General features: G+C 52.3%; 1 protein-coding gene across 1 annotated transcript; it reads left to right on the forward strand.

Annotated features, from left to right (window-relative positions):
- The first annotated feature begins 12,028 nt into the window (after positions 1-12,028).
- SMAD6 (SMAD family member 6) lies at positions 12,029-49,488 on the forward strand. Its single transcript, XM_036390013.2, has 4 exons — positions 12,029-13,280; positions 15,911-15,967; positions 17,639-17,716; positions 48,529-49,488. The coding sequence occupies exons 1-4, from the start codon at positions 12,524-12,526 to the stop codon at positions 49,068-49,070; spliced, it is 1,434 nt and encodes a 477-aa protein (XP_036245906.1). The 5' UTR covers positions 12,029-12,523; the 3' UTR covers positions 49,071-49,488.
- Positions 49,489-69,703: the final 20,215 nt, after the last annotated feature.

Genomic DNA, 69,703 nt, shown 5'->3' on the forward strand with positions numbered 1-69,703 from the left:
CCAAGCCTGAGGGCTCCAGTGGCTCCTCCTGGGCCACCACCGTGGTCAAACCCCCATCCCCATCTTCCTGAGAGGCAGAAGCCACATGCAGAAAGTCAGGATAGGGAAAAAAAAAGCTCGATGGAATGTATTTATCTGAAAACAATAGTGTGTCTGGATGGAAAAGGCAGCGTTTTACACCAATCATGTGGTTGTTATTAGTGTTTTCCAAAACACCCAGAGGTACCTTGTGTGTGAAGTGAGGGCGGCCTGGCCTGTTCGAAAAGCAAGAAGTGCATCTCTGCACCTCACACTGCTCTGGTGTTCCAGCCCTGCACTGAGGCCCAGCTGGCTGCCAGAGGAATTTCCCATTCCCCCAAATCTGCAGTCACGGGGCTTGAGCCCAGCCCGAGGTGCTGCAGCAAATATTTCTGGTTGTGTTTCTGCTCCCTTTGCAGCCCCTTCCCCAAAGCAGGAGAGTGTCCTGGAAGGGGCTGCCGGCCCTGCCCGGCTCTGTGCTGCCACCAGGGCTTGGGATGCCACTCCAGTGCCCAGCCAGGTGCTCTGGGATGACCCTGCTTGAGCTGGGATGCTGGAGCCGATGTCCCCAGCGCTGTCCCTTCCAAGCTGAGCCGTTCTGTGACTCTGGGCTCTGTGGGGACCCCGTGGGGACAATGCTGGTGGGCAACAGGGCACTGCCATGGCCCCAGCTCCCTCCTTCAGCCAGGCACAGAGCTGCTGCAAGGAGGGATCGTTTGAAGCTGCTCCAGCCCAGCCGGAGGGTTCATTTCCTCGGCTGAGGCAGCCCCAGAAACCCAAGATCCACTGATAGCCATTGAGCGAGGATTTCCATTTTTGGTGCGAGCTCAGACTTAAAATAGACAGTCTTGAGCGAGGAAGAAACTCTGTTGACAGAACATAGGGAACATTCCTCCAGTGTACTTTTGCAAAGGACTATCTCTGTCTTTAATCTCCGCGGCGTTTCCTGCAGGTCTCCCGGGCCCAGCTTCCCTCTCATTGTTCCTGGCGCTTTTGGAAATGACCTCAGGCAGTTTGCAGTGACTGGCGACCCACGGTCAGAATGACTAACCCAGTCTGTCTCCATCCCTTGGACATGTCCCATTGACTAAATAAATGACAGGCACTGACATGTGAATAGAAACACAAACAGCCTGACAAGTGAAATCTTAACTCTTTGGAGCAAAGAGACGTCTGGACGCGGGCTCATCCTGCCCGGGGAATGGCTGCGAAAAGCCCTGACTGAGATAAAAACCATGAAAATGCAGCAAGGCTCCCCAGCTGCTCGGGACACCGGCAGGCTGGGGAGACAAACGCCTCCAATATTACTTTTAATTGTTCAAAATTGGTTTGTACAGCTTTTTATCTCGGCACATCTTTAATTAAAAGCGCAGCTCGGTGTTTATGCGGCCGTTTGGGTGTCTGGGCTCAGCATGAATAAATAATTCCACTGGACATAGCAGGGGCAGCGAGGATGGGGCTGTCACAGGATCCCAGCCCCACAACTGACCACAGGGGAGTCTGGAGATGCTTCCTGCCATTCCCATTCCCTCTCCCTGCACAGAACCAGCCTTTGGAGAGGTGATCCTGGCTCCCCAAGCCTGCATGGACCTGCCTGCACTGGTTTTAGGGAATATATGGATTTATGCCCCTCCTAAAAGCCACCAGTGCTGCTGCTGTCAGGTTTCAGGGACAGAATTCCTCATTTTGCCCAGCTCCCTCCATCTCCATCCCAGCTAAGCAACACCAAAGTTTGGGAATGTGCCCCACCATCCCAGCATGAGCCATTTTTTTGTGCTGTCTTTTTTGGTGCTGTTTATGCATCAAACTTGCTGTCTTTGAAATCTAACAATAGTTTTACCAATAAGAATAGAACTCGTGTTAATAGGCTACATTTGTGGAATTTTTTTTTGTTGGAAAAGTAGGCAAGTATTCTCTTTAATATCACAAATTAAACGCTGTAATTACAATAATTAATAATGCTGTTTAGCAGTTATTAGCACTGGGTGCCTTGTCAGGATGTCTGTATTAGCTCAGGTATAATAATGAGCTTCATATAAATCCAAAAAGAAGAAAATAATGATACAGGGAGTGGTTGCAGCACTGTGGTCTGAGGGCTTCTCACTTTAATGTAAGCAACAAATAATTCCCTCTGGCTCTCAGCATTTGTGGATAAGGCCATAAAAAAGGAGAAAAGAAAAAAAAAAAAGAAAGGAGGAAACCTCAGCTAATAAAAATGCCACCCTGGCTTTATGGCCGCACGAGGAGCGTTTGTTGCTTGGCTAATGATGATGGGAACAGCTCCTGTTGGGATGGCCAGTGTCCCTCTGTCCTTCTGCACGTGTCCCACCTGTTTGGAGAGCCCAGGGACAGGGTGGCACTGGGAGCTGGGGCACTGCCACTGCCATGGGCACTGCCCTCACTGGAGGTGGCTTCAGCAGGGGTTGGCAGCACTTGCAGCCAAAAACTTTGTCCTGACCTGGCTTTGGGAATTCATTAATTCATTTCCCTTGTCCTGAGCTGTGCTGACCAGCTGCTGTCCCTGCCACAGGGCTGGTGGAGCTCAGTGAAGGGAGGGAGGGTCCCATGAAAAGTGGGACAAGAGTTTCTGGGGTTTGCAATCCCTCAGCTGAGCTCTCCACACTCCTCCTCTCTCTCATTGCTGGTTTGGTCTGGGTTCAGCACATGGTCCCTGTGCATCAGGCATTTACCAGCTGAATACAAAGAGGCCAGGAGCTAAACCCCCCTCATTTGTATAAAATTAATTTTCTATTGAGTGCCTGCTCCAGGCAGGGCTCCATCCCCTCCCTCACTGTCACCCAGCCTGGCGTGGTGGCCCTGGGAAGCTCAGCTTTGCACCCTGAGCCAGGCTGCATTTTGGGAAGGGTGGGCAAGAGCCAGCGTGCCAGGTCAGGCTGGGCAGGAGCTGTTCCAGGCCATGCCCACTCGGGAGGGAAATCAAGGTCAGAATTCAGCTGGGACCTGTCTAGGGGAGGTGACAGGTGCCACACCAGGGCTTGGCTCACCAAAACACCAGGGTTTAGTGTCAGAAATGCATGTCCAGCTAGGGAAAACCCCAGTTCTGGCTCCAAGAGGATGGCAAGGGGTGTGCAGAGGGCACCTGCAGCCCAGGGCTGCCTGGCATGCCCAGGGGTGGCCGTGCTGGCAGCCAGGGTCCCTGTGCAGCAGGAGAGGTGCTGCTGGCACCCCTGGGGAAGGAGCTGCTGCTCCTGATCCTCTCCCAGCAGCCTGGCATGTCAGAGCCAGCGCTTTCCTGGACAGACAGGGGCTCTCAGCAGCTCGAGGAAGAGAAGGGCCAAGCCCAGGGTGCCAGCTCAGAGAGGGGTTTTCTCATTCCATGGTGTGGCAATGGAATGGAGAGGATCCCCTGGAGACCTGGCTGGCTTCCCAGCCCATCTCCCTCCCAGCAAAGCCTGCTCCTGTGCTGGGTGTGGGAGCTGGGTGTTCGCTGCACCAAACTGTGTCCTGGTGTCTGTTTAAGGGTGATTTGCTCTCAGAAACACCCAGCAGTGCCAATGACTCCAGGGTCAGCTCCTTTCCTCCCCAGTCCTGCTTTCTGTTGGAAAAGCAGCCCTGGAGGTCCTGCAGCCAGCTGCCAGCAGGGACACTCAGAACGCAGTTTCAGCACAAAAGGAGATGGAGCTGTGGTACTTCAGCAGTGAGTGCCTCTGGCTACCTTCGGTCTGCACTCAGAACAGGGAAGCCAATATTCTCTTTTTCCCCATAATGATTTTCATGTCCCCATTTAGAGGTTGTGAGAAATCTGGGGAAGCATCAGCCCAGCGTGTGCTGATCCCACAGCCGTGTCCCAGCTTCAGAATCCTGCCTTTTTCAATTTTCCCTTGCTGCCTCTCCAGCCAGTGACTCAGTCCCTATTTCTATTCTCTTCCCACTTCTGTTCCTGCTCCTCCAAAGTTTTGGTCAGTGGCAGCAGCTTTTGCTGATGTGTTGTGGCCGCTCCTCTCGGAGTTATTATTGGAGATGCCTGTGCAATAACAGTGCTGCTCTGTGAGATGCTGCTGCAGCTCTGCAGAAAATATTTACAAAGCTGTGCTAAGCAGCTCTGCTGGAGTGACTGGCGTCTGCTCTGAGGCTGCCCAGACGCCACTCACTCCAGCAAAGAGCTGCTGCAACAGAACAAATTGCCCAGGGCAGCAGATCTTGGGCAGGGAGAAAAGCCAGCAGCCCAGTCTGTCTGTCTTTGTGTTTTCTAAGGGAGAAAAATTATCTTTTTACAAGCCTGCCCTAGTTGGCTCTGGCCAGCTCTTCCCAGAAAATGCCATCATAAATAGGAGAGCAAACTACTGCAGAAATGGACAGGTTGCCATTTAGGGCTGACCTTTCTCAGATCTGCTTTGGTGTCCTCCTCAACCTTCCTTCTCCTCCAGCCCCGCTGTGTTTTTAGCTCCTGCTGCTAGCAGAGCACCACTGTTCACAACAAACCTCAATTAAAACCCATTTTGGACATAAACATATACATTTATATATACTCCCTTTGCTTTCTGGACCAGCTCCAAATAGAATAATCCTTTTTTTAATCCTATCCCCCTGGGGAACTTCCAGTTTTGTGTTTGCAAATTGTATGGGTAAACATGGAGAGGGGTAGATTTATTTTTTTTAAGGACACTGGGCTTGGCACGTTACACAGTTTGTTGCTGGATCAGCGTGGTGGCAGCACACAGGGCTGTTTTTCTTACTCAAATAGTCCCTTTCCAGGTCAGAAATGACAATTCACCCAAGCCAAGCCAACAAGAACGTCAAGGGCAGTTTCAGAACTGGGTGTTATCTGCCTGGAAAGGGCTCCAGAAAGGCAGACTGTCTCCACAAGCTGCTGAATAAGAGCTGATAGAAGGACAAACTGCTGCTGTTTGTTAGGGGGGTGTGATTTCTGGATGTCCTCTGGTTGCAATTCCCTTCCCATCCGAGCAGAGCAGCTGGTTCATGTGACAGAGCTGGGCTCCTGCAGCCAGGGCAGGACAGGAGGGGTTTAGGGGCTGCTGGTCCTTCCAGGGCTGGGGAGGGAAGGATTGAGGCTGGGGCAGATGGCCCAAATTCCCAAACTGCCCTGCAGGCAGGGGCTGGACTCAGCATGTGCCTCTCTGTCCTCCTCAGAGGCTGCACCATTTTTGGAGGCGCTGAAGGTGACTTTTCCTCCCCATCCCTTTCTTCATCTGACAGAATCCCAGAATGGTCTGTGTTGGAAGGGATCTTAAATCTTATCTTGTCTGGGCAGGGACACCTTCCCCTATCCCAGGCTGCTCCAAGCCCCAGTGTCCAGCCTGGCCTTGGGCACTGCCAGGGATCCAGGGGCAGCCCCAGCTGCTCTGGGCACCTGTGCCAGGGCCTGCCCACCCTCACAGGGAAGAACTTCCTCCTAATATCCAACCCAACACTTCTCTCCATCAGTTTTAATCAGTTCCCCGCCGTCCTGTCACTCCAGGCTCTGGTAAATGTCCCTCTCCCTCTTTCCTGTGGGCTCCCTTCAGTCCTGGCAGGACCTTGCACGTCCCCTCCTCATGCTCCCACCCCTGTGGGACCCACTGCAGCTCCCAGTGCACCCCCAGGTGGGAAGTGCTCCTGGATGAAGCCCAGATGGAGGCCCAGCAATCAATGCCTTCACCCTCTCCTACCCCGTGCCTCCTTTTCTCAGCTCATCAGTGCAAAAGGCCAGGGAGGATCCCAGTCAGTGACAGCAGGAGGGGCACAGATGGCAGCCTCGTGCTCACAGGTTGCCTTCCCCTGGCAAAGGGAAGCCTGGGCACACTGAGGAGCCCCTCACCCTTCTCTGCTTTGCTGGGCTGACTCTGCATTTTCTGAAGGCATCCAAGGCTGCCCAGAGAGGACTGCGCTTCCCAGAGGGGATTTTCAGCACCTCTGGGAATGACAGGAGCTGCTTCTCCTGCTTTGTGTTTCACCCTGTGACTGACCAAGAGCCACGGGGTGCCTCTGGCTCCTTCTGCCATGGGAAAAATTGAAATGAATCTTTTATTCAGGAGAAAAGCCCCACTTTTCTCTCTGTGGAGGCTGGCATTGTGCTTGGATGGAGGCACTCTTCCTGTGCTACAGAACTGGAGACACCAATGCTTTCCTTGGACTGCAGCAGGGCTTTTCTGGGATGCCTTGAGTTTGTTTTCCTAAAAATGAAAGCAGCAGCACAGGGGATAATCCTGTACTCGTGGCACTGGCCTGACCTGTGGTTCAGTCCTTGTTTGTCATGAGCCAAACCAGGGAACTGAACCCAACACTCCCTATCTCAGATCAGGGCTCTCCTCTTCAGTGCTAAAGTCAGACTTTTCTCCCTCAGTAACTGCTTAAATTAGTTTGTACAATTTGGCCCAGCTCCACCTAGAAGGGATTTAAAGAATCCATATCCCTGCTCCAAGCAAGGGACATTTCTTGGAATGGGCACCACCACGGATGGATGCCATCACCCACCCCAAGGACCTCTGGGGAGATGATTTTACCTCTGTGGGTTTGACTAGAAATCCAGGCTTGCTCCCAGAAAACCCTTCCAAGCAACATTTCGTGGAAACTGGTACTTTGTTACCAAAAAGAAAAAAAAAAAAAAGAAATTTCTGGTTTTGCCAAAGTGACATTTTCTGACCCAAGAAAACATTTTGTCAAAAAGCTTCCCAACCACTCTGCTGGGAATGTGCTCTTTGCCATCAGTCCCCAAGGCTGGAGCGCCGGGGTGTTGAAATGTTACTACAGCCCTGGAAACTGTGAGTCAGCTTCTCCCCACCCACAGCAGATACTCGTGGGAAGGGCCTTGAAAAGCCTGGAAACTCAGCAGCTCCTGCCTTGTGCAGCTCCCATTAACCCATTCCCATGAATCCCTGCTGAAACCCAGCCTTTGGCCAATTCCTGACGGATTTTGGCTCCTTTTTCTCCCTTCTGATGGTGATGAATTGTGGAGGATATTTAGTTTCAGTCCATCCCTAAGCAATTTGGCTGATTTGGCCCCAATTCACCCCCACAGGCAGAAGATGCAGCCCCAGCATGGGCCGTGATGGAATTGGGATGGGATGGGATGGGATGAGATGGGATGGGATGGATGGATGGATGGATGGATGGATGGATGGATGGATGGATGGATGATGGATGGATGGATGGATGGATGGATGGATGGATGGATGGATGGATGATGGATGGATGGAGGGATGGATGGATGGATGGATGGATGGATGGATGGATGGATGATGGATGGATGGATGATGGATGGATGGATGGATGGATGGATGGATGATGGATGGATGGATGGATGGATGATGGATGGATGGATGGATGATGGATGGATGGATGGATGGATGGATGATGGATGGATGGATGATGGATGGATGATGGATGGATGGATGGATGGATGGATGGATGGATGGATGGATGGATGGATGGATGGAGGGATGGATGGATGGAGGGATGGATGGATGGATGGATGGATGGATGGATGGATGGATGGATGGATGGATGGAGGAATGGATGGATGGATGGATGATGGATGGATGGATGGATGGATGGATGGATGGATGATGGATGGATGGATGGATGATGGATGGATGGAGGAATGGATGGATGGATGGATGATGGATGGATGGATGGATGGATGGATGGATGGATGGATGGATGGATGGATGATGGATGGATGATGGATGGATGGATGGATGGATGGATGGATGGATGGATGGATGATGGATGGATGATGGATGGAGGGATGGATGGATGGATGGATGGATGGATGGATGGATGGATGGATGGATGGATTGATGGATGGATGGATGATGGATGGATGGATGGATGGATGGATGGATGGATGGATGGATGGATGGATGGATGATGGATGGATGATAGATGGATGACGGAGGGATGGGGAAACTTGGATCCACATCCACTTGGAGGAAAGGTGCCAGAGCAGAGCTGGCCACTGGGCTGGGATGTCAGTGCACCCACCTGAGCATTCCTTGGCCAGGCAGAGGCTCCTGCACTCTGTCCCAGCTTCTCCATGGGGTTGTCACGCACTGGGACAGGGCTGCGGGTGATGCTGCACCTCTGCTCCAGAGCCAGGCTGGGAGAGCTGGGAATGCTCACCTGGAGAAGAGAAGGCTCCAGGGAAATCTTAGAGACCCTTCCAGGGCCTGAAGGGGCTCCAGGAGAGCTGGAGAGGGACTGGGGACAAGGCATGGAGGGACAGGAGCCAGGGAATGGCTTCAAACTGCCAGAGGGCAGGGATGGATGGGATATTGGAAATAATCCTTCCCTGTGAGGGTGGGCAGGCCCTGGCACAGAGTGCCCAGAGAAGCTGGGGCTGTCCTAGGATCCTTGGGAGTATATCCAGGCTATTCCAAGCCCCCTTGGATGGGGCTTGGAGCAGCCTGGGACTGACATGGCAGGGATGACACTGGCTGGGCTTTAATGTCCCTTCCAAACCAAACCATTGCAGGATTTTATGCCCCAGGAGAGTTGGGAAAGTGGGTCACTTGTAACCCATGGATTACATCCCATGGGAAGGGTTTTGCCAAGGCTGCAGCTCCTCCAGGAGGGGGGCACAGCCTGAGGTGCTGAGGTGAGATCACCTCTCTACACAAAGCGTTTCAAGATGCCAAGGAGCTCTGGGAGTGTGGAGTCCAGCAGCTGGGAAATTCTCCATGGAGGAAAACTCTTCAAACATAATTTTTTTAATACTTTGGATTTATCAAAATGCCTCATTCTGATTTTAGCTTTTTCCATTTTGAAGAGGGGCCAAGGTCCTATCACAGTGTGTTACCACACAGGGTATAACATTTGCAAGAGCAAAATGAAAAATCAGTTTGAACTGGAAAATCATGGCAATGTCATGAAAACAAAAGAAATGGGACATTCTGATGTTGTCAAATCCTTTTTTCTCTGGTTCCTTTCAAAATCAGCTTCCAGCAAAACCAGCAGGATTTTATGAGGCATTTTAGTTTTTGGCAGAGCCCCTGGCTCTGGCGCAGCAGGTTTGTGGTGCTTTCTGTGGTCGGGCCCAGACACTCTGAGCCCCCATTCCTGGGGGGAAAAGGGGGTGCAATGTGTCCCCCAGCCCTCCCCACCCCTTGGGAGTCCCCCTCTGCCCCCATTTTAAGGCATTAAAATAACCTTCAAGTCGAGCTCCTACAACATTTAAGTGTCAGTTATTAATTTTGTGTTTTAACCCCTGCATTCTTCTTTTTGATCAGGAATGTATCAAATACTAGAGATTTTTTTAAAAAGAAGCAGAAAATGATGATAATAATTTTCCTTACTGAATTCCTGGAGTGCCACAGTCAGGGTTTGGGCTCTGCTGATGCCTTTGAGGGTGCTGGCAATGGCAGGGCTGGTCCCTGTCCCCCTTTTTTCCCCATCCCAGCTGCAGTTTGGCTTTGGGAAGAGGTTGGTGCCCTCCTGGCCACCCACGGTCCTCTTGGACCCAGGAGGATTTGGCTTTCTGTCATACCTGGGAGATCCATGTCAGATAACACTGGCAGGCTTTCAAAAGCTTCTCTCCAGCTTCCCTGCCAAGACCTATAGGATGTGTTCCAGAGCATCTCCCAGGAATGTTTGTTATTATGACAGGCAAAAAAAAAAAAAAAAAAAAAGAAAAAAGTGGATAAAAAAAAAAAAAGCCAGTGAAAGAGGACATTGCTGTTAATCACCAGCAATCCTTTAATAAGCACCATTACTATAAATTGTGTGTGCATTGTGGGGGCACAATCGAGGGCTCTGTTGTGGCTGCCCACGTTGGGGCAGGAGCAGGAACAAAGTGCTGTTGTTGCAGGGGCTGGGATGGATGGCATGCCGGGTGCAGTGGGGCTGCTCCTGCATACCTGTGCCCGTGGAGGTGCTGGGCTGCTCCAGAGCCCATGAAAGCCCCATTGTTCTTGCTGCCATATTGCACACTCCATGATTACAGAGCCTTGGATGAGTCGCTGGTTGCAATAATAACCTATTCTTAGCTCTAGCACTGCTATATTTAAGATTTATATATATTTAAATGCTGGTAATTGCACATTCGGGACATATTGTAATTTGGGTGACAGCTTGGAAAGACAGTGGTGGGAAGAAAAGCATCAGCTGTGTTTAGGGAGGTGAATCCTGGGGTCATGCAGGGCAGGGTGATCCGTGGGGATTTCAAACAAGGGTTGGGACCTCTCTGGAGCAGCCTCAGGATGGGCAGGGATCCCACCAGGGTTGCAGATCCATCCCTGGGAGTGTCCAAGGCCAGGTTGGACAGGGCTTGGAGCAGCCTGGAGCAGTGGAAGGTGTCCCTGCCCATGGTAAGGGGTGAAGCCAAATGGGCTTTAAGGTCCCTTCCAACCCAAACCATTGCATGATTCCATGAGATCCAGGCAATCCCAGTTTCTACTTCCATGTCTGAAGCTGAAATATTCTTTTTTTACTCCTTTTGTGCCTTCTCACTGTGAAAAAAGGCATTTTCCTCCCCCAGTGGGGTGCTGGGTTACTTCAGCCCAAACTGTGGTTCAGGTGTGAAGTGTGGCTGCAGTGTCAGGGGCAGCAAGTCCCTCACAGGTTTTGTAGGAGTTTATATCCTTAATACATTCTGTGTTTATATTGGTGCAAACATCGGTGGCACACAGCTATGGATTTTAAATGGAGTATTTGATGTTGCACTGATTAGCTTTGCTGTAAAAAAAAAAAAAGGTAGTCTTCATCCAGTGGATTTAAATTGTGTTCTTGAGTAGATTAGGGCAGGTTTGGGGAAAAGTGGACAGAAATTTGGACAGAAGCCTTCAGGTATGGAAAAGCCACCCAAAAGATTCCAAGAGAAAAACTGCAAACATTCAGGTTGCCTAGGATCTGTTGGTAGAAATAATTTATTTGGTTTTGGGTGTTTTTCCCTTAACCGATCAACTGCTGGGGGATTAATTGCCCAGATTAATTTTTGCTTATGAGTGAAGCCTTCAGGCTGGCCCCAAGCTTTTCCTCCAGCAGGTTCCCACCGATCCATCCCAGGGTGGGGGAATTTCCCCACATCCCTGGGATGGAGCGAGGATGGGCAAAGCCGTCCTGCTCCGAACCCGGCACTCGCCTCCCTGGCCGCGCGGGAATGGCTGTTTTATAGGCATTTATTTATTAATTCTGTATTCGGGGAAGGGTTATTGGGATGGGTCCCATCCGGGGTGCCCCACGGGCACTGTGTGGCCGTGGGGCGGGACACGCGGCCGCGGCTCCCCCCGCTCCCGGCGGCGCTGCTGGTGGCCCGGGCCGGTCCGTGTCCCCCCGTTCGCTCCCCCGTTCGCTCCCCAGCCCGCGGTGCCGGCGCGGTCCCGGCCCCGCCGTTCATTCACGGCCGCGCCGGGCTGGGAGCGGGGCGGGGCCCGCGCCGCGCGCCGGCCAATGGGAGACGGCGGCGCCGCGCGTCACGCGGCCGCGGGCCAATGGGAGCGCGCCGGGCCTGAACTTTTGCCACGGCGGACAAGTTGATACATCGCGGGGGTGTGTCCGGCGCGCGGCCCGCGGGGGGGCCGTTAACCCCCTCGCTGCCGTGACCCACTTTCACCGCGCCGCGCTCGCCCACCCCCCCCGCCCCGCGCCGCCGCTCCCCGCGGGGCGACCCCCCCTCATCCCGCCCCACGGCAGCGCGGGGCCGCGCGGGGCCGGCGGCGGGCGGGCGCGGGGCGGCGCGGGGCGCGGGGCGCTTTAAGCGGTCGGAAACCCGAGCCGGTGTTTGCGCAAGGGCCGGTGCCGCGCGGAGCCGCCGGAGTGTCTAGACTGGCACATGATGGGCGGCAGCCAATGGCGGCGCCGCTCGCGAGGGGCCCCGCGCGCGCGCCCCGGCCACACAAAAGCCGGCGAGGGGCGGGCGGGCGCGAGCGGGCGGCGGCGGCGGCCCCGGGAGCCGCGCACGGAGCGCGGGGACCCGCCGGACCGGGGCCGCGCCCTGCGATGCGGACAAGGGACGCGCTGACAACCTGGCCTGCGCTGCGGGCTCTGCTGCTGCTGCTGCTGCTGCTTCGCCTTTCTGATTTAATTCTTTTCCCCTTTTTTTTAATAATTTTTTTTTTACTTTTTTTTTTTTAAATACTATTTTTGGCTGAAGGGATCCGACGCCTCCGAGCGGCCCCCGGCGCCGGTTCCCCGCCGGGCGGCACCCCCGCGCCGGGCGCGCTTCCCCGCTCCTCCCCACCTTGTATGGTGGAGCGGCCGCGGGGCGCAGCCGAGCGCTGCCCCGGGCTCCCCCCGGCCCTCGCCCCCGCCGCTCCCCGCCCGGCCCCGCGTTGGCAGCCGATGTAGGGCACGGCGCGGCGCGCCCGAGCCCCAGCGCCGCCACGGGAGCGGCCCCCGCGGCGCCGTCTATGCCCGCGCCGCCCCGCCGCCCCCCCCATGGTGCGGCCCCGCCGCGGGCCGTCGGAGATCCGCTGGGCAGCAGCGCCGCGGGGAGTCCGGGCTGCTCCGGGGCTGCGATGAGATAGAGCCGGCGGCGGAGCGAGGAGCCCCGCGGAGGAGGGCGGGGGGCGGCGGAGAGCGACGCGACCCCCGGCCGCCCGCGGGTCGTATGTTCAGGTCCAAACGCTCAGGGCTGGTGCGGCGACTTTGGAGGAGCCGCGTCATTCCGGACAGGGACGGCGGAGATGGGAGCGCCAGGAGCGGCCACGACCTCGGAGCCACCGGCAGCTGCAAGATCGCGGAGAAAAGCCCCTCGGTGGAGCTCCGCGCGGTAGCGCGCAGCCTGCTGCTGCGGGAGCCGGAGGAGCGGCGCGGGGCGGCGGGCGAGGCGGCGCCGCGCGGGGACCCCATGGCGGAGCGGCGCGGGGCCCGGCTCCGCGCCCCCGGCTCCGCGCCGGAGAGCGACGGCCGGACCGTGACCTGCTGCCTCTTCTCGGAGCGGGAGCCGGGCGGCCCCCAACCTCCCCCCGCCGCCGCCCCCGGCCCCGACGGCGCGGCCGACGGCGGCTCCCCGGAGCGGCGGGGCCGGGAGGCGCGGGCGCGGCTGCTGCTGCTGGAGCAGGAGCTGAAGGCCGTCACCTACTCGCTGCTGAAGCGGCTGAAGGAGCGCTCGCTGGACAGCCTGCTGGAGGCGGTGGAGTCCCGCGGGGGGATGCCCGGCGGCTGCGTCCTGGTGGCCCGCACCGAGGTGCGCCTGGGGGGCCTGGCGGCGCCCCCGCACCTCCTCTTGGGCAAGCTGTTCCGCTGGCCCGACCTGCAGCACCCCGCCGAGCTGAAGCCCCTCTGCGAGTGCCAGAGCTTCGGCGTCGCCGACGGACCCACGGTCTGCTGCAACCCCTACCACTTCAGCCGCCTCTGTGGGCCAGGTGAGCAGCGGCGAGTTGGGTTCCCCCCCGCCACAAACAAGCACCGATTTGGGGGTTCAGGGTTTCTGACCCCTCCCTGGGTTTATCCGAGCCCTGGTGGGCAGCGCTGCCCCGGCCCCGCGCTGTTGCGGGGATGCCCGGGGGGACGCGCCCGCTCCGGGGTCCCCGCCGGGCATCCCCCCTCTCTGGGAACCAGCGCTTCCAGTTGTGCGTTAAAAGCCCTTTATTGGTTTTTTCCCCTTCCCGCGGAGTTTCCCCGCTCTCCGGGAGCCGGACGGGCGATAATCGGCGGCTCCATCCCGCTGGCGCCAGCCTGGCTCGCTCCTATCGGAGCCGGGCGGTCACCGCCGCCGGCTTAAAGCCGCAGGCGCTCCGGGGGGGCTGCGGGGATGTCCCCGCCGCGGGGATCCCCGCACCCGCGGGGACTTCGGGGGCTCCTGCAATTCTCCAGGTTTTCTCTTTTTTTTTTTTTTTATTTTATTTTATTTTTATTTTTTTACCGTGGGCAGAGATGAGCGTTTTCAAGGCGTGGGTTTGGGATTGTTGAGGGTTTTTTGTTTTTTTCAGCAGTACTCGATTGTGTGTCCGTGTCAGCAGGGAATGGTACACGGAGCAGAGACATGTTGGAGTTTGAGGTGCAGAAACGGAAATAATATTTAATAGGCTGTACAAAAACCGTAATGAGAATGGACAGCTGGATTCCCACTGCCAAGAGGGCAGGGTTAGATGGGATATTGGGAAGAAATTCTTCCCTGGGAGGGTGGGCAGGCCCTGGCACAGGTGCCCAGAGAAGCTGGGGCTGCCCCTGGGTCCCTGGAAGTGTCCCAGGCCAGGTTAGATGGGGCTTGGAGCAGCCTGGGATAGTGGAAAGTGTCCCTGCCCATGGCAGGGGTGGAAGGAGATGATTTTTTATGTCCTTTCCAATCCAAACCATCCTATGATTCTATGCTGACTGTCCCTTTTTTTGGCAAGAACTTTGATTTTATTATTTCTGTTGCAATCTGGGCTCCTGCCTCGCTTTGCATCACTTCTTTCAAAGAAACTTCTCTTCTGGGCGTGCTTCTCCCGAAGGTCGCTAGAGGCTGGAGGCAGCTCTTTTACTCCAGCTGGAGTTGAGCTGCGTTTTTAGGAACGGGGCATTTCTTGTAGAAACGGGAGAAGTTTCCCAGTGTCTCCCCTGCAGCCGTGGTGGTTTTCCCAGCGGCGAGCGGCCGCCAGCCCTGTGCTGGGAGTAGTAGAAAGCAGAGCTGTTATCGAGTGGCTCCTTATCACCTTGATAACGGGTGGCGGTGCCAGGACCCCGCCCGCGCCGGCTGGGCGCTGGTAACAGGAGCCAGGAGAAGGCCTTGATGCCCTTTTTCCACAAGTGGCTCCCTGCAGGGATCATCCTGTTGGTGTTTCCCACCCATTGGGGTGTGAAAGTTCTGGGGCGCTTCCAAGGAGGCCGTGGTGACAGCAGGATGGAGTGGGACCAGCACAGCCAGGTCTGGCTGTTACCTCCACACGGGGACACCAGCACCTTTATTTTTTTTTATATTTTGGGATTTATAAGCACCCTGTGAGAAGAGCACGCTGCTCCCTTCGGGGGATTGGGGAAGCTTTTCTGAGAAGCAGTAGATGACCCCAGAGCCGTCACACGGGGGATGCTGAGGTGCTTTAGGGGAGCCCAGCCGGGTGAGCTGCAGTTGCTGGCTGGGTGCTCTCCGGTCCGGGTGGGGGCTGAGGGGCACTCCCGTGTTTCCCTGCTCTGGGGTCGGTGTGGTGCCCCTCATGGACTTCACAGAGCAATTCCTCACTGGAGGCAGTGCCTGCTCAGTGCTGATACAGCCCAGCTGGCTGCACGCTCAGTTTTGGCAAGTTACAATTCAAGAAACATCACTGCCATACTGTGGCAGGGGAAAAGAAACCCCTGTAATCAGGGCCTGGAGTTTCCCCGTGGTCCTGACCCTTCCAAGAACAGCGAGGATGGTTGAATGACCTGGTCCAGCAGAGCACCTCTGAGGACTCGCTGGGCTTGGAGCACATGGCTGCTCAGTGCTGCTGCTTAAAGCTGAGCTCGGGAGCTTTGTGAGATGGATTCAGGGTGAGGGGGATCATGGTGGCCTCTGCTCCTGAGCCACTCTAGTGTCAAAGCCTTTTGGGATGGACCGAGGTTATGGCATGGCTTGGTGGCTGAAGCCAGCCCGGCTCTGGTGCCAGCCCTGTGTGCCAAGAGGAGCCTTCTCATCACCCAATCCTTCTTTTCAGTGCTTGAGAAGTGTTTGGGGAGCTCTTGTCAAGCCCTGTGTGTTGGAATCACCCATGGAGGCTTGTCTCCCGGTGCAGATGATGGAAATGGGGTTCTTGGGCAGCAGTTTGATGTTTTGTGTGATTCAATCTGTGGGTGTCCAGGCACAGATATGGGGCAGAGGGGTGCAGCACTTTCAGTAGCAAAGCCCACCTTGAAAGTTCAAGGTGGAACACCCATTGTTCAAAAATTAGGGAAACCTTCGTCTCCAGTTGCTTCCAAGTGTTTTGTTTTGCTCTGGGTGTTTATAACCTTGGAAGAGTTCCTCCTACCCCTAAAGAGAAAGCGAGAGGGTTTGTTGATAAACTGAGCCCAGCACTAACCTGAAGTTTTGTTTTTCCAGAGTCTCCACCACCTCCCTACTCTCGGCTGTCTCCTAATGATGAGCAAAAGCCACTGGGTACGTGTTTTGTCTCTTTTGATCTCTGGGAACTCTTTCATGGTGCAGCCCCGGTGCTGGTTCTGAGACAGCCCTGCCTGGCACGCCAGGCAAAAGCCAACAAGTCGGGGTTTTATGGCTGCTCATTATTTCTGAGCAAGCATCAGCTGACAAGTTTTAAGAAGTAAATGGATGCCAGTTTATCCTACCAAATTACCGTGCAGACACATGCATATTTTCCAAAATAATATGAAGCTCTATTTTTAATGAAGGCGTAATGAAAGGTTACCAGACGTCATGTTTTGTCTGCGTGTGTAATCTGCGGGAGTGGGAGCTCCTGGGTGCCATTTCCATAAAGGCCTGGCTGTGCTGCTCCATGCAGGAACCAGCTATTACCCTTCCTCTGCTCCTTACAAAGAGATGGAAACCCTTTGAAACTCGGCGCTGTGTCATTTTGGAGCGGGGTGTCACTTCTCCTGGGGAATTATAAGAGGTTTTCCAAGCAGAGTTGGTGAGAGCAGCTTTGGGGTGGCTAGGCTGGGTGTGGAGTGCAGGATGCTGGCAGCCCTGGATCCTGGTCCTGTGTGCTGCACACTGGCCTGGAGATGTTTTGAGCTGGCATCGCTGCATCCTCACCATCCTTTCTCATCTTTGCCTCTTGTGCAATTAAATGGGAAGCAAAGACACGGGAGCATGGGAGGGAAGGGAGGAATCCCACATCCCTCTTGGATTTCTTGCTGGGATCAGTGCAGCTGGGGCCTTTCTGCCTTTACCCCGTGGTCAGTGATTTGCTGGGGTTAATGCCCAGGGGAGCTGCTTTTGCTGCCGCGGGGCAGGGACAGGGAGGAGACGAACGGGGCTTGGCAGGGATAGGAGGGGACAGCAGTGCCTGCCTGTCCCGCCCAGCCCCGGGGGAAGGCACTGCTGCCCCTGCCAAGGCCTGGGAGCAGCTCAGCCATGTGTGCACCCCGCGCCTTCATCGCCACAGGGCTGTGACCAGAGCAGCCTGCAAGGCCAACTTGGCTTCTGGTGGCTTTTTTTCTTTTTTTTGTTAGGTGTGGAGGCAAAAAAAAAAAAAAAAAAAAGGAGTTGTCCCTCCCTGCACTCCCCCTTCCAAGTTAATTCCTTTTAGAAACTGCTTGTGCTGCAGGGAGAGATGATAGTGAGGGACACGTGACTTTATTAAAACAACAGCCAGGGGTTGAAATTTGCTTCACTGGCTTGTTTGATTGGAAAAATAATAGTTAATCTGTGAGCAAACAGTTGAGCACTTAATTAGAGGGGTGTAAGCAAGAGAGAATAACAAAGACTCTTAACTTGTTAAAACAAAGTTTCCTTCGCTTCAGCAAAGAGGAAGGAAGGAAGCAAGAATAAACAGCTTCAAGAATTTTAATGGTGATAATTAAGTATAGTAACTCTGACTTGTTTAGAGGCTTAATGTAACTTTATCCAGTAAGCACCAAGTTCCTACTTGTTTGATCAACTTAACTGGAGTTATTTTTGTGGTTGAGGCAATTCAAACTTTGCATTTGCGTGGTGGAGCTCCAAAGGTAATGGCTGCTCTCTGGCTCTGTGCAGAGTTTCTCTCCTGGGGAGGTGGTGGGAAGCCCAGCAGCCAAGGGTGCTCACGTAGCGCTGGCAAACGCAGCAGCACTAAAAGTGCTTTTTTTTTCCTTTGTTTTCCTCCCCCAGATCTATCAGATTCCACGTTGTCCTACACTGAAACAGAGGCTACAAACTCTCCCAACGTCACGCCCGGAGATTTCTCAGGTTGGTTCTCAGCTCTTGGTGCTTTCCCCCCTCCATGGGGGCTGGTGGTGGGGCAGGACAGCAGGAGGGGATGGGGGTCCTGGTCCTGCTCTTGGTTTGTGCTCTGGGTGTGCAGAGAAGGACAAAAAGCAGTTGTTTGAGTTGGTTTTTCAGAGACATCCATGTTGTGTGTGCTGTGGTAAGATGCTGTTTGCGGGGTGGGCAGGGATGTTCGGAGGTGGCCACAGGGTCACGTGTGTCCCGTGTGGAGGCCACCAGGATGGGTGCCAGGCTGCAGGACTGTGGGGCTGGGCTGTGGGCCCTCCCCATTGCCGTGGCAGGGCAGTGGGGCCCTTGCAGAGCTGCTGCTCTGGGGAGGTTCTTGCTGGGACCGTCGGGCTGGTGTTACCTGTTGGGCCCTGGCCCCGGGCTGCGCTCCCTGCTTTCATGAGCAGCTCCCAGCTACGGAGCCATTGAAGATCCCGAACAAAGCTTGGCTTAATTAGGTCCTGGTTTTTGCTCTGCCCCACCCTGCAACCTTTCATTCACTTAATGGGGCTCTGCAAGGCCTGGGGTGGTTTTACCTGACAGCAGGTAAAGCTGGGGCTGTCCTTGGCTCAGCACATCCCACATATCTGTCCCTGCTGGCTCACTGTGTGACAGGAGGGGCCTGGCTGTAGGACCAGCCTTAATTCCTTCGCCTGGTTCATGGTCTGAGAGCCAAACGTGGGGTTTGGTGGAGCCCCATGTGCCTCCTTCAGCAGCTGGGGTGGGGCTTGGGCGCCTCTGAGGCTCCTGGCTGGATTGCTGAGCACGTGGATGGGATGTGCTGCTCACTTGGGGATGCTGCCAGTCAGGGGAGGTGCTGGAGGGGACCTTTGGGGTACTGGTGCCTTGGTTGTGGCATTTCTCTTCATTTTCTTTCCTTGCAAGAGTTCATGGTCAGTTTGGTGAGGCTTGGGCATTCCTGGGGATGTTTAGGCCAGTCCCAGCTCCAAAGGGTGTTCAAACAGCACAGGGTCTGTATCATGGCAGGGTGGCACACGTCTCTCTAGGGATCTTCCCTTCTCCTTGTCCTTTCAGGTGTCCCTGTGGTTGGGCCCGCAGGCTTTTGCTGTGCTGCCAAGTGTCCAGAGCAGGGGAGCAGTTGATAGCAGGACTGGGATCACTGAGCTTTGTGCTCTAATAAATATGTGTTTGCAGTTCCCAACAAACATTCCTAGGGCTGGATGCACATCCCTAAAGCTCCCCGTGCCCGTGGCTTTTGTTGTAACTTGATAATTGGCATTAATTACAGCAGCCAAGATGGAAAAGTGGGGTTCCTGAAGATGTAATGGTTTAGCTTCCCTCGTGGCTCAGTCTTTATGGGACATCTGGTGGGTTTGCTGGAAAGAAGAGAGATTTTAACTTTTCCTCGAACAATATAATGATAACATGTGACTGAGATTGTGCTGAAACCAGATCCCTCCTCTCCCCCTGTGCTGTTTCCAATGGTGTAACTTTTAATAAGAGTCTGGGGCTGGGTGATTTATTTTTCCCCAGTGCTCAGGATTGCTGAAAGAGGATAAGAGCCCTGCTGAAGTTAACCCATACATGTCATCACAGGGAAGTACAGGGGAAAAACCCACTTAGGCTCCAGTCTACCTGCCACATTTCAGTTTGTTTATTCTCCATTTCAGCTCATTTAATAGCTCTGCTTGAAGTGTAGGTCTGTGGGAGTGATACACAAAGCACGTGGTCCTCCCTGCCTCCTCTTGTGTACTCAGTGTGCATTTAGCTTGTCTTCCAAAAATAAGTACATTTTGGATCTAGCATCAAGCCACTGCTATTTATTGGTCCAGCTTTGATCATCAAAAAGGCTTTTCCTACTAAAGCCACAAAATTCAATTTTGCGTAACAAAGAGAACCATTCTTCTCTTGTTTCTCCTTTACTTGATGAACTTCTAAACAGGAGGTTTTAGGGTGAAGGCAAAAGATGATCTCTGTCATATGTGTTAATTTAAAAAAATAACAAACCCTGTTTTTGAAGTAGAACCTTCCATGGCTAAAATATTACCCTTAAAAAGAGGGAAACAGTGAAGTGTCAGGCTCACTGTGAAGTTCAGAGGATCAGTCAGTGCTAACTGAAGCACAAGCTGTGGGTGGTTGGGTGGATGTGACCTGGATCCATGGATGATTCCCCAGAGCCCTCTTCATCTCCTGATCAAAGCATTTGGGTCTTGGAACAGAGTTGTTTGTACAAGGGTCAGTGTGCAGCCACAGCTTCTCCCTTGGAATGGGGATGCTCCTGTTTTCCCAGTGAGGTGCAGTGGCCTGGGAAGGTCTGGGTTGGTGGCCAAGGGCACATGGAGGTGTCTGACCCTGCAGTTTCCTCCTCCTGAGCTCAGGCAGTGCCACACTCAGCACAAAGAGAGCTCCATCTTTTCCTCCTCGGATCCACTCCTGCCTGGGGAGCAGAGCTGAGCAGAACCTGCTGTTTGGGGTTACATTTGAAGCCCAGGTTGTTCCTGTGTCCCCCGGGAGCCAGCAGAGCCTTGGCCAGTCCTGGCGGCTCCCGCCGGGGCTGGGGAAATACCAGGGAAAGGGCAAAGCCCAGCAAGGCAGGAACAAAAGCTCAGCCTCGTGACTCATAATTGGTGGAACATTTGTAGTAATTTTTTTTTCCCTTCCCCTCAGACTTGGCTCCTCCAGCACTTGCCAAGAAGCTGCTGTACCCGTTAGACTTGCCAGGCGTGTGGAGGCTGAGCCTCTCTGCAGGGATGGGATGGGATGGAGCAGCTGCTGTGGCTCTGGGATTGCCTGCCTTCCTCTGAATCCCACAGGGCTCTCCCTCACTGGCCCTGGCAGGGACCTTTTCATAAAACCCATGGAATAGCCCCATTCCTGTTGGAAAAGCCCCACGATGAGCCTTGGGCAGAGTTCTTGTTAGTGGTGGCTTTAAATAGGGGAGGGCAGGTGGGAGAGCAAAAGGTGACCTTGCATCTGTAGGTCTCTGTGCTGATCTGACCATCCCCAGGGAAGATGCTGGTTTGTTTTTTCCAAAAGTAGTTGTTGTGGGTGTTTTTTAAACTTTGAAATCAATTCCCATGTGCTAAAACTCTTTAGGAGTTTTGAGCTCTGGTGAAGCCGTGTGTAGCTGAAAATGTGCATCCTAAAGAAGAAATGTTGAATTGCTGGTTTGTTGGAGGAGGGATGAATTCTGTCCATGCTCCAAAGCAACAGGAAGGTGTTTTCCACCTGGAAGTGGAAGCACAAGCATGAGTTTATTCCAGTAGCTCTGCTGATGTCCAGAAGGTGCTGAGCTCCATGTGGAGATGAGCTGTGCTTGGTGACTGATGGTGGAGGAAAGCTGAGAATTAACAGAGAGAAAAAACCAGAGTCTGAATGGGCAGGGGCTTATTTAAATTATTGCTGGTTTGGTTGTTTTGGTTTTTTTTCTTTTTAAGATGGGGCAGTTTTTGCAGGGCAGTGGTGGGGCTGGGGGCAGTGGGTTTGGGGAGCAGGGTTCCTGCAGCACCAAAGGGAGGAAGAAGACAGGAGCATCCATCCCAGCTGGTGACTCAGCCCTGCTGAGGTGATGCCACAGCTCCAGGCAAGAGCCAGAGGGTTTTTTCTGCTCCCAGCAATATTTAGGATGAACTTAAGGAAGCATATTTTAAAACCTACTGAATGGAGAAAGTGAACGTCTCCCTTCCTCTCCCCCCCAGAAATAACAGGCTGCAGGATTTATGCTAACAAGGAAATTTATGAAGATCCTGTGTGTTAGGAGGTAGGAAAAAAAAAAAAAAGCAGCCCATTAAATCTGTCAGGCGGATGTGTGTGGCAACTGGGCAAACATTGCCCTTTCCGGGCTGGGGGAGAGGCTCTGGAATTACCTGTTCATAGAAAAAAGGGTATTTTTGTCAGTAATGGGACAGCAGTTTCTTCTGGGGGGAAATGTTGAGTTTTGAGGACAGACTCAGTGACAGCTCTGGGCTGGGGGCTGGGTCTGGCCCAGCACCACCCTGGAGCCTTTTCATCCCTTCTCCCCTCCCTTCCTGCAGAAACAAATCCTTTAAAAAAGACACGACCTATCTGTGCATCCAGTTTAATCACAGACAGATGTTTGTTTGGGCCAGTAAGGGTTTTGGTTTCTTTTTTTCTTTCATATTTAACTGTAGGTTTGCTGGCTTGTCTTCCCCTGTGCAGTCTAGAACAATCAGGGTTTGGCCAAAGCCTCTCCTGGTCAGAGGAACGAGCCCGTTGCCAAGAGCTACTTCTTTGATGCAAAAAAATACATCCTGGAGGTGCTTTGTCAGATGTTTTTGTATTAAACAGCTTTCCTCCATAGTTTCACTTTGCCAACGGGAAATAAAGTGCATCTATTTTCCAGTGTGCTTCAGAGAGGAATTCTCTGCTCGCTGTGGAGGCTTTTCCCACTTGGCTGGGGATGGCCATGGGTGTTGGAACCCCATGGGAGAGCCTCAGAGCAGCAACCTGCCCTCCCTGGGGCTTTGCTCATGGGCAGCTTCTGGCCCTGCCTGGGGCTGGCATCAGAGGCAGCTTCTGCAGCTGAGGGGTGAATCATGGATTAATCCCTGCAGGGAAGGTGGGGAAGCTCTGGGAGCTGCTCCCGGGGCTTTCAGGGCTGTGCCTTTCACAGAGGCGCAGGTGTGCTCCTTTCTTTTATACAGAGATGTCTGTCTGGGGTGGTGATAAACCCCTGGAGCCAGTGGATTTATGGAGGGCAGGGGGTTTTTTCCACATCCTATTTGTGCTTGCCAAGGTGGGGGCTCAGGTGGCAGCTCCTGCAGTTCTGCCATTCCTTTGGAGCAGAAGGTGAAGGGATCACTGACTCTGGAGCCAGCTGGGCTCCTCATTGTGTCCAAATCCTGTTGATTCCACCTGGGAAAATCATGAGCAGATGAAGAAGCTGTTCAGAGCAACGAGGAAGCAGCAATTAAAGACATTTTTTTTTTAAGAGTTAGATGACTTACAAATGGAAGAGAAGCACCCTAGATCAAGGCTGGAGGGAGATATTGCCTGCATGTGGTTGTTTTTCCATTAAAGCCCTGTGGGATAACTCAGGTTGGGCCCCCAAACCAAGGGCTGGGGCACTGAGCTGTCCCTGAGCTGGTGGGTGGCAGTGCTCTGGTGGCAGCGCACCTTTGTGGTGCCACCTGTACCCCTTGTCCTGTGTGGAGGGGGGCCTGTGGCTCCATCCATACAGAGTTTGGAGCTCTGGCAGTGCCTGTGCAGCTGTAGAGGTGCTCCTAAAGCCAGTGAAGCTGTTTGTGTAAAATACCCCTGTGGGTTATGGGCTTGTAGTGCAGGGCTCAGCCAGGACAGTGATGTGGGGAGGAGAAATTAATTTCATACAGGCTGAGGAATTTGCTGGGTGGAGGTGGGAAGGGGTGGTTTGTGCTGAGGGTCTCCTGAGGAGGGACACTGAGGCTCCTCTGAGGTTTTCCATCTGTGCAGCAAGGAGCAGCAGCCTCCCAAAGCAGCCTGACAGGAGGGCAGGTGTCTCCTGGGCTGGAGGTGGAGATGGAGAATGTCCCTTTGCTGCTAAAACCACCCAACAGCCACACTTTAGAAAATGAGGACAGTCAGAGCTGTCCCCGAAAAAATCTGGGCAGGTGGAATTGGGCCTTGTTCAGAAAATCCAAAGTGGCTGCCAGAGCCTGGGATCATCTGCCTGGAGAGGCCCAGGCTGCACAAGGGTGGGAGAAGGTTGGTTTTACCAATATTGGTAGAACCCTGTGCCTGATGCAGAGATGAAAGCTGCCCTGCAGATGATGCCTCTGTGTTTGTGTGCACACACAGCTCCAGAGCCCCAGAGGAGAATTTTCCATCAGGGATTCAGGCAGGATGATGCCCTGGATGAAGGGAAGGTTCCACGGGCAGTATTTGGGGAGCATGGTTCCCTTGGAGGCAGGACTCTGAAGTCCTCAGTATATTCCAGCAGAGAAGGGGAAAGTTGCTTTTCCTCCCTCTGTTACCTAGAACTGGGATGGGTTTTCACAGCCAGCCTGGATGTTTTCAACCTAGAAGGTCTTGTACTTTCTCCAAGACCCAGATAAAATATGTTTTTGTCTGTGGTTCATTGAGTAGTTATGATGTTTGGCCTTGAATCACAGAATAATCACATCCCTCACTTCTCCAAGCACCTAGGCATCACTCTTTATAAAAAGAAACATCAGGAAGTAAGCAAGTTACTTAAAAGTAAATTAGTTTAATCTTTGTAGCCTAAACGTTACATTCTTGCACCCTATTAGGGGCTGGATACGACTTTCTAGGTAGTAAAAGTTCCTTTGATGTAGCTCTGGTTGTGTCCCTTAAGCAGCATGGATCCCATGGATCCAGCTTTGTTTGAACTTTCCTTTTTTCCCTGGGCCTGTGTTTTGCTTTTTAAAGGGATTTGCTGAATACTGGACACAGTGTATTTATGACCTTTGAAAATGGTGAATGTTTTGAAAGAGGAATTTTGGCTTCTTGTAGGGGACCTGTAGAGAGAGGCTTGTGTTCACAGTCCCAGTAATAGATTTTTTTGTGGCACTTTGATGAGTGAGAGGTGTTTATAGGCTTGATTCATAACTGAGTTACCAAGGTTTTCCACGGAAATAACTTATTAAATGTGTGGCGCTCACCGGAGCCATTGAAGTCTGGAGATTTGCTCTTCATCAAAGGCACCTCCTTCCCTGGGCTCCAAGGTCTAACTCAGCATTTTACCTCTGGAGGCTGCTCAGACCCAAAAGGGCTGTGTGGTGTGGGAGCTAGAGCTGGCTTTTAGTAAGAAATTAAAAAAAAAAAAAAGGCAAACTGGAAGAAGAAGGGAAAAAAAAAACCTCAGGAAAAACATCTCCCCTGTCGTTGGGAGCTGCTGATGGTTAAACCTGGTTTTCTGGAACACTGCTTGTTTGTGTGGATTTTGCCTCTCTGCTCCACAGCTGAAAAGTCCATCCCTTCAGTGCTGCTGAGGGCTTTGAAGTGTCCCCAGCCCCTGGAAGCCCAGGTTCAGTTTACTGGCAAAGGAGACTCAGCTCTTTGTGCTTCCCCAGAGCCTGGGGCTGTCATTCCCAGCTCTGCCCCACGCTCCTGCTCCTGGCTGGTGGTGCAGGAGGGGGACATGGGCTCACTGAGGTCCCACCTGGCCCCTGGGGACTGGGGTTTGTCCCAGCTCTTGTTCTGCCCCTGCTCGGTGCCTTTCACTTGGCTGAGTCATCAAATCCTGGTTTGGGTTGGGAAGGAGCTCAAAGCTCATCCTGCTCACCCCTGCCATGGGCAGGGACACCTCCCACCATCCCAGGGGGCTCCTGCCAGGGATGCAGGGGCAGCCCCAGCTGCTCTGGGCACCTGTGCCAGGGCCTGCCCACCTTGTCAGAACTCCTTCTGCAGGTTTGGGAGTTTAACTGGGAGTTTGTGCAGCACTGGGGTCTGGGCTGGGGATGCTCAGCACTGTTGGATTCCTGTTTGGGTGTGTTTTTTGTGTAAGAACAAAAACATTTCACATGGAAATGCCTGTCTTGGCTGACCTCTGGCAGGGCTGCTGATGCTGCCTGGTAATGGCCTTTGCAGCTCCTGGGGCTGGAGCAGGGATCAAACAGCTCTGGCATGGATGTGCTGGGCTGTGCTGCTGTCCCAGAGAAGCTGCTCCTTCAGGGAGAAGCTGGTTCCTCATCCCAGGCTTTGGATATGGGAAAGTACGTGGGGGAAAAGCCACCAGCATCAGAGGGTATAAACAGAATTAAACTCAAAGCTCCTCTCCTGCCCCAGCATCTCCTTGATCAGCCCCACACCCCAGGTTTCCCCCTCTTTTGTCTTTTTGTATTTTCCTAGTTTTAGTCTTTAAATGGCTGAGAGTTGCCTCTGATGCCCAGGCCTGAAAACCCTCCCAAAATACAGCCTGGCTCCCCACAGGGATGCAGTCCTGCAGGGAGCAGGCTCAGCCTGGGATGCTGCTCCCTGCCCTCAGCATTTTGCCTTTCAGGTTATAAAAGCCCATGTCTGAAACCTGCCAAAAAGTCAAATTCCCAGCAGTGCAAGAGGAAGGGATGTGTGGAGAGTTTGTTTTGCCCTTCACAGCAGTTCCTGGGGGATGCAGGGGGTCTTTGCTGAGGGTTCAGGGAGCCCACGTGCTCCTGTCCTGCCCTGCAGCATCCCCCACCCACTCCAAGGGCATTCCCAGAGCAAAAGCTGGGCCAAAGCCATCCCTCCCTTCCCAAGGCAATTCATGGCAGTGCCCTGGTGCCACATTTGCTGTCCCAGCTGGACACTGCTGCTCTGCTGGCCCCACTGCAGCTTGGCCACGTCCCCACCTGGGCTTGGAAGAGCTGCCCTCCCCTTCCTGCTCCTGTGTTTGGTTTATGGCTTTGGAGATGCTCCTCTCCTAAGTGCTTGTGGCAGAAGGATCAGGCTGCCCATTCCTCCAGGCTGGGGAAGTTGGAGCCTTCAGGCTGCTGCAGGGGCATCTCTTGGTGCCAGGGCTGCTTGGGCAGGATTTCTCACAGTGGCTCCACGGAAGGGCGGGAGACACAACTGTGTTGGTTTTATCTGTGTATTCCATGAGCAGGAGCAGAACCTGCCAGCAGAAAGGCTATTTTTCAGCTCTTTCCATTTATTAAGGTCTCATTTGCTAAGATTTTTCCATGAGAGAAGCCAAAGAATGTTAAAGACATGAAAAAAAAAAAAAAAAAGAAGTGCCAGCTGCTTTGTGCTTTCACACAGAGTGATGCAAAGTTGTGTGGTTAATAGGGAAAAGGTACCTCAGGAGCTGCAGCACCAGGTGCTGGTGATGAGAGCTGGGTAAGGCCCTGGCCCAGGCTTCCCAGAGAAACAGTGGCTGCCCCATCCCTGGGAGTGTTGGATTGGGCTTGGAGCAGCCTGCTCTCGTGGAAGGTGGGATGGGATGAGCCCTTCCCACCCAACCCAACCCGTTCTGTTTCTCTGATGAGCTCTAGATTTACCCCCCCTGTCTGCAGGGGCTCCTGCTGGCGTGGAAGTGCTGTGCACAGCACATCCCTTTGCTTCCCTTTGCTCTTTCTTTTGCCCTCCACTGGCTGCTCCAAGGCCTGCCTGTGCTGTTCCTGAGCGTGGAGCTCACACAAGGCCCCGTTTGTGCGAGCCTGTGCTGGGAAAAGCCAAGTTTGTCCAGGGGGAAGAATGAGGCACTTGATTCACCCCCCCTGTGTGAGGCTGTGGGGTCTGGGAGCATCCCTGTCCTCCACAGGGAAGGCAAACATGGGCCGTGCTGGCTGGGAACTCCCAGGGTTCTGCTTTCCCTTAGTCCTGAATAAATGTTGCTCCTTTGGAAGCAATGCTGCATCTTCCCCTCAGCTCTGTGGCAAACGCAGTCATTGTGTCCTGATTTTTTGCCTGTTTATTTTTTTATTTGTTGCTCTTTAAACCCTACAGTGAGAGCTGTAGGTAAAAATGAACTATGGTTCAAAAAAGATATCCAAGCTATAGGTAAAAAAAGTTACAGGTTTTTTTTTCCAGCATTCTTCTTAAACTCCAGAGGAATTGTGACATAGCCCAACAGGAGCTCTCAGCGTGGAAGTGTTTAAGGCCAGGTTGGATGGAGCTCTGAGCAACCTGGTGTGGTGGGAGGTGTCCCTGCCCATGGAAGGGGGTGGAACAGGATGGTCTTAAAGGTCCCTTCCAACCCAAACCATTCCATGGTTCTGTGATCCAAAGCTTTGCCAAGTCTCACAGCAGTCAGTGGTGCTTATAAAAATCTCAGGCTCCAAGGTTAGATCTGGTTGGGTTTGTCTGGTGCAGCAGCTCGGGGTGTCCAGCTGTGAGAGAAGGGGCAGATGTGAAAATGAGCAGTTTAATGTCTCAGACCCAATCCTGCCCTATAAATTGTGCGTCTGCAGCTGCCACTGAGGGCTCAGGCTGCTCTGCCACGGCTCTGATCACTGTAACACTGAATCCAGCAGGTTTTGATTTTGCCTGCTCTGGAGAGCTCTTTCTGCTGAGGTTTTGTGAAGCCCTGGGAACAGGACAGTGTTTCCAGAGAGGCTGTGGGTGCAGAGCAGTCCTTGGTGGCAAGGCCAGGGCTCAGTTTCCCTGAGCGTTGTGGAGTCGCTTTCTGAGATCTGCAAAAAAAAACCCCAACAGAACACAAAAAAACCCAACAAAACTTTATGAATTGACCAGGAAGCCAGTAAAAATTAGTAGTAACAAGCTGATTTCAATGGAAATGGGTTTGCTGCTCTGCTGGCTGCCAACCATTTATGAGACTGGCCGGGTGCCGGGTCCAGCGCCGCATCCCTCACCCTCCTGCTGCTGGAAATCATTTGTGACTCCAAAAAAATAAATAACACTATTGTGGAGCTCTTTTTATGGCTGGGGCCTGAGCTGGGTGGCAGCTCTGCAGTTTGCAAGCCCTGCCTGGGGGCTCCCTGCTCCACCTCAGGTGGGTTCCTGTGGGTTTGCAGGGTGCAGGTGAGGACATGGGATGGGAGTTGCATCTGTGGGATGTTGGATCTGTTCCTGGATGTGACCCAGGGGAAGAGCTGGGTCAGTGTGGCTGTGCCAGGTCAGGGGTGTTGGGTGCTGTTGGGTGTTGTGCCAGCAGAGGTTTAGGATGGGTAATTTGGGAAATTTCATCCCCACAAGGGCTGTCCAGCCCTGGCACAGCTGCTCAGGCAGTTGTGGAGTCACCATGCCTGGAGGGATGTAAAAGCCGTGTGGCTCTGGCACCTGGGGACAAGTGGAATGGTTGGAGCTGCTGATCTTAGAGGGCTTTTCCAGCCCTATCCATTCTGGATTGCTCCTGCCTCTGGTGGGGACATCCCAGCCCCCCCAAGCCCCAGGGTGGTGTCCCAGGAGTCAGGAGCTGGCTCGTGTGGAGGACCAGCCCCCAGAACGGGCCCATTTCTGCTTTGGCTCGTCTTTAAATGCCACAGGGGTTCCCAGCATGGGAATTCATCTGGCTCTTCCATTTGCACCAGGCCTGTGCAGTGCTTGCACAAAGGAATGTGTGTGACTGAGGGGACTTCCACCCCAGCAGAACAAGGAAATTCCTAGGAGAGGACAAGCCAAGGTGAAGATCCTCTGAGTTCATGGAGCTGCTCTTCCCCCATTGCTGAGTTATTTGAATGGAAGGGAAATGTCAGCAGAATCATGTTTTTAAAAAAAAAAAGTCACTTCACAGGTTACAGACTAGGAGCACATTGGGCAGCTTCTTCATCACTGGAACAAGAAAATTGGAGTCATTCTTTATTCCCCAGTAATTACAGGCACATATTTTGAAATCTCCGTGTCTTTTCCATGTTGAATCGCCAGTGCAGACCTTCAGAGCAGGATTGGATTCAGCTGTGCTTGAAAGGGTCGGTCATTTGAGACTTCCAACATTAAAAGATCTTTGCAAATTAGTTTTGCTCTTGCCATGCTGAATTTGTTTGTGTAGAAAACCTCAGTAGATTTGGTATGTGCCTGTCTTTGAAGGGCTCTGCTTCAAAGGCTGCAGCTCTGGGTGTTTTATGTGCTGAGCTCTGCAGTCCCCTGAGCTCTGCTGCCTCGCTGGGAAGTGTCAGCTCATGTTAAACCTGCAGGAAGGAAAAGCTGAGCGTGGCTTTTCAAAGCTTTCAAGGAAACTGGATGCCCAGGGCTTATTCCTGTAGGAAACGGGTGCTGGAGCTGCATGTGCTGGTGTGTGTCATTGCTACAGCCCCAGGAATGGTTCTCTCCATGGCCCTTCCCTGGGGGTCAGAGGAAACCTCTGTGTGTTTGGAGAATTGGGGGTAGTTGGTCCCAGAAAATTCAGCTGAGATCTTGGCAGTGAGAACCAAACACAAGAGATTCAGTTGGACTAGAGCTAGTATTCAAACAAAGGTAAACAGTGAAAATAATATTGTGAAATTTCCTGATTCTTGGCTTGAAATGTGGGTTGTGGCTTTTTTTTTTTTCCCATAGAAATTGAATCTCAGAAGGGAAAATGGGAGAACCTGTCTCACATCCTGGGCTTGTGCATGTTTAGATCAGGTCTGTCACCAAACAGGTTTTGTTGGAGTGAGGCTGGAGCCCTTTCCCCTCCAGCCTGGTGTATCCGTGCACATCCCAGCGGGCTGCACTGTGGAACTGATCACTTTAAAACACAGAAACAGCAGAAAAAAACCCCATAAAATAGAAGGTGTTAATGGAAGGGCTGCCCCAGAGAAGGGCTGTCTGTGCCTGGACAAGCTGTGGAAGGTTTCTGTGAGTGCATTGTCCACTGTGGGAGCCTTGGGCTGGGGGGAAGGAGCTGCCCTGGCTGGGTGCATGCAGTAGGACCAATGCAGGTTTAACTGAGGACAAACCAAGCAGCACCAGGACATTGCTGGGAGCCAGCAGATAATCCCAGCTCAGCCCCGGGCCGGATGGCTGGCGCTGCTTTCCCCGCTCTTCCCCCTTTGCTCCCTCTCATTGAGATTTCGACACAATATTATTTTAATCCCCATCCTGTCGCCCCTCCTCCTCCTCGCTGTGCCCTTCCCTGCAGGCTCTCTCCCCCCATGCAGGCTCAGAGCTCTCAATGAGAAGCAGCTGCCTCCCAGAGCCCTCTCCCCTCGCAGCGGGGCCAGCCTGGCACCGGGTGGGTCGTGGCTGCCTGGCTCTCCTCCAGCCCCCTGAGCTTTTCCTGCTGTCTCTGTCCTCCCTCGGTGGTGTTTGTGCTCCTGGGATCTGGGGCTGGATTTGGAGCCATCCCACTTTGGAGCATCCTGGGGTGGGCACAGGGAGCACCCGGGTTTGGGATGTGCCGTGGCACTGCCGCCTCCAGCCATCGCTGCACAGCCCTGCTGGGGTTAGAGGTTGTTAAATTTTGGCTTTATTTGTTTCTCTCTTGTTTCTGTGGGTCAGACTGCCTCGGTGCAGATCCCTGGGGCTGAGTGTTTGGTGTGTGTTGAGCAGGAAGCAGCCCCTGGGATTTGGAGTCATGTTTTCCACCCTGTTCAAACGCCCCAGGGAGGTTTTAGGGATTCAGGGGATGCTGCCAAGGCAGGCAAGTGACTGAAAGCAGTTCAGGCATTAACAACTCACATGTGCCAGCTGCAGCAGGTACCAAACTCCTCACATCCAGCCTTCAGTGGCTCAGGGCAGTGGTGAGGGTGGGCACAGGCTGGTTTAACAGGGATGGAGCATTTCTGCAGTGCCTGGGTGAGTGCAGCCACCTGAGGGAAACAGCACAGGCTTATCTTGGAGCTTCTAGTCCTTATTTCTCCTTTGAAGTTGTGCTTAATGCTTGTGTCACATGAATGACCTGGAGCAGTGTGTAGGGTGTATGAAGAGCAGGCAGCAGAGATGTTTTTCCAGAGCTGTGTCTTTATCCTGGATTAGTGGTGGCACAGGGGTGAGACTCTGGCTCCTGCTGTGGGTGGTGCAGTTTGGAGGTTTGGTGGTCTCCAAACTACAAAGGCAACAGTGAGTGTTGAATGCAGATCCACTCCCAGCCTGGGAGCATCAGCTTGGATACCTTGGATTCATTCCCTGAGCTGTGATGCAGCAGACTGTGATGCAGAAAGAAATTCTCACCAATTCAGCATTTCACAGCTTCCAGAGCAGAGTTTTTCTGACTAACTCAACCCAGCAGGTCCGTGAGAAAGGGGGGATGAGAAAACACTTCCCTAGACATGCCAGAATTCCAGCGTGGCCCTTGGAGAGCTGTGGCCGTGGCTGCCTTCCCCAGGTGCCACCCAGGCTGGTGGCACTCCCAGAGCAGGGGGGAAATCCAGGCTGGCTCTTTGGAAATGCAGCAATTCCAGCGCTCCCAGAGCGGTGCCTCTCTGTTGGAGTGAGGTCCTGGGTGTTTATTTGAGGGAAGAGCAGCTCAGCCAAACATCCTGCTTTTAAACTCAGAAAGATGCCTGCAGCTCTGTTTGTGTGCAGCCTTCAAGTGCTGGGCTCTGGGCGTGGATGGGATTTGCAGGGAGGGTTTAGGGACAGCCTCCCTTGTTTTGGGGTTTCTGCTGCAGTGAAAGCTGGGATTTCCTCCTCATGGCACTGGAGAGCTGCAGCACACTTGCATCAAGATATCCAGTGTCAGGCAGGGAGCTGGATGTCCTGCTGGGCTCTGAAAATCCCCCTCCCCAAGCGGGCTGTTGGAGCCCTGAGTTTTGAGTCAAAATAAAAATCAGTGGGAAGTGCCAAGTTTGGGGGGGAGTCTTGGTTTTGGGTCAAAACCGCTGTGGTTTTGTTCCCCCCCTTGTTTCAATCCCAAGCACAGCCCTGCCAGAAACTTGGCTCAGCTTCCCCAGCAGAATTAGGGATGTATTTATGTTTCAGGGTTTGTCAGGAAACCTGAAACCAGGTGAGTTTGAACAAGGCCAGGCTCTGGCTGGGACAGGGCTGCGAGGAGGAGCAGCACAGGGATGTGCCTCAGGGAGGGCACAACCAGGACTTATTTTTGTAGACATTTCATAGCAGCAGGGCTAAAATAGAGTTGTTGCTCTGCCTTCTCCATTGCACTGAAAGGAGACCCTTTTTCTGCTGAGCAGAGCCCCTGTGGTGGCTGGGATGGGGCTCTGGGCTGGTCCTTCAAGCTGCAGGGGAAGTTTGTGGCAGCTCTTAGTTTCAACCATTGATTCTGAAATAATGGGCTCATGATAAGAGTTTTAACTTCACCCTGCCCTGCACAGCACAGCATTGTGCTTCTCCAGCCCCTGACATCCTTCAGTTAGGTAGGTGTAGCTTAATGCCACCACTTAGACATCAATTCTGTGTCTGCAGGTAGAGCACATCGATGTATTTATTCTCACAATCCATTTCCAGCTCCATTTCCTATCCAGAGTCATCCAGACAATGACACATTGCCCTTAAGATTTGAATTCCCTTAGTGAGATGTTGCTTTTGCATGTGATTAAAGAGCTAATAATGTTTTGGACCATTTTGATGGTGTTTGGGTAGCAATTTGTGTACTTAATCTCAGAATAATAGAGATGTCCATGTCTGAGATGGTTTTTTTAGATACTTAACTGCAGCCAACAGGGAGGAAGAGCCAGTTGAAGGGCACAGTTCATCTTCTCTCTACAGAACAGGGCTAAAACAGGGCAGATAAGTTGTTTCCCCATCATTCCCTGCTGGGGAGTGCAGGTTGGAGGGTCTGGGCTTCTTCACATGGATTTGGGGTGCTGTGATTTATCCTCGGATCAGCTGAGCCAGCAGAGAGGATTTGGGTGGTTATGAGGCACTGGAAAAGAAAAGAAAAATCACTATTTTTAAAAGAGGGAACTGTGGGATGTTGGCCACTGGAACAACCAGCAAAGTCCTCCGTGACTTCCCCCAGCACCATCTCCGCTGCCTCGTGGCGGGCTGGGAGCGTGATGTCATGGGCAGAAAATAGCCCCTGTTGTTATCAGAGTAAAAGTTGAATTTCTTGTAATCTGTGCCTGGGCTGCCGGCCCTTCCAGCCCTCCCTCAGCAGGAACCTGTGAGCACACCCCCAGCCCCTTCCTGATTGTTTTTCCAGCCCCATTACACAACAGCGCATTTGTTTGGATTTGCAAATTGGTCCCGAGCAGTGTCAATAGCTGGAGATACACACAGAGGGGAACAGACTTTATTTGGGTTTTAGGGCCTTGGGAGTGAAGGGAGCCAAAATAAATAGGGAGCTTTATCCTGGGCCGTGTTAGCCAAACAGCCCTGGGAGCTCCTGGGGAGAGGTTCAGTGCAGAGCAGCAGGGATGGAACCATCAGGGACCCCGGAGCGCCGGGCAGGACTCGCGGCTCAGGAACGTCCCCTTGAGCCTGGGCCGTTGTTTTTATTCCTTAATGATGGATTTACAAGGAAATAAGGACATCAGGGTCGGCAGCAGCACGCTGGGTGACTGAGCCCAGTTTTCTTCTGGCTTTGGAAACCACGTTGTGTTTATCAAGCTCTGTCATAGGAGAAATTCAGATTTTTGTTCCTCTGCTGCTGCTGCGTTGTCCTGCAGGAAAAACCTCGCCAGCATTTCCACTTCTAATTGGCTCGTGGCAGGTTTATCCCCATTTTCCTTGGATCTCTCTGCAGTTCCTCGAAGCTTTGTGGCAGAGCTGGGAGAGGCCAGGTCAGAGCTTCCTTGCATTGCTGGGCTGGAGTCTTGGGCTTGGTGGTTTGATGAGTTGTACCTTCTCAAAAAGCTCGAGGACTTCAGGTTTTCCTCTTCTGGAGCTGTTTGAGACACTGATGGTGGAGCCTTGCTCTGTGTCCCCATGGGCAATTCTGACTTCATCACTGAAACCACCCTGGAGCAGCCTGAGAGCTGCTAAGAAGGACAATCTGAACACCCAGGCCAATTTCTGTTGATTTTCAGCTGTCTAAATACAACCATGGTGAAGTCAGTGGAGTTACTTTGAATTTCTGGTCAATATTTGGAGCAGAACCTGGCTGTGCCCATGTGCAGCATGGGCGGATTTATTTGTTAAAAAAAAAAAAAAAGAGGAAAATATGATGGGGGTTGGAGAATAAATGGGGGGTGGAGAATAAGGCTCAGGCTCCCTTGTTCTTCCTGACTTTTTACCATCCGGAAAGAACTTTCCCTTTGGAAAGCAGGTTGCCTCAAGTGGCCCTGGTGGCTTGCTGAGGGCACTGGGTTATGACAATAAATAAAAGCCAACAGCACTTCTAGAAATGTGAGGAATGTGAAAATGTTTAAATGATTTAGTACCAGAAAACTTTATTTAAACATTTAATTGCAGAACATGCTTTCATCTTTAAAACATCAGTGTTTGAACTCCCATCCAAGTTTTTTCCAGACTTTCTATGTACTTCATCATATACAACAGCAAGCTGTGCTTTGCAGAGAGAATAAACTTCCAGTTCCCTGATTCCGTTTGTTGCTGTTGCCTCAGACGCACCTAAATTACAGTAGAGAAGCTGTTCTGGGGAAAAAATCCTAAACATGTTATTTCCTATGTTAAATAAGGTCTCTTTTCTTTGAAGAGTTGGAGCTGGTGAGTGCTGTGTCCAAGCAAATCCCACAAAGCTGCAGTTTCCCTGTGGAACCAGCCTGGATACGGATGTGTCCGTCAGCACATGGGGGATTTTTCCCAGTGCGAGGGAATATTCACCTTGGGAAGTTCATCTCCCCAAAAAGCACCAGGAGAGAGGCTGCTCTGGGTGGGTGGCACTGGTTTGGACTGGTGAGGGATGCAGCAGTGGGCTCTGACGAGTTGGGCTTGACTTCAAACCTTCCACAGGCACTGAAAAAAGAAAAAAATTTCATTCTTAAAACGGATGAGCATTAGCGGATTGTTTGTGAATTACATAATTCTGGAGTGTGAGAGCTGTGCTTTGAAGAGGAAAAACCTCAGGGCTCCATGCACACCACCACCCAGCAGCCATCAATCCCTGATTGTTTTCAAGGGCAGCCACGCTGGAGTCACCCCGTAGCAATGACTCAGTGCACATAAGCAGCTCCCTTTTGGGGTGAGCCCAGGGGATCAGCTTAGTAATGATTTTCCTGGGCTTGTGGCCTCAGGGCCCCTTGGGTGCAGCATTAGCATTGGAAATGTCCCTGTTTGTGTTCTGAGCGTGCACGGCCAGGGCCTGCCGTGCTCCGAGCTCCGCTGGGGAGATTTATGCTTCCTAAGTACATTGTAAAAGTTTTATAAAGTAGCTTAAATATTTACACAATAAGCATTTAAGGAAACAGTTATGCCTCTAAAGGAGCTGCTGATCCTTTGGGTCCATCAGACCATGGACATGAGGGTTTTTTAACTGTCTGACCTCCAGGAATTGCTTTTTTTTTTCCACCTAACTGGTTTTAAGCAGGCAAACAAATGGAAACTCATACACAGGAACCTATAAATAATGTTAATGACCTGGCTTGTATCCTCAAAAGCCAGGAAATTTAGGAACACGCCGGCGAGCTGGCCCTTTGCTCACTGAGGGTAGAAGGCGTCGCTGGGAGGGTTCCTGCCCAATATCCCACCTATCCCTGCCCTCTGGCAGTGGGATCCACTCCCTGTGTCCTGTTCCTCCATGCCTTGTCCCCAGGCTCTCTCCAGCTCTCCTGGAACCCTTTTAGGCCCTGGAAGGGCTCTGAGGTCACCTGGAGCCTTCTCTTCTCTAGGTGAACATTCCCAGCTCTCCCAGCCTGGATCCAAAGAGGCTCCAACCCTTGGAGCATCTCCATGGCCTCCTCTGGAATTGCTCCAGCAGCTCCATGTCCTTCTTTGCCTTGCATTTCCCCCAGCACAACCACCTTGCTTCTGCTCCCAAATTTCCTTTTGCAAGGCTCCAACGATGCTGCATCTCCAGGGAGCTCCGAAGGGCCTGTGCACCCCCCTTTTTATTTCTTGCTTCATCCAGCACCAGGCTGTGACATTGCCTGGAATTCCCCCCTCAGGAGCTGCCCCATCCCACTGTAAGGGTGGAATCCTGCACTGGTTTGGGTGGGAAGGGACCTGTGAGGATCATCAAGTCCAGCCCCCGTGGATGTGTTGAGAAGGTGGGAGGGTCCAGAGCTGGAGCTTTGCTTGGTCTGCTCCAAGCAGAGCATCCCAGGCCCCTTGGGTGACCTTTCCCTGTCGTTTCAGGCCAGCGGGAATGGGACCCCTTGGCTGGGTGGGTGCTGTGCTCCCCTCCCCAGCAGCACCCACCTCCCCTTCCCCTGTGCTTCCTGAGGCTCTCAGGGTTGGGTTTTTTCCTCCCGCTCGCACGGCAAACGGATGTTTAGATTCGAAAGGAAATGGGATTGCTGTTTGCTCGGCTCCTCCTGGAGCAAACAGCCCTTCAAAATAACTCCAGTGGCGTAAGTGCCAGGAAAAACAGCGGAGCCAAAACCTTGTAAGCAAATAATTGGCCTTTTTGTGAGAGGGCTCCTCTTCAGCTCCAAGTTTGCAAATCAGAGCTGCTCTTTTCACGTTTTGTTTTGAGGTTTTGCAATTCTTCTCAAAGCAAACAGATCCAGTACGTGCCAGATGGGTTTTACTGGTCCCAGAGTGCTGCTTCCAGGTGATTCCCCTGGGACACGCAGAGCTTTTGGGTGGGAAATGGGAGTTACTGGAGCTCTGGAGCTGAAATCTGGACCCCGGGTGCTGGGTGTTGCCCTGGAGGAGGTGGCCCTGAACGGTGCCCTCAGGGTGTCCCTGTCCCCGTCCCTGCTCCTGCAGGGCCCTTGGCCGGGGCTGTGGGAAGAGCTCGGCTTCCCCACGCAGCCCAGCCCAGCCTGCCTGAGTCACCCCGGGCAGGGAAAGGCTCAGCAGGTTGGGAAAACCAGCTGGAAACTGCCTGCCTGCCCCAGGGCTCAGCTTTGCCCCACAGCTGCACCCTCCAGGTGGGAAAACGGGGCCAGGACCACCCCAAAACAGCGACCCCAGAGGAGAGCCCAGGGAGCTCCCCAGGCTGAGCACTTCAGGGGTTTCTTTGGGGTTCCTGCCACTCCTGTGGTACCCCCAGGGGCTCATGCAGGGGAGCAGGATGGGTTTAAAACACAGCAAGTGATGAAGTGTCACCCAGACTGAGCTGTTTCACAGCTCTGCAGCCATCTCATCCCGGGTTTCAGCTGCTCAGCTTCCAGGGAAAGGGGTGGAAGGGGGGCTGCAGCCTCCCTGGGGTGTCCCTGAGCCCTCTTGGCTCTGAGGGGTTTACAGACACCATCACCCACCAGCATCCAGGTGCTCCTGTGGTGGAAAATGCTGAGTTTTGCAGGGTTGGTAGGTCTGACACAGAGGATGCAGAGGTGGCAGCGTGTCCTGCTCCCTCTTCATCTCCCTGTGGAAAAAGTCGTTTGAGTGACGACTGCAGACACTGAGGTGAGGTACAGGGGGAACAGGTACTTTTTTTAAACTTCATTTTATTTTTTCCTTTGGAAATGCAGCCTCTCACAGCCATGCTGTCACAGTTAAAATGAGGTTTAAATTACAGGGCTGGCTGTGGCTTTTTCCCTTTCTTTCAGAATTTTTGCCAACTTGCAATTTACTTAATGAAATCCTGCTATTTCGTTTAACGGGGATATTTTTTGCAGATGTTGATTTAACCCAGCTTTATAAAATATGTGAACTGTGCAGTTTCTTTCCTATTTTTAACAATTTAAGGATTCTAGTGCAGGACTTGACAGAGTTTATAACACCAATATCTGTTTGTACCATGTAGTAGTGGGCTTGACGATGAGGCTCCCACATCATCCACAGCACCATAAGAAACAGTGTGAAATGCTGCAATAATGGGCAAAAATTACCCAAAGTGGGAATTTGTGTGAGCTTTGTGAATGTATTTCTGGAAAAGTATCCAACCCTGGTTTTACACCCAGTTATTCTTCAGAGTTTTGCAGGGGGGTTCTCTACATCCAAGTGGATTCTTTATATGTGTGATATATATGGAATGAGGAAAAAAAAAAGGGTCTGGTTCGGGCTGGTGACAAGCTGCCTTTTGAATGTGTAATGCCCTGTGTTTCCCCCAGTATTCCTCACTTTATTTTTTAGAACGGATTTCCCCGGAGGGAGGGGAGGAATCTGCTATTTCTGCTGCAGTGCTGAGCTGAGGGAGTGCAGTGTTGAACTCATTATCCCTAAGGATGCCTTCACGTGCTCCCTTAATCTCCCTGGCCTTGATGTACAAAGAGCCCAACCTGCTCCCCTTCCTCTCCTTCCCTTTCCCTCTCCATGGGAAGGTCATTTCTGTGCTGCTTCTTCTGCAGTTTCTGAGTTCAGCCTTTGCTTTCAGCCCCAAAACAGCTCGTGGAGGAGTTGCAGCCACAAGCCCTGCATAGACCAGTCCTGAAAAGGTTATTTTTTTAGCTTGAAAATGCAGTTCCACTGGCTGTGTCCTTGCTATAACTCACAGCATGGAGGGACAGGACACAGGGAATGGCTTCCCACTGCCAGAGGGCAGGGATGGGTGGGATACTGGGGAGAAATTCTTCCCTGTCAGGGTGGGCAGGCCCTGGCACAGATTTTCCAGACAAGCTGGGGCTGCTCCTGGATCCCTGGAAGTGTCCAAAACCAGGCTGAACTGGGCTTGGAGCAACCTGGGATGGTGGAAGGTGTCCCTGCCCATGGCAGGGGTGGAATGGGATGAGGTTAAAGCTCCTTCCAACCCAAACCATTCTGTGATAACTCATTAATCCTTTTCTCCTAGAATATCCCAAGCAAAGCTGGAGTTGTCTGGGATTCATATTAGTGCAGCAGGACAGGATGTATTCCATGGAGTTCTCTGTGTATTTTGGCATTTTCCTATTTCCCCCCCCCCCTTTTTTTTTTTTTTTTTAAAGAAACTGTGGTTTGTAGAAATGAAAACAAGTCCTTCTTGGCCAGGGAGGGTAATTGGTGTGAGTCACCTCCAGACTCCGTGGGCAAGTACAGTGTGAGGAATCTGGGAGATGACACTGGGACATGGGGACTTGCAGAGGTCTGGGCTGCAGTCATGCTCTTCAGTGTTGTGGGTTTCATGCAAATACATTGATTTTCATCCCCCACCAGTTTTCTTGCTGTTTATCTGCACTTTAACAGGTTTTACAGCACCGTTCCAGGGAGTATAAAAATGTGACAGTTGGGCTCAATGATTTTAGAGTTACAGCTGTGACAATGCTACAATTCTTAGAAAAGATTCGTTTGATCTTCAGGGATGGTCTTGTCCCAGGTTAGCAGAAATGGTTGCTCTGTGCATGCACTTCTCTGGGCTGCTGGTTTGTGGGTTTTGCAGGAGAAGGGCCCCTCCATGCACACAGATGGCACAAGGGCTGTGTTTGTGGCACTCAGGAGCTCCTCCAGGAGATGCCAGCCCAGCATCCTCCCTGCTCCACTGTGCACGTCAGGGACCGACCCTGGGGCTTAAATCCCGAGTTGCTGAAGTCATTGTTTAGTCTTTGCTTGAAGTGGGAGTCAGAGGCCGTGGATGCTGGCCACGGGCAGTGGTGAGTGGACCAGCTGCCTGCTTGGAGCAGGGCTGGGGCAGCCCCAGCAGATGTTTACACACAATTCATGGAGCAGCTATCGGAAAATCTGGCGTGTGGGGGTGCCCACGCAGCCCTGGGCACGTAGGAAGGCAGGAGCCATCCCTGTGCTCCCTTCCACCTCTCCTGGTGGGATTCCTGCACCAGGCCCTTCTCATCCCTGCTCACCCCAATCCCATCGCAGCCCTTTCAATCCCTCCATCAGGCAGGAGCCCGAGACCTCCCCATACAGGTTCAGCCTTTCAGCATGACCAGGTTGGCCAGCACACCAGAGGGATTTGTTTCCTTGCAAAGGCCAGGCTGGCACCCAAAATCCTTTAATTCCCTGTAAAACCCCAGCAAATCCTCCACGAGCGGGGACTTGCAGGAGCCGTGGGCGTTGTGACAGCGGTGGCAGCCCCGCAGCCCCGGCTCCCTCTCGAGGTGCCTGCGCAGACAGAGAGGCTCGGGAGAGCTTCAGAAGGAGCAGGAGCCTGGCTTCTGGCCAGGCAGAGCAAAGCCTGAATTCCCATTCCTCTCACAGCCCCTGTCTGCTTCCCATATATGTGAGGGCACTGATACCAGGCTGGAGAAAAGTGCCTTTTTTTGGGGTTGCTGGGGAAGAATTATCAGAGGAGGGGAGACTTCAGCTGGAGCCCTTTTGGAGAGAGGGTTGGGTTGGAATAGAGGACACACAGCCTCTCTGGGGTCTGGGATGAGCCCTCTGGCACAGGGTTGGGTTGAAAGGCAGAGTTCCCAAGCTGAGACCTCGTGTCTGCCCGGCTCCGGACGCCACACCCAGCCGGCCAAGGAGGAGCAAAGCAGCTCATTCCCAGCTTGTATGGAGAAAAGTAGTCCTTGGGCTGCTGCTTGTGCCCCCTCAGGGAGCCTCCCTGTCACAGGTTGTTTTCCAGGTTGGGGATGGTTTCCTAAAACTCTCTCAGTCCTTGATACTCCCATGGAGCCAGCTCTGCCCTTGGAGGTGTCGCTGTGGCTGCTGAGAAAATCAGGGTGGCCTTGGGTTTTTTCAGCCCATTTGCTGCTCCTCACTTCACCTCTGGAAACCATTATTCTCAGGAGTAAATCCCGTGGAGGTGTGAGAGCAGGGAGAGGCTCTTGCTCCAAAGGGAATGGCTGGGGCTGGAGCAGTGCAGGCTCTCAAAATACGTCTGGTGATGGTGTTTTATTTGGTATTGCTTTGGTTTTCCTCCCAGCTCCACTCATTTCTGGTTAGGACACTAAAAATCTGCTGCAGCCACAGCCTGCTCAGGATCCTGTGTCCTGTCCAAGCTGCAAAGCCCAAAGTTCCCATTTCCCTGGTGTTTTGGGAAGTGGATTTTCTGTGATCAGCTGGGACATCTGAAGGAGGCCTCATGAAGGAGAAGCTGAGCATTCCCCTCTGGAAATGGCAAGTTTGGGTTGTTCCTGGAGGGAGCTGAGCTGTAATTTGGGGTTGGGCTGTGCAAGGAGGTGGTGATGGGCTGCCTGGCCTTTGCAGGACTGCCTTCCTGGTTTGGAGGAGCTCAGTGCCCATGGATTATCCAACAACTGGACATAAAAAGCAGCCAGTGCTGGGTCAGTGGTCCTGCTGCTGCTGGGGACACCCTGATGTTCTTGGGAAGTGTGGGAAATGAGGAGGCTCAAGCAGCATCTCTGCAGCCTCCTCACGACATCCTCACCACCTCAGCCTCTGGCTTCAAAACCAGCTCCAGCACTCAGTGCCCCCTCCACCCTGGGAGAAGCCTCTTCCTTGGAGGTCTTTTCCATCGTTAAGGATTGAGGATTAGTGCTGGTGTGAAGCAGCAGGGTTTGGTTTGGTGCAGCCACAGCCTCTGGCCCGTCCCCTGTGCTGAGGAGGTTCCCAGGCTGGGCTCCAGCGCCCAACGTGCTCCTCGCGAGCGGCGCGATGGAGGCGGGAAGGGGTGTTATTCCTGTTTCTCTTCTGAGGGACCTACTAATTAGTTTCTGCTTTTAAAAGGCTTTGAAGCGCTCAGCCGAAACTTCTCTGGGAGCGAAAACTATGATTATTTATATTTATCCCATTCCCCAGCGCCCCGGCCCCGCCGCGGCTCCGGCCGCTGGGAGGATTATCCCGCTGCCCCAGGGGAGGCTGACAGCACCCACAGCTGCTCTGCCGAGCCACAACGGCTTCCAAAGGCAGGGAGAGCCCCGGAGATCCCATTTGGACATCCCAGTCCCTGCCCACCCCCTGGGATGTGGCTGGGATTGCAGCCCCCGGACTGGTGAGCAGCGGGAGCGGCGTGGGGAAAGGAGCCTTGCACATCACAGCTGTGGCTGCAAGGGAGATCTGCTATCCTGTGATTTATGGGGTGATTTCTCCCAGATCCTCAGCGTTTTTCAGGCTCTAGGGGAACAAAAAAGGGAACTACACACATGGTTGGGTGGAGGACCTGAAAATGTGCGAGTTCTCAATGTAAAAGTGGGGAAAAGAGGGGGCTTCCCCCCATTTTTGTCCTGGCTTCCCTCACCCTGCTGCAGAGGGCACTTTTGGGAATGAACCTTCTCTCCCCTGTGAGTGGAGCTGGTGCCTTGCCAGGAGCAGGCAGAAGAAAAAGCCAATCCCAACCAGACGACACACGGAAGATTTTCATCAAACCTCCGGATTTTACAGAAAATCAAACAGTGGGGACCTTCCCTCGCCCAGCCCTTCCCCTGTGGTTTTCACCAGCTCGTTTTTCTCCCCATTTTCCAGCTGGTTGGGGCACAGGGGTGGATGCTCAGGGAGATGCCAAGCACGACCCCAGGATTTTGCTGGGTTTGGGTTTATCCAGGGCTGGTTTCCAAGAGGGCAGAAGTCCCAGGCAGGCTGTGGTTGATGACAGCTCTGAGGCTCTCAGAAGTGGCAGCCAGCGTGGGCGGTGACGTTCAGGGCTCCTTTTGAAGCTGTATTTACATTGTTGTGCTCCCTAGGACGTGCCAGGTGTAACGCAGGTACCTGGAGCTGGAAAAGCCATGGATGTGCCTGAAAGCTCTGAGCAAGACGGGCTGAGGTTAATGGAGACTGTTGGACTCGAAAACATTTTAAAAATATCGCCTAAATCTCTGAAAACTTGGCGTTCAGAAGAACACATAAAAATGTCAGGGAAAAATACCCGAGTTGGGTTTTTCCAGTTTTCACCCTTGGCTGAAAAATCCTTTCTAAAACAGGGGATCTGGGGAGAAAAACAGTGCTAAAATACCTTAAAATCATGTTCTGGACTGTGGATTTAATGGCCAGGGAAGGTCCATTAGAAGAAAACTCCTTGAGTTTAGCTTAAAAATAAGCTAACTGATGATGACTTCCAAATTTCCGGGCAGAACTAAACATGGCATGTGTTTTGCTTTGAAGGATATAAAAAAAAATTAGCATGAGCTGATGATTTTGCAGAGTGGTTTCTTTTATGCAGAGAAAATTGTTTTCATCCTCATTCTTGGCATTGGTTCCTTGTCCTGTGTTGCTTTTGTTTCTTGGGCTGCCATGGAAATGTCCCCCTTTCCCCCCAGGCCTCTCCACACACCTCTTGCACCGGCTCTGGTGCTTGTCAGACCCTTTTTTTTTAACTAATTTAATTAATTAACCCAACGCAAGTGTTCCTCAGAGTTAATCATCTCCTGGGTTAACAAATTAAATCTGCTGGAGGAGGAGGCTGGGGAGCAGCAGAGCTCTGCTCCAAGGGAAGGCCTGGAGGAGGAGGAGGATGGTGGCCATGGTGGGGAGGGCTCTTCTCAGCTGTCTTCCCATGGTTTTTTGGGATAAATGAGCTGAACTGGTGTCCATGGCTGCTCAACAGCCACATCCAGCACGAGGAACGTGCCTTGTGGGGGGGACCCTGCAGTGACAGTGGTGACACCAGGTTATTGACAACATAAAATCTCATTCTTGTTTTGTAGTTGAGGTGGGAGCTGGGCTGAATCCTTACATTCAGTGGAGTAAACCAGAAACCAACACCAATCAATATCTGTTTGCACCATGTAGGAGTGGGGTTGGACAATGAGGCTCCCACATCATCCACAGCCCCATCAGAAACAGTGTGAAATGCTGCAATAATGGGCAAAAATTACCCAGAGTGGGAATTTGTGTGAGCTTTGTGAGTGTATTTCTGGAAAAGTATCCAACCCTGGTTTTACACCCAGTTATTCTTCAGGGTTTTTGCAGGGGGATTCTCTAAATGCTGCGATAATGGGCAAAAATACCCACCTGCCTTTTCCCCTCAGGAGCAGCTTCCCTGGAGAAACCAAGGAGGAGTTAGGCAAGGGGACTGAGCTGTCCTGTCCTCAGCAGGATTTTCACCTGGAGAAGCTCCTGCCCAGCCTCCTGTGTCTGTTCCCTGCTGGGATTAGGATGTTGCCCTCAATACACACGGTGTGCCCAGCATTGGGGTGCTCCCACGGTGGGACCAAGATGGGGTCCCCAAGCCCTTTGAGGTGCCCTCAAGGTGCCATTCACAGCTCCCCCTAAGGATGGGCAGCCAGCAGGGCTGGTTTGTGTCCCCTGAGGGGCCCCCCATGCTGGGGACAGCTCCAGCCTCTCCCCAGCCCAAGGGGCCGTGCTGGGGTTGGTGCTGGTGGCAGGGGGGCTCTGGGGGGCACAGTGATGCATTCCAGCTGAAACTTGTAAGGCAGAGGTACTTTAAGTATATTGGCTTAAAGAAAATGGTTGTGAGCTTTGCTGGGGCAGATTGACAATTAATTTCTCTTTTTTTTTCTTTTTTTTCTTTCTTTTTTTTTTTTTTTTTCTTTGCAGGGCCATAAAAATTCCATTTCTCTGTGGAAAGTTTTAACCCCTTCTTACCCTGGCGCTTGTTTCCAGGGGTATTAATGGGGGATTATTTTAAGTGATGGCTCCCCAGTGAACTGTTAATAGATTTTGGGGAAATGTGTGTGTTCTTTGTGCTGGGTTTTTTATCTGGACCATGTTCACAGTGCCCTGTGTATGGCTGTAACCTTCCTGCTTCCCTGCTCCTGTGTGTCGGGCAGTGTAAATACAGATCTGTGCTGTGGCAGAGGGGAGGAAAAAGACTGAGCATGGGTCTGATAGTCCAAAAGTGGAGTAAAAGTGAGTGGAAAGGTGTTGGGGCAGGGTGTACCTGAGCTCCATGGGGAGTGGGCTCTCTGGTGGGAGGACTTCTGAATATCCTGCTTCATTTCCAGGTTGCCCAGATGTGCATTAAGTCCCCGTCCCATCTGGAGAGTGCAGTGATTTATTTTTCATGTGCATGGTCTTCCCTATGGGCAACTCTTCAGTGTGTTTTGAGAAGCTCTTCCTTGCAGCCATGTATTGAGGGGGCCATTTGACCTGCTGGGAGGAGGTTTGGTGGCTTTGGAAAAGCCAAGGAGTGAATCAGAGCCGTTTGTTTCATGTGCTTCGTGATCTGCCCATGTTTTCCATCCTGCTTTCAAGTGCAAAATCAAGCAGTGGGACTGTGCAACGTTTTGTTTTGGAAAAAAGCATCTTTCTTTTCTCTTTTAAAGCACTCCTTTGAACTTTACTGGCATAAAACGCTGTCAAATCACAAATAGTCTCAAACCTCAAGTTATTTTCTTTACCTCCACACTCTGCAGGGAGTGACAGCATCAGTGCTGCTAACGCCGGGAGGATTTACAGTGTTTGCTCTCTGCATTTATTCCCAGAGCCAGATTCCTTTTGCCTGAGCCATGCAGGAGCCTTTTCCCTTTAAATTCTGGGCTGGATTCTCCTATCTTGTTCCTTTATCTCTAATTGTTTGAATTCACTTTGGGATGTGCTACGAGGCATGGCTGTGTGGAGGAGCAGTGGTGGAGGAAGGAGGAAACTCGAGGCAGAGTTTCAGCCCCTCCATCTGATGGATGAAGGTGGCTTTGATGGAGGAGATAGCCCTGACGCCAGCCCCTCTGGAGCTGCTACAAGTTGTAGCTGCCTACAATGATAGTTGTTAAAAACCCCTCCTGTACCACTGCGGGACTCAAATATTTTCCTTTCTTCAAAAAGAACGCTAACAAGCCCGCCTCTGTTCCAGCAGAAGTGGGAGGGGGGAAAAAACAGAACAAAAAGTGGATTTTCTTGTCTGTGCATAAAGGGCAGCATGGAAAAAAAGAGGAGGGAAAAGTGGAATATTTATTTAAAAGGCAGAGGAGGAGGTGGTGGTGTGCCGGCCGCCCCTGCTCTCTGCAGAGTGGTAGTGCCTAATAGCTGGAGGCGAAACTAATACTTGGCAGGGGATGAGACACAGCACAGGCCCCCCTGATTTGGGGGCTTGCTGAAGTGCTTGTTTTATGTCAGGGCTGCGGGATGAGTTCATCTTTGCAGGAATTGGTTGAGTGCACTGGGAGATAAAAGGAGGGAGAGGAACCCAGCGCAGCACGGGGAGCGCTGGTGAGGGACCCTGAGAGCTTCCTGTGAGCAGGGGCTGCTCAGATGAGCCTTGAGCTGTCCCCTGCCAGGGGGTCACTTCCCTGTGGGCTGCTTTTTTTTGGATTTTAAAGCCTTTCCTCTCCCTTGGCCAGAAGAAGTGGGTTGAAAGGAAACTTCTCCTTTCTTGAGGTGCAGTTACCTGAAAGTCACATTGTCACCTGCTGGAAGGAGCACAGGACTTCTCCAGGAGTGCTGTGAGCTGGCACTGCCAGGCAGGGGCTGTGGGATGACAGAGATGAGGAGCTCACTGGCAGGGGGCTGCATTCATGGATGGATGGAGGGGGAAGTTCCTGCCTTAAGTTGCATGGAAATGCTTTTAATAAAGCTCTTTCAAATGCATGTGAAAATCATCCATGTTTTCATGGGTGATTCTGCTTAGATATTTGCCAGTTCCTGGAAAGCAGAGATGGCACCAGGGCTGTTGGCACTTGCAGCAAGATATTTTTGTAGGATAGGCACTGTTTTCCTCCAGATTTACTTTCCCCCCCTTGTATATTAATTTGCACTAAACCATGAGAAACTCCTATTTAAATGTTTATTGCTGACTGTTCCCCTGATTAATGGAGCTGCTGGGGACACTGGAGGTTTGAAGTTGTCCCATCCTTAATCTGTAAGGGAAATGCAGGGGCTGAGCAGTAGTTTCTCAAAAATGTAATAACAAAACCAACATAGCTAATGGGCATGGAGGGCTTTGTGGAGGTTGGGAGGTTAAACAGATGCAGAGCTCAGTAATTGCTACCAGCCTCCAGCCCCGGCACATGAAAGGCTCTAAGCTGGTCTGTAGCCCCCAGATCACTTGAGTGGGACAGCAGCAAAGTTCAGTGTTTGGGGAAAGCTTTGGGAAGGCATTGGGAGAACTGTAGGATGTCCCAGGGGAAAAATGACTGTGGAAACTGGATGCTAGGGAAGATGGATGGGTCTCTTAGCACCCTGGTTCAGTGGAAGTTGTCCCAGTTGATTGACAGAGGGACGGACTGAGATGGTGTCCCCAGAATGTGACCTGTGGTGGGTGAAGGGGCTGCTTCAGGCTGATGAGCATTGCCCACAGCAAAGGGCATCCTGCTGCCTCCCTGCCTGCCCCGTCACCCCCTCCCCCACGGCCCTCCCCTTAAATTTGTATAGTTACAACTCCAGTTAAACTCCAACAAAGCCGCTTAATTCAAAGCTGGTTAATGGGGAGGGGAGCCCGCTCTCCTCCGGGGTAATTTGAGCCTGAAAAGAAGCAGGGCTGGAGGGCTGGGCCTGAAATCCGGTGTGTCAATGGGGGCTCTGGAGCAAAATAATGGCATCACCCCGCGGGCGAGTTAATGGGACATGATGGCACGGAGGCACCGGGGTCAGCAGGCCACGGGCACGTGAGGGATTGTCAGGGAGCTTAATGCTGGCCACGGAGCACAGCCAGCCCAGAGCAGAGCTCCTCACTGGAAATTCCACGGCGGTTTTCCCTTAACCGGTGCGGCAGGAGCAGGAATGATGTTCAGCAAGTGGTTAATTCGCCCTATTTGGGGCTCCTTCTTTTCCTGTCTTCCTTCTGGAGACATCATAAATTCTGGAGGCATCATAGATTAAACAGATTTCTGGCAGCCTGCGTCCCTCCCGTCTTCCCTGAGTGTAATTCCTAGAAAGAAGAGACGTCTCTCATTGTCTGGAGAGTTCCAGTGGGTTTTTAGAAGGACATGTATAGTTCCTAGCAGCTACTCCCCCTTGGCATGAAACACTTCCTCAGATTTCATGTTCCCCATGGGAACATCAGCGTGGCTGTCAGAGAATATTACACTGAGGAGACACCCGGCGGGTCACTCATCCAGGCACATCCTGGACATCCTGGGGGTCAGCTCGGCACAAGTTTGGCCTGGAAGGTGGGGTTACAGGGGTGCTGGGGAGCCACCAGGCTCAGGATTCCGGGACAGTGTCCATACCGGCTCCAGTGGGAGGAATGCAAATATCCTGAGGACACGCGGGCCCAGCTATGGATGCAGAGTTGGACATTAAATGGAGAGAGATGTGCTGAGCTCAAGGGAGATGGTGGGCATCCTGTGGGATCTCCAGCCTGGGCTTGAGCCACCAGTCTTAGTGGCATTTAACACCACTGAAGACAGGATTTGGGTTGAGCACCAGCCTTGGGTTGAAGATGGACTTTGGGTTGAGCACAAACTTTGGGTTAAACAGAACTTTTGAGGTGAACGCAAATTTTGGGTTAAATACAAGTTAGGGTTGAACACAAATACAGGGTTGAACATGAAGTTTGTGTTGAACACAAGCTTTGGGTTGAGCACGAGTTTTAGGCTGAGCATGAATTTCAGGTTAAATACAAGTTTAGGTTGAATATGGAGTTTGTGTCGAACACAAGTTTTAGCTTGAGCATGAACTTCGAGTTAAATTCCAGCTTTGGCTTGGACACAAGTTTTGAGTTGAGTGTGAAATTTGTGTTGAACACAAATTTTGGGTTGAGCACCGTCTTTGGGTTGAACATGAGATTTGTGTTGAACGCAAGGACTGGGTTGAGCGCAAGTTCAAGTTCTCACTGAGCAGAGCTGATGGGTGGGAGGAGCTGTTTCCCAGGCTCTATCCCTGTGGTTCCCCAGGTGATCCCAGCACTCCTGACTCGCTCTCTGTCCCCACAGACGCCAGCACGTCGCCCGATGCCGTGAAGAGGAGCCATTGGTGCAACGTGGCCTACTGGGAGCACCGGACGCGCGTGGGCCGCCTCTACACAGTGTACGAACAGTCTGTCAGTATCTTCTACGACCTACCTCAAGGAAACGGCTTCTGCCTCGGACAGCTAAACCTGGACAACAGGAGCGAGACTGTGAGAAGGACTCGAAGTAAAATCGGCTACGGGATTTTACTGAGCAAGGAACCGGACGGGGTGTGGGCCTACAACCGCAGCGAGCATCCCATCTTCGTCAACTCCCCGACACTGGACATCCCCAACTGCAGGACTCTGATCGTGCGCAAGGTGATGCCGGGCTACTCCATCAAGGTGTTTGACTACGAGAAGTCCTGCCTGCTGCAGCACACGGCCGAGCTGGATTACGCAGACGGGCCCTACGACCCCAACAGCGTCCGGATCAGCTTCGCCAAGGGCTGGGGGCCCTGTTATTCCAGACAGTTCATCACGTCGTGTCCGTGTTGGCTGGAGATCTTACTCAGCAACAACCGGTAACTCTCCGAGGAAAGGAAAACATCAACGACAACAAAACACACACACACAAAAAGAAAAAAAAAAAAAGAAAAAAAAAAAAGACACAGACTATCCCAAATATCATCTACCTAGATTTAATATAAAGTTTTATATATTATATGAAAATATATATTATACTTGTAATTATGGAGTCATTTTTACAATGTAATTATTTATGTATGGTGCAATGTGTATATGGACAAAAAACAGAAAATGCACTTTGGCTTATATAATTCTTTCAATACAGATTTTTAAAAAAAAAAGAAAAAAAACAACAAAAATTATACAGCAAAAATAGGAGAAAGCCCTAATTTTGATGTATGGTTTTTTGAAATATTATTAATACCCAGACAAAAAGCTAATACCAGTCACTCATTGATAATAAAGTATTCGCATTATGGGGGGGGATTTGTCTTTTTTCTTCCCCCCCCCCCAGCTGAAGTTGGCAGCAGTCAGGGGGGTTCCAGGGGGCAGCTGCTGTCTCCCATCTCAGCCAGGACCCTGGAAAAGCAATAAATGAGTTGGAAGGCTGCAGCTGGCTCCAAGAGGAGGGTGAGTGAGGCCAGTTGGAGTGCCAGGGAACACTGGGAGGAGGTGAGAGGAAGATCTGTAGCTCTTCTCACCCAGGGCTGTCTGACCTCTCTGATAACACAGAACAGGGTGGGGATGAGGGTGCACATCCATGCTGTGCAGATTATTCTTCATCAGTGCTAATCAGTAGGTCTTGGAGAAAAGCAGAATATTGCACGGCCACAAAGCTGCCCAGCAGGACCAGTTTGGATTTTTTCCCTTACCCAGGGGTTGTCTGTGAGCCCTGCACGTCCCAGATGTGTTTGATGGTTGAGAAACAAATGGAGGTTTTGGACAACTCATGGTTGGGTGGATCCTCCACTGGAGCATGGCCTGGATTTTGGGAACGTCTCCAGTGCCTCAGAGGAGCCATGAGCAGCTTTGTCCTGTAGATCTCCCAGTCTGTCATCCAGGCAATAAATGATCCAGGAGTGTTTGGGAAGAATATATTTACTCTGAGGAGCAGCTGCAGCCAAAAAAATGTCCTGGTCAGATGTGCCTGTCTCAGCTGATTTACTCTGCCTGGAAATCCTGGATAAAATCAGCTCCTTTGCTCTGACTTGTGCTGGGCCTGGCAGGGGCAGGTTGGACACGGGCTTTGCTTGGTCAGGGAAGTTATTTATTGCCAGGGAGGAGCTCTGCCAAGTCCTGGAGTTCTGCTACAATTCCAGTCTGTGCCTTTGGTTTCCATAAAATCCCAGCCTCTGGAGCCCAGTGACTGGGAAGCTTTCAAGGTTGCAGAGGATGTTTTTGTCACCTTCGTATTTGCAGAGAAAAAGATTCAATGAGACCTCAAAGGGTTAAATAGGGCCTGAATTTACCACTCAAAAGCTCTCCTGATGCATGTCAGGGTCCTGCATTTTGGCACCTGGCCCTGATGTTCCTGCCACAGCCACGAGTGAGGATGGGGAATTGCAGAATTGTGGAATCCTGGAATGGTTTGGGTTGGAGGAGACCTGAAGTGTCACCTTGTTGCACACCTTCCATCCCAGGGTGCTCCAAGCCCCGTCCAGTCTGGCCCTGGACATTTCCAGGGATGGAGGAAGGTGGGGGCTGCATCCCACAGGACTGCAGGAACCTGCAGGAACCTGGGTGGATGCTGGAGAGATCTGAGCAGGGAATGTTGCAATGACATTCCCGCAGTCATTTTTCAAATTATAACCATATTTGATGTTTAATTAGGAACACATTGGTTGAATTCCTGCAGCATCAGTATTAATACTTGACATCATTAATTTTTGTTTGTGTTACAGCCATTCTTGGGGAACGGTGTCAAAACATGTCACTCTCATTTAAAGCAGCTTTCAAGAGCTTTGCAGGGGTTTTTTTATCCCTTTGGCTTAGGTTTGGTGGGTCCTGCCAAACCACCCACCTCCTTTGCTGTATCGCTTTCACACAGTCTATCAAGAGGCCACTTTTATGTTTTGGGGGCTTTTAAAAGATTTTTCTCAATACTGTCCTCATTTTACCTGGGGAGCACCAGCAAACATTGCTTTTTTTGTTTCCTTTTCTTTTCCCCAGCATTTCCCACACCACATTCACACCTTTGCTCCCTGTTCTCCTCCTTGTGGAGCAGTGCCACCATTTTCCACTTTCTACCCACTTCATCCATAATTTTGGACAAAACAGCACCAAGGACGGATTTGAGGGTTAACTCGGGGCTTTCCCTTGTGCAATCCACTGGTGGTGCTTAATTCTCTTTTTTTTCATTACTCATGCGCTTCCCCAGGAATAAATCTGGAGTTTTATTTCAGTTGACAGCGGGGCTTTAAAGGGAATAAAAAAGGATTTTATGGTGAGGCAACAAAATAAGACATCAAGTATCCTTTTCTGTCTCATTTTGCCCCTTTAATACCTTATAATCATCGAAACTTAGAACTCTTTACAGGAGCTTTAGGACTTCAAAGCAGTTGAGCTCCACACTGGACTCTCTCAGAGCTCAGCTGGAGCCTTCCCCGCAGTGGGGATGGACCTGGGGCTGGGAAATGTCACCTGGAGCAGCCCTGGGGTGGTGGCTGTGGGTGGAGGGCACTGCCATGGGGAAGGAGGAGTGAATTTCCTGCCAGGTTTGCAGGAGCAGCTGGGCACGGTTGGGGTTGGTTAAGGAGCTGATGGGCTCCTGCTGTACAGCACCCACAGCTGCTGCCAATTGCCCCAGCCCTATAGAAGCAGGATGGCCACAACCTTGCTCTTTTCTGAGCTGCCTCCTGAGCTTCTCCACGTGGGATTTTCCTCCTTCCTGCAGGAATTGTGCTCTCCCAGTACCTGAGGTAAGTGGCGTGTTCCCTGTTGTTGGGTCTGTGTGGTGTTTTAGAGCATTTTAGGGGTAGAAATTGAAGAGCTCCCTCACAGGAGGGTGCTGGCCTGTGCTTGGACTGATCTGTGGCGTCTCTGTGGCTCCTTTTGAGCTGGAGCTGGCTCAGCTTTGTCCTGAGGAGGCTTTTGGGTCGCCCCTGTGGTTACAAATCATCAGGTGCCTATTTTGGGCAGTGCAGTGGGGAAATGAGGGTTTTTTTTTTCCCTGTAGCAGTACTGAAACACCCAGGGTCACACTGAGCTGAGGAAGTTCTGAGCGTCTGCTGTTGTGGTGCCGGGGCAGGGATCCCTCAGCAGCCCTCAGAGCCCTCAGGCAGGGATCCCTCAGAGCCCTCGGGGGCCGGGGCGGGGATCCCTCAGCAGCCCTCGGGGCCCGGGGCAGGGATCCCTCAGAGCCCTCGGGGGCCGGGGCAGGGATCCCTCAGCAGCCCTCAGAGCCCTCAGGCAGGGATCCCTCAGAGCCCTCAGGCAGGGATCCCTCAGAGCCCTCGGGGCCCGGGGCAGGGATCCCTCAGCAGCCCTCAGGCAGGGATCCCTCAGAGCCCTCGGGGGCCGGGGCGGGGATCCCTCAGAGCCCTCGGGGGCCGGGGCGGGGATCCCTCAGAGCCCTCGGGGGCCGGGGCGGGGATCCCTCAGAGCCCTCGGGGGCCGGGGCGGGGATCCCTCAGAGCCCTCGGGGGCCGGGGCAGGGATTGCTCAGAGCCCTCGGGGGCCGGGGCAGGGATCCCTCAGCAGCCCTCGGGCCCCGGGGCGGGGATCCCTCAGCAGCCCTCGGGCCCCGGGGCGGGGATCCCTCAGGCAGGGATCCCTCAGAGCCCTCAGGCAGGGATCCCTCAGAGCCCTCGGGGGCCGGGGCAGGGATCCCTCAGAGCCCTCGGGGGCCGGGGCGGGGATCCCTCAGCAGCCCTCGGGGCCCGGGGCGGGGATCCCTCAGCAGCCCTCAGGGGCTGGGGCGGGGATCCCTCAGCAAACACAGCTTTGTCCTGGTGCTGAGGGCCCAGCTGGGCACTGACCCGGAGTTGCTCTGCTTTATGGGTGAGAGGGGATGGTTTTATTGCAGGACAGGGCTGTTGGGTGGCTTTGGTGCCTCATCTGGTGACTGTCACCCCTCTGAGGCAGTGACTCCTCAGGTGGAGCTGCCTCAGGGCACGGCCTTGGCAGGGAGCAGGCAGCTCTCTCCATGCTGCTGCAGAGCCTGGGGTGGGTGGAGTGGCTCACCTGGCTCTCCATGGGTCACCTGAGGGGTGGTGGGACAGGGAGATGTTCTGAGCTGGTGTTTGAGCAGTGAAATTCATGGACAGTTTTTCTGTGAGTGCTAAGGCTTGGCTGGAGGCATCACCTGGGTTCTCCTGGTGTTGTGTGTGTACCCCAAGTCTACTCCAGTGGAAGTCCTGAATTAGTAATTCTCATATTGGACCTGAGTCCTTGCAGGCTTTGGTGTGTGGACTGTGTTTATTTGATAGGATCCTCTTAATTTAGCAATAATGGGGTTTAAGTCGTGTACTGGGCTGGGGAGGAGCAGCCAGTTGCTGCTGGTGGGTCCCAGAGGCTGCTGCTCCTCCTGTGAGCAGACATTCATCATCCCAGTCCTTGACTTCACTGCTGCTATGACTGAGAAATGCGTTTCAGCAGCCAGAATGGAAAAGAAATTATTGCTAAATTCATCCACTCTCAGGTCTTACGAAAAAGAGAGGCTGAGAGCCCTTTGTGGCACAGGTCTGGCCACAGTTTTCTGGGGGCTGCCAGTCTTTGGGCCATAATCCTCCTTCTCAGGGCTTTATCTCCACAGTGGAAGTAGGGGGGGGCTTGTTCAATATATAATTCAGAGCTGGAATTCAAATTCAGGACTCTGTGTGGGCTACCAAGGGAGAGGACAAAAATCCCTTTTGGTGTAGAGAAGGGAGCTGAGGTTTGGTTTGGGGTGTGAGGCTGCTTGGCTTCATGGGCTGTGAGTGGTGGAAGGTCTCCAGCTCTTTGGGATGTGTGTTAATGCTTTTAGCAGAGCTGCTCACACACCAACCTGCGCTTCCCAAAGCCCTGGGTGCTCCAGGCTGGGGCTCTGCCTGCTCCGGGGTGGGATTGAGGTGGAGGAGGAGCTTTAACAGCTGCCCAGGGTGGTGCTGGCTCAGAGGATGGAGCTGCTGGTGCCTCTCAGGGATGTGGGATGAGCCTCAGCAGCCAGAGGGGGTTGTGGGGTTTTTCCTGACAAACACCAGGACAAAAAAAAAATTAAATCTCATCCATCCCAATGCCTTGTGGAGAGAGCTGGTGTGGGGAACTGCTGCTGGTGCAGGGCATGGCTGGGGGCTTGGGGAGAGGCTGGTGGTGGATCTGCTGCTCCCTGGCTGGTTTAAGCTCAGCTTTGGGGGAAATGGGAGCTGGGTGCTGCAGAGCTGTGCTGGGGAGGGGAGATCCTGTACCTCCCCTCTGTGTGTCCTGAGCTGCCTGGTGGGAGAACAGGATCTGCTCTTGTGTGTGTCCAGCAGGGACCACGACTTTCCTAGAAAGCAAAAATAAGGATTCACCTCCATCTCCCCTCCTCTGGGGTGGGCTGGGGGCTCTGCAAGGGGGGGGCCCATGGCATCACTGTCTGCTGGGTGATACCTGGGGCTGCTCCAGCACCCCAAAACTGCATCCAGGAGCCTGGCTGAGTGCAGAGCATCCTGAGTTATTTCCTGTGAATAACTCCTTTTGCTCCCCTCAAAGGTCTTATTTTCTGTCTGGGGCGTGATGAAGCATTACTTGCTGCTTTGTGGATAATCCTTCCTATATTCCTGATTTATGGATGTGCTGGTGTGATGCACAAAGTGGCATCTGTGCTCTGCACACTGTGGGAACAACCCAAAATTGCTCTGAAACTCAACTGGCTTACAATTATATTGGATTCTATTAAATTAAAACACATAGCACATATATTACACAATAAACCACAGCTATTTCATGGATCAAATTAAGTTTTATTTGGGCAAATTACAACCTTTCTTACAGTTGGGCCTTTGTGAAACCATTCCTTTTTAATAAAAACAGGCATTTTTGGCAAATGCTCTTAAAGTGTGCATTCCCAATAATTGCATATACTGTTGCTATTCTTTCTGGGATATATGTGGCTAATTATCTCCTGCTTAGGATAGGTTTAAATGAGTGGGATCTTCCCTTTGCTCCTCCCCCGCACCTCCCTTCTGCTGGAATTTCTTAGTGCTTTCCATTTTTATTAGCTTGGCTATGGAAGAGAGCAGAGGGGGAAAAAAAAAGTCTTCTCATTAAAAGCAGGAGTGCTTTTCCCGGAATTTCTTGGGGAAATGTGACTCTCCCAGCCTTCCTCCAGCCCTGCCACGGGGCTGAGGGGGACAAAGCTGCAAATGGACCTTGGGGAAGTGGCCTGGAGCTCTGGGAGGGTGGTGGGAGGTGCACCCCACTTGTGGGGGCTGGTGGAGCGGCAAAGCTTTGGAGAAAATAAAGGAGTTTGTTGAGGAGGGGCCTGGGGGGCTCCAGCTGGCGTGGAATTGCATCTGGGGCTTGGATTTTGCTGCTTGCCTGAGAAGATGCAGCTCTGGCTGTGGCTTGGAGGCTGGGGCATCTCTGGTGGCTCCTCTTTGAAGCAGGATTTTGGTGCTGCTTCCCTGCAGGGACAGGAGGGGCTGTGGGGTGGCATTCAGACCCCAAGGAATGGCTTTGGCACGGGCTCATCCTCACACAGGTCTGGGTAAAAGCAAGTCAGTGCTTCAGGAATTGAGGGGATGGGCTGGCAGGGTGGCTCATTCCTTGTTTCCTTAGGAAACTTGGCTGAAAATGACGCCCCTCAGCTCCCCTCTGGATTTGGGAAGTGCTGCTCCTCTGCTTTTCCTGCCCCTCACGTTCTGCTCGCTGCCAGGCTTGGAGATAGCAAATTGCTCCCTGGGAATAATTTTTCCCACAGTATTTTCAGCCTGGACAGGGAAGCAGAGGAAGTGTCCCAAGTGCTGCTTTCCTCGGGTGATGCCAGAGCGGTTTCCAGACCCCCAGGGTGGAGATAAAGGGTGGGGCAGCCTCCAGGCTCCCCAGTTCCTGAATCCAGCAGCTTCAGGCTCGTGCTCCTGCCCCAGCAGCACCTGGGGATGTGGGAAGGGTGCTCAGCCCGGTGGGATGGGGACCATGGAGCAGTTGCTGTGGATGTCCAAAGCACATCACATAAAACTTCAAAGAGTTCTGTCAGCTTTCCAAGTCCTTCTGGGCACCATTGTCAGGAGATCAAGAAGGTTTATGGAGCCTCCCAAAGCACATCTGGATGCTGTTTATGGGATTGTGCTTGCTATGATCACATCTGTGGGAGGGGTTGGCACTGGGAGCTGCTCTGGGAGTGCCAGGGCCATGGGCTGGTGGCATCTCCCTGTGCTGTGGTCAGGAGGAAGCCCAGAGCTCAGGGTTTCCTTGCTGCTCTCAAACTGCTGCCAGCAGTTTCCTCAGAGGCTGGTGCTTCCCAGCTCCTTCCTTCCACAGCCCTGGCAGTGCTGGGAGCCTCAGCACCCTCCAGCTGCCAGTTTGGGTTGGGTGACAAGCTTGGTGGCCTTGTGCCAGGGCTGGTGGGACTGGCTGGGGACTCCACTGTGCTGACAGAGAGCGGGCACCAAGCTGTGTCACAGGGAAGAGGAAAGGAGATTGTTCTCTTCTATGAAACACTCACAGAAGCGTCTTTATTGATTAATTTTTTTTTTTTTAAATAATAAAGTGTCTTTGGCCTCTTGCCTCTTCCCAGGATGGGTTTTCCATTGCCATGGAATGTGTGATAGTGGGGCAGGAGACAGTGGCACTTGCTTGGTCCCCCAGTGTCTCTGCACCCAAAGGTGGGGCAGTAACCAAATGAAGTGGCCACAAAACATTTTTGATTTCCTGCCTGTGTGATTCAGTCACAGTGGCAGCAGGTCACAGCCTGGCTCTGTCCCCAGGGCGTGCCCTAGCCTGGCATCCCAGGGACGAGCATGGGCAGTGGGAGAGAACAGGGAAGGGAGCAAAGGGAAGGGTCCTCAGGGGCTTCCCTGGCAGGTTTTGGAGGGAGAAGGTTCTGCTTGGTCCCTGCTGGTCTCGTCCATCCCCATCCTCTGTCCTTGTCCATCTCTGATGGTCCCAGCACTGGGCGAGTCGGGTTGTGGGTGGCATTTGGGACACGAGGCTCTCCAGGCTGGTGGCACCAACCCCTCCAGGAAGGGAACTGAGTCACCACCACCCCCTGGGGCTGTGTGTGGAGCAGGGCTGGGCCTCCTCCCCTGGCAGCAGGGATCTGTGTTCTCTTTGGGGATGCAGGATTGAAACCACAGCCCATTGCTGGGGAAGCTCCGTGGTGGGCGTGAAGCGCCTTCTCCCGAAGGATGCCGGGGGGAAGGGTGAGAAGAAAACCCCCACACGTCTCTGGAAATTGCTTTCCTTCCTCTTCTCCTTCCAAAACAGTGTAATTAACAGAAATAGACTCCTCAGTGCTGTTAATTTGGAAGGCCTGTGTGCCAAGCTGGAGCTGTGCTGGGAACAGTTAATTATTACCCAAACGGGGTCTGAGCGGGGCTGAGAGCGTTGAGGAATTATGAAACTGGAACGAGGGAGGCCCATTCTTGGCAAACAGTTCCGTGATTCAAATGCTGGGGAATTCAGCATGTTTTTCTCTTTCTTCTGAGGACTCTGAGCCAGCCCTTGGTGCAGCTCTCATGCTGGGGATGGAGTGGGACCATCAGCCCGGGGAAGCTGGTGCTGGAGCAGCTTCTGCAGCTCTTCTGTCCCAGCAGCAGTTAAAAATAGCTTTGGCAAGTCCATAATTAACCCATTATTGCTTCTTGGAACTGCCCAAGGTGTGGATTTCTGGGTGTGAGGTTTGCTGCTGGATCTGAAGGTCCAGGTACACGGGATGGTCACAGGGGCTGTTCTGCTTTTCTGAGCCTCCCACAGGAAAGTCCCTGCTGAGTTGTGTTTCTGCTCCATGAGATCCCCTCTGCTTGTGGGCAAATCCTCCCCTCCTCCAGCTGGTTGTGTTGGCAGAGAAATCCCTGGTAGGATCCAAGCTCTGCTCTCCTGAAAGGCTGGAGGGAACATCTGACATCGCCCTCCATCTGTGGCAATGTGATGGCAGAACTTTCTTCCACTCTGCTTCCCAGATTTATCAATCCCTGAACTTGGAGATATGGCCCAGCTGGGGTTAAATGAGCAGGATTTTTGCTGCTGTTGGGATCAGTAACCTGTGGGATTGCAGTGCAGCTGTAGGAACTCGGGCAGGAGCCTCCCAGCATCTGAGGTGGCTTCATGTGAGGTGCCCTGATGGGAACTGAGCTCAGCTTTGCTTTTCCCTTAAAAAAAACCTTGATAGCCTTGAACTCCTGCTTAGGAAACCTCTCACAGAAATGTGCACATGAGCTGGGATCAAGCAAGATGAAAGGGGGTTTGTGGTGATTTTTGGAGTTAACCAACATGGTTGGAGCTCTTCAGCCTGAAATAAGACAAGCTGAGATGAGATTTCCGGAAGGCTTTTGATAGCAGCTTAATGGTCATAAACTTTGGTTTATTAAATGTAAAAGAATTTTTTTAATGTGGTGTTGTGAAATGTTTCCTCCAAGATAAGTAAGTGGTGGTGTGTGGAGGGAGGGTGGGAGGTCAGAGCTGCTCCTTGAGTAAGACTTGGGCAATCCTTCCTCTCTTACCAACCTACAGCCCGCCCTCAGAGACCCCTCCTGTGCCTTTGGCTGATCTGGTGCCACACACCTGAGGAAGGGAGACCAAGTCAAGGCTTGTGAGCCCCTGGGCATCACCTCTTGGAGCAGCAGCCCCTGCGTCAGGGGAAAATCAGAAAACAGCCCTGAATCCTCCATGTGGGCAGGAAAATGCAGCAGATGGGCTTGGGAAGCTCAGTCTACTTCTTATGTGGTCATGAATGAGCTTCAGCAGCAACACTAGACATGTTCTTTATTTATTTTAGAAACACCTCTGGGGCTGTTGTTTAGAGAAGGGCTGGGAAATGCTCTGCTCCCCCCAGGATGGGTTGGGTTGGAAGGGACCTTGAAGGTGCTGTAGTTTCCATCCCTCCTTTAGACCTGCTTTTGGTATAGAGGGAAGGATTTGAGGCTGGGCCTTATTTAGGGCTCTGAGGCTTTGTGTGAGCACAAGTTCAGCGCAACACCAGCCCCATGGTGGGATGTGGGTTTGGGCTGAGCTTTGGGGTGTTACTGACCCTCTTCACTTTGCTGTGCAGCCTCACCTTGCTCCATCCTGCCTGGGCGATGTCCCCAGGCCCGGTGGGGGTGACACCACCACACTGGGAGCACCCTGAGCTCGCCGTGGAGCTGCTCCAGTGTGGAGGGGCTGTGACCCCACTGTGCCACCACCCTGGCCCCACAGGGGATGTTTCTGAGCCCTGGGAAAGCTGCTGGGGCTGAGCCCCCTCCCTGCCTGGCCCCAGCCTCCCCCTGGCTGAGCAGGGCAGGTCCAAGGTCAGCATCCCCCGCCAGGGCTCTCCCACTCCTCAGAGGTCACTCGTGCCGAAGCAGAAAAACAGCGCAGCAAAGCAGAATTGCTGCTTGAGTTGCTTTTTTTCATTAAAAAAGGAGGCAGGGAGAAACATCAAAATCAACCCCCTGCCCCCACAAATCCTTCCCTTGTCTCGGAGTATTAAAAACATCCTGGAGCTGGGGCCATGCCTGTGTTCCTCAGCGCTGGAGGAGGATTTCTGCCAAGACACTGACCCCTTGTGGATTTTGCAAATGTCTTTGAATCTCTTTTCCTCTTCGAAAGGCGAGGAGGAGAAAAAAAACAAAAACCAAAAAAACCCAAACCCTTTCAAACCTTTGCTTGGTCCTTTGCAAGGCAGAGCCATCAGAAGATTTATTCTTAAACGGAGGCTGCGGGGTGATTTATGGAATTACAGCTGAGCCGCATTGTGTGCTGGTTACAAATTGCACAGATATTCCATGGGACGTGAGCTCCAACGAGCACGGGATATATTACACTGCAGGGAAAAGGGGAGCTCAGAACCAGCTGGCCGACTGTAACAACTACAGCCACTTCTCTTTGAAGAGGAGATGATCTCCATCTGGCTTTAATACAAACCATGATGGACTGACACCGGCTCTCGGAATATCTTATACAAACGGCATCATTGCTGCTTGCTTTTTTCCAGAGCTGTCACACCGCTTCATTCTGTGTTTTATTCCTTTTTCCTCCCCCCTGCTCTGTTGTTCCTTCATGTTGGCCACTCCTTGTCGAGCTTTAGGAGCTGCTGGGGGTTGTTTCTCAGCAGAGGAAGGGTTTTCTCCGAGTAGGGAGGGCGATGCTGCGGTGCCATGTGTGGAACCACGGGGCTAAATTGGCTACCTAGAAATACAGCCCAGATGTGAACAGGGAATAGGAAGCTGGAGCACATTATCAGGAAGGATGTGTCTCCTCTGGAGTAAATCCCTCCCAAGGAGCCCCCTCCTCTGGCTGTTGGTGGCTCCAGGAGCAGCCAGCTGTGGGCCCTGCTGTGGTGGGTGTGCTCTGGGGGGTGATGTGGGCTGGGGACACCCCTGGAACCTTCCAGGCAGCACCAAGTCCTGGTGAGCCAGGCTCTGTGGGGCTCTGAAGCTCAGGCTCCAACATCTGGTGTAAAATCTTCATCTCTCCACAAAGGAATGTCCTGGCCAGGTTTGGTAGCCCGTGAGTGGGAGGAATTGGTGAATGGATGAGATTCCTTTTAAGCACTTGTTGTCCTCCAGGATCAAAGGTTTCTGAGTGAGCAGTCTCATATTTTGGCTTGTTAGGAAGTCACGGGGGTTTTATTTAACTCCCTTGGCTGGATAATGGATCATTCAGCACTGGTTTTGTTCCCTGGCCTGGTTGAGCTCTTAGGCCTGACTTCTAATGGCAAGTCTGGGATTTTTGGTGTGAATTGGCAGTTATGAATGAATATTCCTGACACACCCAGTGCCAGGAAATAGCCCTTAAAATCCAGCTTCAGCCTTCACAAGCTTTCCAGGCAGTGTCCACAGTCCCCTGCCTCAGAGCTCCTGGGAAGCACCCCATAAATACCCGCTCAATCAGGATGAGCAATCCTGATTTTCAGTGGTAGATAGTTGATATTTGCATCCCCTGAGAGAGCTGCTGGCCCTGGGGTTTGGGATGGAGAGGGGGTTGCATCCTTCCCACCCCATCTCAGTCTCCTGCCCCTCTAGGAGCTCTGCCTGGGGTGCTACAACTTCCAAAGCTGAGCTCCTCACCCTTGAGATTAAATGGGCAAAATGTGGGGGAATTGTCCACAACATCTTTTATGGGCCAGTCTTTGGATGGTGAAGTCCTTATCCCTCCTGCCTGGTCCAGTCCAGCATGTTCCCAGTGCTGGCTGCAGGCCAGGGAGCTCCAGCCTCCAGACATTCCAATTTTGGTCACCCTTTGAGGACTTTTTGAGCCAGAGAGGGCTGTGATGTCTGGCAGTTTGGTCCTTGGCACACCCCGTGGTCTGTCCTGGGAGAAGTGCTGGGAGGACAGAGCAAAAACTCTGAATTTCTGCAACCCCAGGCAGTCCTGGCCGAGCCTCCCTGCTCTGGTGGGGTTACACAACTCCAACATGGCTTTCTCTGAGATACTAATTAGCGATGGACAAACCAGAGGGAAGAAAATAAGAAATCCCTTTGCACTCGTTGTGGGGTTAAACAAAGTTCAGCTGACTTTCTTCCTCCCCCTGTGTTATTTTTCCCTTCAGTGCAGGCTCTGCTCATCCAGGTTCCAGCAGGATTGGGATGCAGGGCTGCCTGAGTGCTGCAGGATTTCCAGACAAGTCTAAATCCCTAAATCTGGGAGTCTGTGGCACTCAGAGCAATCCTGATGTGCTCCAGGCCCTCCAAACAGGATAAATTGGTGTGCTGTGTATCCTGCAAAGGTCTGGGTGTTGCTCAGGGTAGCAGATCTTTATCCCTCCTTTTTCAGGTGGGGCTGAGCTTGGTGCTGAAGGTTTGCTGGAGGCAGCAGCCCTTGGGACCCCCATCCCAGCTTGGCTGGCTCCTCCTGCAGCCAGGCTGCTTTTGGTGGTGTTTGTTAATGGTTGGACTTGACCTTAGGGGTCTTTTCCAGCTTAAAGGATTCCATAATTCCATAAATCCTCCTCTCAGAAATGCTCTCTGTGCTGCTGCTGGCCTCTCTCTGAACACAAACCCCTGAGCTTTCTAAACAAACCAGGAGGAGCAGGGGGTGAATTTACACGGCCCAGTGGCCCTGGCTGGGCTCTGCTCCTCTCCTTCCAACAGGAGCCTCTTCCCGCAGACCTCCCTGCCACGGTGGAAGCCACGGCACCACAATGGGCTTGTCTCTGGCTAATGAAGCTCTGCATCCCACTGCAGCATTCCTCTGATGCATTAGGAAATAGTAATCATTCTTCTCTGGCACTGCCTTTGATAAGCAATTGCCTTTGGCCAAAAGCCGTGCCAAGATTTTGCTGCTTGTTACCGAGCTAAGGATGTGACACTGCAGCACTTGTAATTGGGATAATTTAACACCCCGTTAGCAGGGAGCTGGAGTGGCCCTGTCTCTTGCCTACGTCTGGGCAGTCTTTTAGAAATCCAGCCATCATTTGGGAGAATCATTTTAAAATGGAAATATGGATGCATTATTCATTACATTAATTCATTTTCAAGTGTGGAGGAGAAGCTTTTTGGCAGCATAGAAGGGGGGGGAGCTTGATGTGATAGGAAATCTGGAGTGAGCCATGCCCCAGTTTGGTAAACTGGGAAATAATGGACTGAGGTCCAAATCCCAAATCTGGTTTCAGGCAAGACCCTTGCTTTTTACAAGTTGTAAAATTAAGGTGATATTTAGAATCTCAGGGTCTTTGTAGGGTGGTGCCATTAGTGATCATTCCCCTAATTAATCATCACTCTTTGGGCTTGATGAGCAAGGAAGAAGTTGGAAGTTTTGTCTTGTAGGGCCTCCTGCAGTGCCCACAGCACTGCCTTGCCCCTGGTGTGGTGGCTCCTGGAACATCCCACCCTTGGGAGGATCCTGGGTCTTCCTCCTGTGGGTTCTGTCCCAGCCTGGAGCCTGTCAGGGAGCTCCTGTCCCCCTGGGGAGCCAATTCCAGCTGTGTCCTTGCCATGAGCAGCTCTGAAAGGAGCTGAGCTCATCCAGAGCAGCTCCAGCTCCTCCTGTCCTCCTCAGGACCATCCCACCATGCCAGGAGCCCTCTGCAGCTCCTTTGAGCTTCAGGGCTGCTCTGCCTCCTCAGCTCCTCCCTGCTCCTCTGCTCAGGACCAGGGGCTCTCCTGATCCACAGTCCAGCCAAGGTTTCCTCTCCCTGCTGTGGAAAACCTTTCCAGCAGCTCCCGAGGGCTCTGAGGGCTTCTCCTCTCCTGCAGGCTGCATTGCCTGTTGGTTTTGGAGGCTGTGTTCCCCTGGCAGCCTTCCAGGTGTATATTTAGAAAGGGAGATCATACCTTCCATCTCAGGAATAACCAATGATGACTTAATTTAGAGCATGAAAATTAAAAACTCCCTCTCTGACTGAGAGACCTGCAGCCTCCTCCTTGTCAGCTCTGATTTCCCCACTTGGCTGGGGTTCCTCTTGCTCAGCTCTGGGCATCCTGGGCTTATCTGGGAGCAGGAATGTGTGGAAGGAGCCATGGGGACCAGGGTCTCCTCTGCTGGCACTGCTGCTGGTGTCCAGCTGTGTCACTGGGCATCAGCACTGGAGCTGAATCCCATGGGAGACTCTTTGCCATTTTTAGCAGACAGATGGTTCTTAAAAAAAAAATTTACTTTTAAAATCTCTTTGCATCATTAATGCAACTTTACACTTCCTGGAGGCTTTTCTGGGGCACCTTCAGAGAGCTGTGTGGGTACACTGCAAACAAATGGGCTGGAAAGTTGGGTGTGACCTCCATCCTGGCAGGGAAAACCCATTTCTGGTGTCTGGAGTTTGTTGCCTTGCTCACACAAAGGGTCGTGGCTCCTTTGGCAGTTTCTGCTCCTGTGGAAGAAGAGAGCTCTGGGCTGTGCTGGGGCCAGGATGTCTGATTGCCCCTTTCCTCACTGCAGCTGAGAGGCCAGGCTGGCCAGGCCTTGGAGCAGCTGGGGCGCTGGAAGGTGTCCCTGCCCATGGCAGGGAGTGCAATGAGCTGAGTCCTGATTCCCTCCTTCCCAAACCAGGCTGTGATTCTGTCACTCTCTGGGCAAGCCTAGCACAGCTGCCCAGCTCATTTACACCCATCTTTATTGGTAAACCTGGGATTAGCACCAAAACTGGGTTCCTGCATCCCTTTCCTGCAGCTTGGGGCTCATCTCTCGTATTTAATAACAGCGTGGAGGGGTTGGAAATGGGTTAGAGATTGATAAAGCCCTGGAGACCTGCAGGACAAAAAATTCTGTGTGCTGCCAGGAGAAAGGCTTTCATTCTGCTCCTGGAAGCTCAGCTTTCCCCAGTGCTGCTGATCAGACCACTTTTTTCACCTCCTCTATCAGCTGTGTTATCTGAAGGGTGCTCTGAGTGAGTGCAATGTTGAAAGGCCCCAGAGTTAATTGGCATTAAGGACGGTGTAGTATTCTTAGGTGTGCCTTAATGTAATCATCTCCATTTTGGTCTATTTACTCTGTACTACTGAGTAAATGTGGAGATAAAAGAAGGTGGAATTAGCACTTCTCTTGCTTGCACTAAAGCCAAGCTGCATTATTTTCTTTTCAGTGGGTTTAGGCCTAAAAGTAGCTCAGGTATGTGCAAGTTTAAACAAGAAGAACCAGGGCCCCATTAAAAAATTACTCTCTCCTGGATAATATTCAACACAGGATTAATAGTAAAGAGGCTGATGTCATCCCAGAGCTCCCGTGACCCTTTGCACTTCTTAGCACGCTGCTGAAAGAAAATGTTCCTGCCACACAGGGCTTGTCCTGCTGGAAAATCTGATGCCTTTTTCCCAAGAGCAGAGGGAGAGGTGTTCTGGGCAGTGCAAGAAAAAATAATTTGGAATGAGGAACTTCACCTGAGCAACCACCTTCCCCTCAAAATCACCTGGCTGCTGTGTCCATCCCAGTGTCCATCCCATGTTCCCAGAGCATGGAGAAGGTTGGGAGCCCACCTGCGATGTTCCCTGTGCAGGACCCTGCTCACTGCCCTCCCCCTTGGCAGCTCCAGCAGATGCCAGGCAGGGATGGGCTCTGTCCCTGCTGGGACCCTCTGGAGCTGCTCCAGGCCCTGCTGGAGCAGCTGGGGTTGGAGCTGGGCAGGTTCTCCAGGGATGCCAGGGCAGACACCACAATGGAATTGCTGCCAGTCCCACCAGGCTGGGGATAAAAGGGGCTGTGCAGGAGCTTGGTGGCTTTAGATGGGATCAGTGGTCCCAGTGCTCTTCATGGACAGTGGATCTTGCATTTTGAATTTGCTTTTACCTTCCTGCCTAGGCTGGGCTCTAAAACCCTGATTTGTTCTTCAAGGGCTTGGCTTGAAGAAGAAATGTTCTGCACTGCCCCAGCCTGGGCACTCCCAAATTGGGCTGGAAAAGGGCTGGATGAAAGCAGAGCAGTGTTCTGGGCTGTGGGGTTATGAGCAGGTCCCTTGATAAGGAACTGGGTGTGCTGTGAAATAATTAGGGACTCTCATCTGGGAACCATCACAAACATTAATGAGCAGATTTCATAAGATCAGTCACCTCCTGTTCCCTGTGCCTGTAGGGACAGGTAAATGTTCCAGCTCTGTCCTGGTGTGCAGCCTGTGGCACTGGAGGGGCAAAGTGCCCTTTTTTTAGAACCAGCCCTGCCAGGATGGAGGTTACACCCAACTTTCCAGCCCATTTCTTTGCAATGTACCCACACAGCTCTCTGAAGGTGTCCCAGAAAATGTAAAGTTATATTAATGATCCAAAGAGATTTTAAAAGTTTTTTTTTTTTTAAGAACCATCTGTCTGCTAAAAATGGCAAAGAGTCTCCCATGGAATTCAGCTCCAGCGCTGATGGAGCTTTATCATGAGAATTAATCCGCTGAGATGCTTTTTCTCCTCCAGGGATGCTTAAGGTCCCTTTTGGAGCCAAGGTTTGTTCTTGGAGGCCAGGAATGTACTTGGTAACAATATCAATACAAACAAGAAAAAATAATAACAGTACAAAAACAAAACCAATACAAAATAAAAACTAACATTTCCCAGCATTTGATAATCTCAATTGGCATCATCAATTGTCAAATTGATATAGATTTGACAATATAATTTATTGTTATTGATGCTATATATAACTATACATAGGTAACTACATATATAACTATATATATGTAACAGTATATAATAAATATATAACAATATATAACAATGATATAGCAATATCATTTATTGTTATTTATAAGAATAATATTTCCCAGCAATTGATAACAACATCAATAAAAAAAAACCTAGGTATTTCCCAGCATTTTTCCGTAGAGATCACCATGAGAATCCATGTGCAAAGTCCCTCCTGGAGCAAACAGCCTTGGTGCATTATCTCAGCTGAACTTTGCTGCACCTGAGGTGGCCCTGCAGGGAGTTTAACCCCGTTTCAATTTTCCCAAAAAAGCTCCTTTTGCACTTGTGATGTTTTGCTACTTAAAGCACCACAAAGGGTCTTAGAGCAGCTGCTTGGGTGTGAATGGTTTTTTTAATAATGCTGAGGAAACTGCTAATGATTAATCAGCACCAAAGCCTCTGTCTTACCCTCCTCAGGTGTGTGAGCAGGGAATGTGTTAACCCTTGAGTAGCAGGAATGCCTGAAGGTGTTTGATTGCAGACTGGGTACGGAATAAATGGGGCAGGAGATTGATGTGGTTCAGGGCAGGGTTGGTGAAAAGCACCGTGGTTATTGCCCATCAGCTCTGCTTTGATGGAGCTCTTGGGTGTGGGCAGGAGAGGTGGGATCACACCTCCTGAGCTGTGCCAGTGCTGGGCTTGAAATCCTGATTTTTTTAATTTTTAATTTTATTTTTCCCCCTTTACAAACCTGTTTAGCTCAGTAGGTGAGCAGGGACAGCTTGGAAACTTTCTTACTTCTCACACTGAAACCAGCCAGAATAAATCTGGGGAGTTCTTGGTCTGTTTCACTTGTGGTCAGCATTGAAAAACCTTTTGGAAATGAACTTGTGGAAACCCTGCTCTCTTTGGGGAGGCTTGGATGAAGGCACTGAGTGCACGGAGAGGGACTCTGGCACAAGGACAGGGCTCCCTGCGCTGGTGGCAGAGACATCCTGTGCTGAAGGACTGGGGGATGATGGAAGTGGCATTTGGGATGTGTCTGATGTGGCTTCCCCTGACAGAGTGGGTTCAGCTCCCCCAGGTTCTGGGTCCTGAACGTTTCCTCCTGCTGAGCAGCCTCAGCCAGCAGCTTCAAAGGCTGCTCAGCCCACACCAGAAACCTCAAGAAAGGATTCAGCCACGGGAAAACCCAGAGGCCACGTGCCGTGCATATGTCTGATAAACCACTCCCAAGTTCGTTCCTATCAAGCTTCAAAAAAAGGCATCTCATGGTTTGCATTTCCCTTTTCCTGTCAGAAAGCCAAAAATGCCATTTTCAGGCCACGCCTCCGTGTGCAAGTTGCAATAACTTATTTCCATCAGTTTGGGCTGATGTCATCAGTTGTCCTTTAGGGCCTGGAGGGATTTTAGGCTGGGATTAGATTTTGGGGAGATCAGAAGGCAAAGCAGTGAGCGCCTGATGCTTCCAAACATCTCCCTGTGGAGGGGGCAGAGCAAGGCCTGCCTGGGGGGTGTGCAGAGGAGGGGCTGGGCTGCCTTTTTGGTGGGAAAAGCTTCTCTGTGCAGTGACAGGCAGTGCAGGAAGCCTGGTGGGAAGCTCTGGTGATGGATCCAACGCCTCACATTGAGAGCAGAAGCCTCTGAGATAAAACAGGAACGTGTTCTGCCAGTTGCCATTAGCACACAGCCAGTGACTGTGCAGATGGTTTGAATTCTTCCTGATCAGATGGGGAGGGTGAGATGGGAGCCCTGGCTGGAGCTGTGCTGCAGAGCCTGGAGCTGGTGGGATTCCTGACAGATGTTGGTCACCAGCCTTTGGGAATGCTGGGGGGAAAAATAACCTCGATTTCAAGAAGCTGGAGCTTTTCCCTTTGGGAGAGGAGCATTCCTGGGTGCTGGGATCAGGAGCTGTGCTGGGGCTCTGCCCATCACCAGCAGAAACCTGGCTGATGAAGGTCATGGCAGTTACCTGCAGCTCTTATCTCCCAGATGATGGGAGTGAAGTGGGGATGGATGGCAGCAGGAAAAGCTTCCCTGTGCTGCCCTCGGGGTGGGAGAGCCTTGGGAATGGGGCAGCAGCTCCTGCTGGCCTCACATGAACCCCAGTGGTGGAGAACTGGGAATGGAGGGATCTGCAGGCTGCAGCTGGCAGCCAGAGGAGGTGTTTCCAGGGATATCCTGCCCTGTTTGCTCCCAAACCTCTGTCAGCTGTGGATTTCCATGAGGAATTGTCACTTCACTTCAGCTGCAGGGCTGCTCTTGGGCAGATTTGCTGGGCAGGGTTTTATTGCATCTGTCAGAATGGTGGAGCTTTGGGGGAGCAGCAGAGACCTCCTGTGGGAGGGTAAAAGATGTGAGTGAAGCACAGGGCATGTCTGCAGCTGGGATTTTGGGGTTGATCTGGCACCCTGAGCGGGGGAGAGGCTTTGGAGGCAGGCAGAGAGCAGGGAGAGCTCTCTGGGTGACAGAGTGGTTTTGGGGTGGTTGCACAGAGCAACTTCTTCCAAAGATGGGAAAAGGAGGAGGGAAATTCTGGCACTCGGTTTGGCAGGTGGGAGGAGTGTCAAATGTGGGCATGTGAGTGGACTCCTGGAGACATTTTGGGGTTTGTAGGGTGCTGCTGGGGCTTGTGGTGGGAGAGCTGCCTGTGTGCCCAGTGCTGAGGAATGGGAAGGACCATCTGGACCAGTTTGGATTGGCCACCTGCTGCTGCCAGGCTGGGGGAGACTTCTGGCCCTGTTTGTACAGCACTGGAGTGTCCCTGGGGCAGTCCAGTGGATTTCAATACCAGAACTGTTAGGTCCTGCTTATCCTCTGTATTTCCTGCAGGATTTGCCCCGTGCAATCTCCACAGCCCAGTGAGGTGCTGCTGGTAAATGGGCAGGTGGCTGGAGCTTTACCTTTACTTTTTTGTTTAAAAAGTACAACCCCAAAAGGATGCTCTGTCTGCCCCTTCCATGCCCTCCAGGGAAGGTGCCTGACCCTGTGGGGTTTTGACTCCTGAAAGAGAAAAGATTTGACTCCAAGAGCACCCTGTGAAAAATATTGTTGCCTGATCTTCAAGCAACTTCTTATCTCGTACTTTGCCTTGATCTAGGAGGGAAATCCTTTGTCTGTGTGTCACTGAGCACAATCAGTTCCAGTGTTCTGAGCACCAGACACGCTCTGGTTCCAGCCTTTGGCCCTGAGACCTGAGATTTGCCTGTGTTTACAAGCCCAGTAATTGCTGTCCTGAACCTGTTATCAACAGAGATACATGCAAGGGAAATTGCAAGGTTATGGTTGAAGCTTGCAGGGTTTTAGACTAACAAATATTTTAGCCTGAAGATATATTCAGCTTGATTTTGCTTTTAAGTGGCTCTGGGTAACGTGAGACGTTGCCTGTCAAATTTGATGGGGTCAGTAAAATTCAAGCATGTTGGACTGTAATTAACATTTGAAAAGAATTTGCTTAGGAATTAGCTGTTGGCAGTGCAGAGCAGCTCCTTGTGTGGAAGCAGAGCTGCCCATCAGGGTCCACCCTGTCCTGGGCAGTGCAGGAAGGGAAATCCA

This window comes from Molothrus ater, chromosome 13 (assembly GCF_012460135.2).
Source record: "Molothrus ater isolate BHLD 08-10-18 breed brown headed cowbird chromosome 13, BPBGC_Mater_1.1, whole genome shotgun sequence".
In the NCBI taxonomy this organism is placed as follows: Eukaryota; Metazoa; Chordata; class Aves; order Passeriformes; family Icteridae; genus Molothrus; species Molothrus ater.

Coding starts and splice junctions, on each gene's coding strand:
- SMAD6 (XM_036390013.2), top strand. CDS start 12,524: ATGTTCAGGTCCAAACGCTCAGGGCTGGTGCGGCGACTTTGGAGGAGC. Junction 13,281..15,910: donor CAGCCGCCTCTGTGGGCCAG/GTGAGCAGCGGC, acceptor TTGTTTTTCCAG/AGTCTCCACCACCTCCCTAC. Junction 15,968..17,638: donor TGATGAGCAAAAGCCACTGG/GTACGTGTTTTG, acceptor TTCCTCCCCCAG/ATCTATCAGATTCCACGTTG.